The sequence below is a fragment of the Balaenoptera physalus genome (assembly GCF_965194825.1).
Source record: "Balaenoptera physalus genome assembly, chromosome: 10".
NCBI lineage: Eukaryota > Metazoa > Chordata > Mammalia > Artiodactyla > Balaenopteridae > Balaenoptera > Balaenoptera physalus.
Genome location: NC_138889.1, coordinates 53,818,440 through 53,890,528, shown reverse-complemented (window position 1 = coordinate 53,890,528; position 72,089 = coordinate 53,818,440).

Here is a 72,089-nt window from a genome sequence, read left to right as displayed (position 1 = left end):
ATCAGGTAAGGGTGAGACTCTTGACTATGATCCAACATCAGGCAAAATTCTTCTCCATCTGCAGAGCTATAAAACTAGAAAATTTATCTGTTCCAAACAAAAAGGCTGGACAGACATAAGATAAAAATTATAAACATTTCTGTTAAAAAGGGGGAAAGTGGAAGGCCAAAAGTAGTCATCATTCTCAAGCAATTCTGAAATCCAGCTGGGCAAACTCCATTAGGTTTCAAGGTCTGAGAATAATCTTTTTTGGATCAGGGCTCCTCCGAGTCTGTGGCTCCAATTTCAGAGTCGTCATTCCTATTTAATGAAGGATAGTACATGTTTGAAGCTGAGTAGTTTTATCAGCCTGTTTACTACCTGTAAAATTTTGTGAGTCTTGCATCCTTCCGTTTTGTTTTCTCTTTATCCCTTTCAGTTTAAGCTGGCAGTGTCACTGCTGTTAGATGATTCTTAAGAACTCTGCAAGTCTCCCATATGTCATGGGATTCATTCCATTAGGCACAAGGCTCCTCCACAGATCGTTCCTGGATAATTTTATCTCTATTCCTAGCTTCTGCTGAGATAGCTTTGGGGATCCCTGAATCACATGCCTAATCTCTTTAAAAAGCCCTCTCTGTGATAGAATGCTTTGACCTATTGATTCTTCTGAGGCACTAGCAAGGGATTTTTCACCTACACACTTGGCTTTCTCTGTAGAATACATTTTTCTAACAGTGGATCTTTTAATTTTCATATCTTTGGCAATCTGTATAGGCTAAGAATTTCCCAAATCATCAAGTTCTGGTTCTTTATCACTTAACAGTTCTTCCCTCAATTTATCTCTTATTTTACTATTAGCAACGAGAATAATCTAGAACATTTCTTCAGCATTTTACATATAAATCTTCCTAGCTAAATATCCAAGGTAATCACTGACACGTTTTGCTTTTCACATAACTGTAGGATGCAATTCTGCTAAGCTTCCTGCTACTATATAGCAAGAAACTTCTTTCCTCCAGTTCTAATGACATGGTCTCCATTTACTGCTGAATTTCTATATTCAACCAACAGTCTATTTATGATGATTTAAACCTACCACAGTATATATAGCAGCAACTATCAGCCTGATGGCCAAAATGGAGATTTCTAGCTTTTAACTCAGATCACAGACCACAATACCTTGCTTGAAGGTTGGATCCATTGAGAAAAGCTCCTCAAAAGTGTTGCAACTTTGTACTTTAAATCTTCCCCAAAGAATTCTCCAAAGGGAACTGCAGCCATTTACTGAGGTGACGTGACAATGCACTGAAGGACTTAAACTGATACTAAATTGACAAATCCTTGCAAACCCAAGATGCCATGATGGTCCACTAGTCAATACGTAGTCTTCTGGCAGCCAGGTGATACAGTTTCATGCCTACATTTAAGTCACAGTGGGTCCACAGATTCATCCTGTAGTTATTTCCTCAGTTGCTAAATGCATAATTGAATTTTCATGTACCCTAGACTTTCCTCCCACTACGAGATGAAAATCTAATAACAGGTCCCAGTTCTACTTGATATAATGAAGTCATAAGTCAGAGAGGTATTCAACTGCAAGAATAATGATAAAGAATTGATTTTTTCAACACTATCAGTAACTTAATTTGGATATGAAATGAGACAGCTCTTTAAAAAGCGCAATGAAAACCATAAATGCTGGTAGGAAGAAATAGAGCTTCTATATCAAGGGCCTTTTCACCGACCTTCAGTAAAACAAAGAATATCATAGCAATAAAAGACTATGGAGAATCCTCAGGAAAACCTTTCATTTTTCAACTGAGGCAACTGTTGCTGGGAGAGGAAAAGGAATTTTTCTAAGATAAAATACCATGTACACTGTAAAGCAGGGGTTAAAATATCATATTTTGATCTAACACTATGGAGGGTCTATTTTTCATTATTGTCTCTCCAGCACTCAATTAGTCTGTGGAAGAAAGTAGTAAATTAGCTTGAATCAAGTATCCACATCTCAATTCTCTTCCATCATATTATACTGTCCCTTATCTTTATATTGGAATAATTATTCCTGTTTCTTCCCTTTTCCTTTCTTAACAATTCAGCCCCAAAACCATTAGGGGGGCCGAATAAGATAAGTGTTCAAACCAAGGTGGGGATTGGAGAGATATGGTTGTGCAGAGCAAAGTATTGGAACGTGATCAAGTGCGGAGGGTGTCCACAAGTAGAGATGCAGGCATGGGGCAAAGTACTGGTGAACAGGGCAGGCTGAGGAATGCTTTTGTGCAGGAGAAAAACCAGCATGGGATGTTAGAGAAAAATGTCTGATAAGAAGTAGGATACTTAGCTACTTTAGGAACTCTATCAAAAAATGCTTACTAATTACAAAAAGTAATTTTAAAGTGGAGAAGCCTGGCAGACAGCCCCTTCATCAAGTGATCAAAGTGAAAATCAACTGTAATGAGAAAAAACAAAATCATGTGCAATCTTACAGAATGTAATGAGAATATGGAACTTTAGTTAAGAGGTCTTCCTCCAAAAGACGAATAAACTAAACCATATGAGACAATATCAAACCTAAGTTGAGAAATTTTCTATAAAATAAGTGATCTGTAATCACTTAATCACAAAATAAGGAATGAGGAAGTGTCCTGTATTGAAGGAGATGAAGGAGGCATGACAACTCAATGCAAGGTTACTCAGAACTGGATTATTTTCCTATAAAGGACATAATTTGAACACTTTACAAAACTTTAATGGAGAGTTATTATGTATCCTACTGCATAATGTTCTAGTAAGGATTAAATGAGAAAACTAGCATTTAGGACAGAGACTGACCGTACTATCAGTGTAAAATACATGCAGTCTAGTTTTGTTCACTTGTTTATATGTGGTATAGACTAAATATTTGTACCCCCCAAGTTCATATGTTGAAACATACTCTCCAGTGTGTTGGTATTTGGAGGCAGAGACTTTTGGAGGTAATTAGGCCATAAAAGTGGAGCCTTCATGAATGAGATTAGTGCCCTTATAGAAGAGACCCCAGAGAGTTTCCTTTCCCCTTCTACCATGTGAGGTAACAGCAAGAAGGAGACCATCTCTGAACCAGGAAGCAGGCTCTCACCAGACACTAAATATGTTGATGCCTTGATCTTGGACCCCTTAACCTCTAGAACTGTGAGAAATAAATTTATTTTGTTTATAAGACACCCAGGTTATGGTAGTTTTGTTATAGCAACTTGAATATACTAAGTCAGTATGTGGTTTTTTTTTTATTCTGTCAATATTCTTTTATTAACCATGGATTTTTCTTCTTTCACTAGATATATGAAAGAGGGGAGACAGCCTCTACACTAGTTTCACCACTCTCTAAACCCTCCACATGGAAGGATTGACTTTAATTGTTGAGATAGGGGCAAAGCTGTAGCTTGGCCCCATACTCCATGTAGAATTCTACCTCTCAGAATTGAGACGTTATGAGTCAGAACTCCATGTGGTGGACTGGATATATGTCTAAATTTAGGAAGACGTAGAAAAGTCCCAGCTGGGTCACCAGACCTAGCCACCATCTTAAATCCACCTTTACTATTAATAAAGCAGATATTAACATTTAGTCTCCTTTAGACTCCAATGTATATATTTCAGTGAGTTTCATAATGCAGAAGGAAAGAGGGATTTTATTAAAGGTCATTCTGAAAATGCCAAGTTTATGGTCATGAAGCAAAAATCCCTACAAAAGAGAAGTAGGCACTTGAGTTTCAATAAACAACCAAAAGAGACTGAAGTTTCTGCAGCAGATCTGATCTCAGTAATCTTAGACTTTCTTATGAAGGCCTTTGAATTTGATGTGTTGTTGCAGACATCACTGTGCTTGGTGTTGGTATCCATGCAACTTTGTTCAATGACGACATACAAGCAAATCACTTTAGTACTTGTATTACTTTGCTAGGGCTGCCATAACAAAGTACCACAAACTGGGTGGCTTAAACAACAACATAGGGGGTCTGGGCAAGATGCCGGAAGAGTAAGATGCGGAGATCACCTTCCTTCCCACAGATACATTAGAAATACATCTACACGTGGAACTGCTCCTACAGAACACCCACTGAACGCTGGCAGAAGACGTCAGACCTCCCAAAAGGCAAGAAACTCCCCACGTACTTGGGTAGGGCAAAAGAAAAAAGAAATAACAGAGACAAAAGAATAGGGACGGGACCTGCACCAGTGGGAGGGAGCTGTGAAGGAGGAAAGGTTTCCACACACTAGGAAGCCCCTTCGCGGGCGGAGATGGGGGTGGCGGAGGGGGGAAGCTTCGGAGCCACGGAGGACAGCGCAGCCACAGTGGTGCGGAGGGTAAAGCGGAGAGATTCCCGCACAGAGGATCGGTGCCGAGCAGCACTCACCAGCCCGAGAGGCTTGTCTGCTCATCCGCCGGGGCGGGCGGGGGCTGGGAGCTGAGGCTCGGGCTTCGGTCCGATCACAGGGAGAGGACTGGGGTTGGCGGCGTGACCAAAGCCTGAAGGGGGCTAGTGCGCCACAGCTAGCCGGGAGGGAGTCCGGGAAAAAGGCTGCAGCTGCCGAAGAGGCAAGAGACTTTTTTGCCTTTTTGTTTCCTGGTGCGCGAGGAGAGGGGATTCAGAGCGCTGCCTAAACGAGCTCCAGAGACCGGCGCAAGCCACGGCTATGAGCGCGGACCCCAGAGACAGGCATGAAACGCTAAGGCTGCTGCCGCCGCCACCAAGAAGCCTGTGTGCGAGCACAGGTCACTATCCACACCGCCCCTCCCGGGAGCCTGTGCAGCCCGCCACTGCCAGGGTCCCGTGATCCAGGGACAACTTACCCGGTAGAACACTCGGCGCGCCTCAGGCTGCTGCAACGTCACGCCGGCCTCTGCAGCCGCAGGCTCGCTCCGCATCAATACCCTTCTCTACCCACACCCCGCCTGAGTGAGCCAGAGCCCGAAGCAGCTACTCCTTTAACCCCTTCCTGTGTGAGCGAAGAACAGACGCCCTCAGGCGACCTACACGCAGAGGCAGGTCCAAATCCAAAGCTGAACCCACGGAGCTGTACGAACAAAGAAAAGAAAGGGAAATTTCTCCCAGCAGTGTCAAAAGCAGCGAATTAAAGCTCCACAGACAACTTGATGTACTTGCATCTGTTGAATACCTGAATAGACAACGAATCATCCCAAATTCAGGAGGTGGACTTTGGGATCAGGATATATTAATTTTTCCCCTTTTTCTTTTTTTGTGAGTGTATATGTGTATGCTTCTCGGTGAGATTTTCTCTGTATAGCTTTGCTTTCACCATTTCTCCTAGGGTTCGGTCCATCCGTTTTTTTTTTTTTTTTTTTTTTTTACTTAAAAAAATTTTTTTCTTAATAATATTTTCCTTATTTTTTATTAAAAAAATTTTTTTTTCTTAATAAGTTTTTTCTTATTTTTTATTTTAAAAAATTAAAAAATTTTTTTCTTAATAAATTTTTTTCTTAATAATTTTTTATTTTGTATTATAAAAAATTACTAAATTTATATTTAAAAATTAAAAATATTTTTTTCTTAAATTTTTTATTATTTTTTATTATAATAGCTTTATTTTACTTTATTTTATTTTATCTTCTTTCTTTGTTTCTTTCTTTCTATTTTTTTCTCCCTTTTATTCTGAGCCATGTGGATGACAGGCTCTTGGTGCTCCAGCCAGACATCAGGGCTGTGCCTCTGAGGTGGGAGAGCCAACTTCAGGACACTGGTCCACAAGAGACCTCCCAGCTCCACGTACTACCAAATGGCGAAAATCTCTCAGAGATCGCCATCTCAACATCAAGACCCAGCTTCACTCAACGACCAGCAAGCTACAGTGCTGGACACCCTATGCCAAACAACTAGAAAGACAGGAACACACCCCATCCATTAGCAGAGAGGCTGCCTAAAATCATAAGGCCACAGACACCCCAAAACACACCACCAGATGTGGACGTGCCCACCAGAAAGACAAGATCCAGCCTCATCCACCAGAACACAGGCACTAGTCCCCTCCACCAGGAAGCCTACACAACCCACTGAACCAACCTTAGCCACTGGGAACAGATACCAAAAACAGTGGGAACTATGGACCTGCAGCCTGTGAAAAGGAGACCCCAAACACAGTAAGATAAGCAAAATGAGAAGACAGAATAACACACAGCAGATGAAGGAGCAAGGTCAAAACACACCAGACCTAACAAATGAAGAGGAAATAGGCAGTCTACCTGAAAAAGAATTCAGAATAATGATAGTAAAGATGACCCAAAATCTTGGAAATAGAATAGACAAAATGCAAGAAACATTTACCAAGGACGTAGAAGAACTAAAGAGGAACCAAGCAACGATGAAAAACACAATAAATGAAATTAAAAGTACTCTAGACGGGGTCGATAGCAGAATAACTAAGGCAGAAGAATGGATAAGTGACCTGGAAGATAAAATAGTGCAAATAACTACTGCAGAGCAGAATAAAGAAAAAAGAATGAAAAGAACTGAGGACAGTCTCAGAGACCTCTGGGACAACATTAAACACACCAACATTCGAATTATAGGGGTCCCAGAAGAAGAAGAGAAAAAGAAAGAGACTGAGAAAATATTTGAAGAGATTATAGTTGAAAACTTCCCTAATATGGGAAAGGAAATAGTTAATCAAGTCCTGGAAGCACAGAGAGTCCCATACAGGATAAATCCAAGGAGAAACACGCCAAGACACATATTAATCAAACTAACAAAAATTAAATATAAAGAAAACATATTAAAAGCAGCAAGGGAAAAACAACAAATAACACACAAGGGAATCCCCATAAGGTTAACAGCTGATCTTTCAGCAGAAACTCTGCAAGCTAGAAGGGAGTGGCAGGATATACTTAAAGTGATGAAGGAGAAAAACCTACAACCAAGATTAATCTACCCAGCAAGGATCTCATTCAGATTTGATGGAGAAATTAAAACCTTTACAGACAAGCAAAAGCTGAGAGAGTTCAGCACCACCAAACCAGTTTTACAACAAATGCTGAAGGAACTTCTCTAGGCAAGAAACACAAGAGAAGGAAAAGACCTACAATAACAAACCCAAAACATTTAAGAAAATGGGAATAGGAACATACATATCGATAATTACCTTAAATGTAAATGGTTAAATGCTCCCACCAAAAGACACAGATTGGCTGAATGGACACAAAAACAAGACCCATATATATGCTGTCTACAAGAGACCCACTTCAGACCTAGGGAGACATACAGACTGAAAGTGAGGGGATGGAAAAAGATATTCCATGCAAATGGAAATCAAAAGAAAGCTGGAGTAGCAATTCTCATATCAGACAAAATAGACTTTAAAATAAAGACTATCACAAGAGATAAAGAAGGACACTATATAATGATCAAGGGATCGATCCAAGAAGAAGTTATAACAATTATAAATATTTATGCACCCAACATAGGAGCACCTAAATACATAAGGCAAATACTAACAGCCATAAAAGGGGAAATCGACAGTAACACAATCATAGTAGGGGACTTTAACACCCCACTTTCACCAATGGACAGATCATCCAAAATGAAAGTAAATAAGGAAACACAAGCTTTAAATGATACATTAAACAAGATGGACTTAATTGATATTTATAGGACATTCCACCCAAAAACAACAGAATACACATTTTTCTCAAGTGCTCATGGAACATTCTCCAGGATAGATCATATCTTGGGTCACAAATCAAGCCTTGGTAAATTTAAGAAAATTGAAATCGTATCAAGTATCTTTTCTGACCACAACGCTATGAGACTAGATATCAATTACAGGAAAAGATCTGTAAAAAATACAAACACATGGAGGCTACACAGTACACTACTTAATAACGAAGTGATAACTGAAGAAATCAAAGAGGAAATCAAAAAACACCTAGACACAAATGACAACAGAGACACGACGACCCAAAACCTATGGGATGCAGCAAAAGCAGTTCTAAGAGGGAAGTTTATAGCAATACAAGCCTACATCAAGAAACAGGAAACATCTCGAATAAACAACTTAACCTTGCACCTAAAGCAATTAGAGAAAGAAGAACAAAAAAACCCCAAAGCTAGCAGAAGGAAAGAAATCATAAAGATCAGATCAGAAATAAATGAAAAAGAAATGAAGGAGACAATAGCAAAGATCAATAAAACTAAAAGATGGTTCTTTGAGAAGATAAACAAAATTGATAAACCATTAGCCAGACTCATCAAGAGAAAAAGGGAGAAGACTCAAATCAGTAGAATTAGAAATGAAAAAGGAGAAGTAACCACTGACACTGCAGAAATACAAACGATCATGAGAGATTACTACAAGCAACTCTATGCCAATAAGATGGACAACCTGGAAGAAATGGACAAATTCTTAGAAATGCACAACCTGCCGAGACTGAACCAGGAAGAAATAGAAAATATGAACAGACCAATCACAAGCACTGAAATTGAAATTGTGATTAAAAATCTTCCAACAAACAAAAACCCAGGACCAGATGGCTTCACAGGCGAAATCTATCAAACATTTAGAGAAGAGCTAACACCTATCCTTCTCAAACTCTTCCAAAATATTGCAGAGGGAGGAACACTCCCAAACTCAATCTACGAGGCCACCATCACCCTGATACCAAAACCAGACAAAGATGTCACAAAGAAATAAAACTACAGGCCAATATCACTGATGAACACAGATGCAAAAATCCTCAACAAAATACTAGCAAACAGAATCCAACAGCACATTAAAAGGATCATACACCATGATCAAGTGGGGTTTATCCCAGGAATGCAAGGATTCTTCAATATACGCAAACCAATCAACGTGATACATCATGTTAACATATTGAAGGAGAAAAACCATATGATCATCTCAATAGATGCAGAGAAAGCTTTCGACAAAATTCAACACCCATTTATGATAAAAGCCCTCCAGAAAGTAGGCATAGAGGGAACTTTCCTCAACATAATAAAGGCCATATATGACAAACCCACAGCCAACATCGTCCTCAATGGTGAAAAACTGAAACCATTTCCACTAAGATCGGGAACAAGACAAGGTTGCCCACTCTCACCACTATTATTCAACATAGTTTTGGAAGTGTTAGCCACAGCAATCAGAGAAGAAAAAGAAATAAAAGCAATCCAAATCGGAAAAGAAGAAGTAAAGCTGTCACTGTTTGCAGATGACATGATACTATACATAGAGAATCCTAAAGATGCTAACAGAAAACTACTAGAGCTAATCAATGAATTTGGTAAAGTAGCAGGATACAAAATTAATGCACAAAATTAATGCACAGAAATCTCTTGCATTCCTATATTCTAATGATGAAAAATCTGAAAGTGAAATTAAGAAAACACTCCCATTTACCACTGCAACAAAAAGAATAAAATATCTAGGAATAAACCTACCTAAGGAGACAAAAGACCCGTATGCAGAAAATTATAAGACACTGATGAAAGAAATTAAAGATGATACAAATAGATGGAGAAATATACCATTTTCTTGGATTGGAAGAATCAACATTGTGAAAATGACTATACTACCCAAAGCAATCTACAGATTCAGTGCCGTCTCTATCAACCTACCAGTGGCATTTTTCACAGAATTAGAACAAAAAATTTCACAGTTTGTATGGAAACACAAAAGACCCCGAATAGCCAAAGCAATCTTGAGAACGAAAAATGGAGCTGGGGGAATCAGGCTCCCTGACTTCAGACTATACTACAAAGCTACAGTAATCAAGACAGCATGGTACTGACACAAAAATAGAAATATAGATCAATGGAACAGGATAGAAAGCCCAGAGATAAACCCATGCACATATGGTCACCTTATCTTTGATAAAGGAGGCAAGCATATACAGTGGAGAAAAGACAGCCTCTTCAATAAGTGGTGCTGGGAATACTGGACAGGTACATGTAAAAGTATGAAATTAGAACACTCCCTAACACCATACACAAAAATAAACTCAAAATGGATTAAAGACCTAAATGTAAGGCCAGACACTATCAAACTCTTAGAGGAAAACATAGGCAGAACACTCTATGACATAAATCACAGGAAGATCCTTTTTGACCCACCTCCTAGAGAAATGGAAATAAAAACACAAATGAACAAATGGGACCTAATGAAACTTAAAAGCTTTTGCACAGCAAAGGAAACCATAAACAAGACCAAAAGACAACCCTCAGAATGGGAGAAATTATTTGTAAATGAAGCAACTGAGAAAGGATTAATCTCCAAAATTTACAAGTAGCTCATGCAGCTCAATAACAAAAAAACAAACAACCCAATCCAAAAATGGGCAGAAGACCTAAATAGACATTTCTCCAAAGAAGATATACAGATTGCCAACAGACACATGAAAGAATGCTCAACATCATTAATCATTAGAGAAATGCAAATCAAAACTACAATGAGATATCATCTCACATCGGTCAGAATGGCCATCATCAAAAAATCTACAAACAATAAATGCTGGAGAGGGTGTGGAGAAAAGGGAACACTCTTGCACTGTATGTGGGAATGTAAATTGATACAGCCACTATGGAGAACAGTATGGAGGTTCCTTAAAAAACTAAAAATAGAACTACCATATGACCCAGCAATCCCAATACTGGGCATATACCCTGAGAAAACCATAATTCAAAAAGAGTCATGTAGCAAAATGTTCATTGCAGCTCTCTTTACAATAGCCAGGACATGGAAGCAACCTAAGTGTCCATCATCGGATGAATGGATAAAGAAGATGTGGCACATATATACAGTGGAATATTACTCAGTCATAAAAAGAAATGAAATGGAGGTATTTGTAATGAGGTGGATGGAGTTAGGGTCTGTCATACAGAGTGAAATAAGTCAGAAAGAGAAAAACAAATACAGTATGCTAACACATATATATGGAATCTAAGGAAAAAAAAAAAAGGTCATGAAGAACCTAGTGTCAAGACGGGAATAAAGACACAGACCTACTAGAGAATGGACTTGTGGATATGGGGAGGGGGAGGGGTAAGATGTGACAGGGTGAGAGAGTGGCATGGACATATATACACTACCAAATGTAAAATAGATAGCTAGTGGGAAGCATCCGCATAGCACAGGGAGATCAGCTCGGTGCTTTGTGACCACCTAGAGGGGTGGGATAGGGAGGGTGGGAGGGAGGGAGACGCAAGAGGGAAGAGATATGGGAACATATGTACATGTATAACTGATTCACTTTGTTATAAAGCAGAAACTAACACACCACTGTAAAGCAATTATACTCCAATAAAGATGTTAAAAAATAAAAAACAACAACATAAATTTATTGTCTCATATTTTTGGAGGTGAGAAATCTGAGGTCAACAGATTGATGAGGTTGGTTCCTTTTGAGGGCTGTGAAGAAGAATCTGTTCAATGCCTCTCCCCTAGCTTCTATTGGGTTGCTGATAATCTTTGTCATTCTTTGACCTGCAGATGCATCACCTCAATCTCTGCCTTCATTTTTATATAGTGTCATGCATGTTTGTGTGTGTTTGTATCCAAATTTCTTCTTTGTATAAGAACACCAGTCATATTGCATTAGGGGCCCATCCTACTGCTATATGACTTCATCTTAGCTTAACTATTTACATCTGCAATGACCCTATTTCCTAATAAAGTCACATTCTGAGGCACTGGAGCTTAGGACCTCAACATATGAATTGGGGGGTACAACTCAACCCATAACAGCACTATTCTGTCAAGAATTAGAATGTTAAGCAAATCCTCATCACAACTGGATTTGAGTCCAGACTGTGGGTTCACCGCAGAGTGATAACAGATTTTATTCATGATCAAGAATGGGGTCTTTATTATAAATGAAAAGGATACTTTCTAGGGTTTAGGTAGGGAAAGTTATTAAATTACTACAAAGGCTAAAATTGATATTTTAATGATAGATTTTTTTTAAAAGCTTGTGCCTGAAACATTATTTCTAGTAATGTGGTTTGCTCACATAGTCAGCTCAAACAGAACCCAGATTGGTTTTGTAAAGCAGTTAATTATTTTTCAATCAGTAAGAAAATAGTAGGGGAATAAGGAAAATTAAAAGAAGAGAAGAACATAGGCTTTTAAAAATTATTATTAGTTTAAAATTTCTACTATAACAGATAACCATTAAACTTGGTGGCTTAACCCAACACAAATTTATTATCTTACAGTTCTGTAGGCCAGAAGTCTCACTGGCTCTCAGTGGACAAAATTCAAGGTTTCAAGGGAGTGTTACTTGTTTCTGGAAACTGTAGTGACATCCGTTTCCTTACTTTTTCCAGTTTCTTGAGAACAATCCACATTCCTTGGCTCATGGCCCCCTTCCTCCATCTCAACCCCAACAATACAATGTTACATCTTTCTCACCATCCTTTCATCACATCTCTATGTTCTTCTGCCATACTCTTCTACCTTTAAAGACCCTTGTGATTACATTGGGCCCACATGGATAATCCAGGATAATCTCTCCATTATAAAGTATGCTGATAGGTAACCTTAATTCTATTTGTCATGTAGCATATTACTGAGAATTAGAACTTCAATGTCTTTCTAAACTCTAGCTCTATATCTGTATAGCCTCCCTATATACCATATATATATATATATATATATATATATATATATATATATATATATATATATATATATCCTATTGGTTCTGTTTCTCTGGATAATCCTGATGAACACAGGCTCCTCATGCTGTCTTGCTGGAAGTGGAACTCACAAGGGATTCTTGCCTCACCATCCTACTGGGAAGTGTGAAGGGTACTGTTACGCAGGGGATCTGGCTAAGTGAGCCATCCCAGGATAGTTAAAAAAAGTAGAAATTCATAATCACCCAGTAAGTGGGCATGTGGGGAAGTTAACCTAGGATTCTTGAGACTCTCTCAATTCCTATATGGTGGATACTTGTTTGAAAGTGTGTGGCTTGCCAAAGCATTCTCTGGGGGGAGCAAGTAGAGAAAACAAAACAAATTTGGGATGATCTTCCAGGACCAAATCCAAAGGAAGATACAAATGACACAGCAACAAGTACCTATGAGAGAAGATCTTGGGCCAAAACAGCAAGGGAGGTGTCCTCAAGCTTTGAACAAGAGTCATCTGACAGTACAGAAGTTTCAGATGTTAGCAGAATATACCAAAGGAATTTCAGGATGGGACCAGTCATATCTTAGCAATCACCACCCAGTGTGCACCCAAGGAACTGTGCAGGGCCAGATATTCCATTTCATGTAATTTGTTACAGTTGATTAGTTTAAAAGAGACATAGACTATATTATGACCAGGGTATTAGAAAAAACAAACAATTTACATACGAAGATATTTTTAAAGCGTAAAACTATGATTTAAAACTGAGAAACTTTGCTAGATTTTGAATTAGAGATTGATTATAAATGCTTCTTTAAGAGTAATATACTCCTCTGAGATTTTTCCATCTGCAAAAGTCAACTTATCTGAGTCAGTTCCATCTTTAGATTAACCTGCACAAGTCTCAAAAAGCAAATAGCCTAGGGTATACTGAACCTGAATTCATAGATAGTAAATAGTTCCCTTTTATTCCATTGCATCTTTCATTTTTTCTTTGTAAAATTAATCACTTCTGTGTACAGGGAAGTTTGGGTAAACGTGAACCTGTAAGCTATAAGGGTTACCTAGAAGTAGTTAGGAGGGAGATGGGTAATGTGGACTCAAGCCTCTCTTGCTTCTTACTCAGGACAGAAAAGTGGAAGAAGTGATATTTGACACAGCCACACCATGATCGTTGAAAAAATAAACCGTTGTGAAGATAATGTAAGGATTTATTATAGGAGGATTTTTCGATACTGTCTCTTTCTGACTCATTGTTCATACAATTTTGTTAAAGTTTTCAATGTTTCTCTATACCTACCACACATCAAGAAAGATTTAGTGTAGTGACCATCAAATTAATTGGTCATGAGGACTGGTTCTTGAGGTGTATGAAGACCCAAGGAGCACTCAGAACTCAAGATAGTGAGATTTTCTTGGTAAATAAATTGGCCACGGACCCACCCCTTAGAAAACACGAGTCCTGAGTATAGCAGGTGATTTCCCATGGAGGAGCAGATGGCCAAAACCTTTTTTTTGTTTGTTTGTGGGGTTTTTTCGTTTTTTTTTTTTTTTTTTTTTTTCTTAGTGAATGCTGTTACTATCTTGATCTAACTTCTAAGGGAATTTCGGGGTTTTTTTTTTTTTTTAAAGTAACAGTGTAGGGATTGGAGCTTTGAGGATAAAGAGTGAGGGTCTTCTTTATGGGCATTCCTTTCTTTTGGTGGTTTCTCAAATGAATCTGTTAGATGAAAATGCCTGAGGCCACCTCTTAGAGACAACATTCCCCTCAAAACTTTTTAGATGATGAAGTAGGGATCAAAGTAGTATTCAGTAAAGCCATGAGCATGACTACTTAAATCTATTTGGGGTATATATAGAAAGAACGTAACCACTCAAGGATTTTTAGCCTACTAGATAAAAAAGTCTACGTAAAGGTGGAGACAAAAACCCTAATTGATAGCAGACTGGATATTTGAATAAATAGCCCCTCAGTTGGTGCAAGAGTTAGGGCTTTGACATTCTAGCTAAATGTTCTTTAGCCAAAAATACACATTTAGCAGAAAGATGTAAGGGAATGCCCTGGGAATCAAGAGCAGTACCCTCAGTAGAACAAAATGCCAGACATATATGTTCATTTAGAGTCAGGTATTCTGTGAAATAAGAAAGTGTACATCTGAATCCACTGGATAGGTTAAAAAGTTTTAAAATGCCTTCCAATTACATTTGCCACTTTTGAGAAAAGCAGTTTCGAGAGATTCTTTACAGTATATACAGAAAGGTTATGTGCCTTCTTTTAAAAGGAACTCAAGATTAAAAGGCAAAGGGGGTGGCCCTTACTTGCCTAGGAAACCCAGGATGTGCTTTTATAGGACCAGAGGCTGAGAAAGAACATTTATCATGGCTCTCAAATGTAAATGGCACAAGTAGTATCTGCCTTATTTTATCACCTTCTCCACTCTTTATAGACAGCAAATGAGTCTTAGAGCATCACTGCAGCTTGTTCAATGGCACACGGATACACTACAGGAGGCCAAATTTAAATACTTATACTCTATCCAATATTTCAAAGCTCTCCTCAGCCCTTCTAAGTAAGAGATAGCTGAGAGAAACTAGCTCAATCTTAGATACTTGGCCCATTCCATTATTCCAGATCATCTAATTTCACAGTTCACAAAGAAAGCATGCAGTTCCAGTCTCTTGGATGAACACACAGATGGCCCTGGGACACTAGGACATACTTCAGGGTTATCTGTGTGACTTTTCTGCCTAAAGTCAGAGTTCATTTAAAAAAAAAAAAAATCTACACTAAAACAAAAAACAGAGAGAGGTTGGAAGGTGTTGGCCATGTTGGGAACTGCTATTCAGTATGGCTGGAATGAATCTTCTTCACAAGAGGATTAGAGGAAGATAGGATGGATAAGATCATTTGGGGTAGCACTTAAGAGTTTGGAAGACTGGAAATTAAAATTGGAGTGCTTCTCCATGAAGATACAGAGCTCTTATTCCTAATCTTTTCTTCATCATCACACTGTCTACATTCAGAGTTTGAGTATGGGGCTGTGTGACTGTAGGGAAGAATGCAAAAAGAGCATTTTCCAAATAAACAGTAATAGAGCAGAATATGAGCCAGTACCCTTCTCTAGAGTGTATATTTGATATACTCAATCTTGCTAAAATCTTCAAGTAATAAAATATGGCTATTTTGGAAGCTTCGTAAGCAGCAGTTATACGGAAGGAAGGTTAAATTATAGCCCAGAAGCTACATCAGAGAAGCCAAGATAAATGTACAATGGCCTCAAGATAAATGGGATTTTAAAAGCAGCTTACACATTAAGAGACTATTAGTACATGCTATAGATTCCATTTAAAGAAAAAACAAAAAATACAGCAAGAACACTGAGCCAAAATGTCACATATAAAGAAAATGGGAAATTTAGATAAAGAGGTAGGGAGTACTTTTTTGCAAAAACTCCAGACATTTTGTTATTTGGAGTAAATTGTGAAGGGACAAATCTATCTTACCAGAAAATATCTTTCTTGTCTTGTATTATCATATTAACAGTCTTAAAATCTTTCTCAGTCACTAAAATTATTCACTTAGCAAATTGAAGAAGCATGCCTATATACTGTAAAGTTACTCTCACTGTAAGCAAGTAGGCCTTCTCTGTATACATACTACAATTTTAGGGGGTCTCTGTTTTACTTTTTCTTTTCATTTAAAAAATCTTGTTTTTGTAATCGGTTAGGTAATAAGAAAATGCAGATTCTTATTTTGAGGCCACTCTAATGTTGGACCTGTCATTTTAGTGATCCTGTGCCACATTTCTTCTGTTTCAAAAATGGTAGAAAATAGAAAAATGAATCAAATTGAATATTGATGTACATGTACTGCAAAACAGTGCATGATAAGGGACAGAAGATATGGAAAGGTGATCTCTGCTCTCTGATTGGTCTCACTACTGCTCTCTAGAGTTATATACAAAGAAGAATATAACTTACCCTCAAAGATTAGAGGTGATAGTATATTATAAGGTTGTGAAGATGAATCTAAAAAGAGAGAAGGATAGATTTAAATTGAAATACACTCATTCTTATAATTTGATCTTCATAATAACTGAAATCAGGCAAGCAAACAGCAATATCTACATTTATAAATGAGGTAACTGAATTAGGTAATTAGCAATGCTAAAAAGGGATGCAGCTTAGGATTGAGCTTCAGAGCCCTTTGTACACCCCACCATCTCCCCAGCATTTTGTGTGCACTGGAATATCAGGTCTGCCAGCCAACTTGCTGCCTGTCTGTGTAAATAAAATCTCACTGAGGCACAGCCACACTTACATGTGTAAGTATCGGCTGTGGCTGCTTTTTCACTATGGAAATTGAAAGAGACCATAAAGCCTACAATATTTACTCTTTGGTCCTTTGAAAAAAAATTCCTGACCCCTGTTGTATTTCATCAGTAGTACAGGGGACTTGACTTTTTTCCTCCTAATGCTTGCCTAGGATTAGCTGGTTTTCAGTACATGCTTATTATTGAAGGAAGCCTGAAAGGAAGAAGGGAAGGAAGAATGGATGAAAGGAGGGTATAACAATTTGAGAGAATTTCTGGATTTGACAGTATCTAATCTCTTCAACACAGGTATTCTTATCAATGAACTAACTAGCCATAGTTACTAACTCCCTCTCTGAAGGAGAGTAAGTAGGCAATTTAATGAATGAATGAATGAATGATCTGCCATTCGTTGGTCACCACTCAGAATTTTCTTTTTTTTTTTTAACCTCAAGATCAGATGAAAAGCTACCTTAGCTAGATCACTTTAGGAAAAAGATGATAATTCCTAGGATTCACTTCCAACTTCTGTGTAAAGCAGAACCACAGCCTGGCTTCTACATTGGCAAATGTTGTGTGGATAAATCTTCTCAGTTCCTGTGGACAACTTTAATTATTAAACTACCCTTACTGATTTCTGCTGATTGTTTGGCAGACCAAGTTTTATTTTTGGTAAAACTGAGTCACACACAAACTGCACTTTAAAAACATCCAGATGTGTTCATTTTGGATTTCAAATGGTATCAACGAATAATTTTTCCAAAGATTTTTGAGGATTTTTTAAAACTACCTGTTTCCAACTTGAAACTTCCTTCTCTGATTAGACTTACTTTTCAGCCCCAAATACATAATGTTATCTTTCACATTATGCTGTGTATTCAAAAACTGCAACAATTTCCCTGATCACTTTAGTGTTGGCATATCAGCATCTAAATTTACAATCGCCAGGACATGGAAGCAACCTAAGTGTCCATCGACAGATGAATGGATAAAGAAGATGTGGCACGTATATACAATGGAATATTGCTCAGCCATAAAAAGAAATGAAACTGAGTTATTTGTAGTGAGGTGGATGGACCTAGAGTCTGTCATACAGAGTGAAGTAAGTCAGAAAGAGAAAAACAGATACCGTATGCTAACACATATATATGGAATCTCAAAAAAAAAAAAAAAAAGGTTCTGAAGAACCTAGGGGCAGGACAGGAATAAAGACGCAGATGTAGAGAATGGACTTGAGGACACGGGGAGGGGGAAGGGTAAGCTGGGATGAAGTGAGAGAGTGGCATGGACATATATACACTACCAAATGTAAAATAGCTAGCTAGTGGGAAGCAGCCACATAGCACAGGGAGATCAGCTCTGTGCTTTGTGACCACCTAGAGGGGTGGGATAGGGAGGGTGGGAGGGAGATGCAAGAGGGAGGAGATATGGGGATATATGTATATATATAGCTGATTCACTTTGTTATAAAGCAGAAACTAACACACCATTGTAAAGCAATTATACTCCAATAAAGATGTTAAAAAAAACCAACAACATGTAAAACTAACTAAATAAATAAATTCGAAGTTGAGACAATGAATGTGTTAAGGAGGCAACTTAACACCTTCCAACTTCTTTTTTTCCCTTCAGTTGCACATCTTGGAAAATCAGCAGTATTTGCACAAACATATGTTTCACTTGTTAAGCTTTAGTCCACGGGGTCTTGCTTTGACCTCCAATTAACATTATAACACCCAGTCCCCAAAAACCAGCCTTGAAAAAAAGAGTATGGGCCAGGAGCCCATCAGAACAGCTTCAGTTATCAAACTCTTTAAATTTTGAATTATTTGGTTTGTCTTTGTCCTTCTCTGAGCTTGGCACATAGAAGTAACCAATTTTTATGTATTGAATGAATGACCATTGAAAATTGGAAATAAACCAACACGGTCACCAACAATGAAAGCTAAGAATAATGTAAATCCCCCTCATCTCCCTCCAACAATATGCACACAGACCCAGAAACATTTCAATGTTATAGTGGTTTTTACTGCTGCATGGTGATCTATTTAAAACTGCATCTTTAAAAAGCCCATATTTTTCTCTTTTCATATTCTGGGTGTGAATGAAGCATAAAACAGATTTTTCAGAGCTGTTATTACACTGACACTGAAGCTAAAAAATACATAAAGCATGCCAGTTGGAAACCTTGGAGATTTTGTAGTTATTTTATGTTTTAATTTTCAATCCTCTATATACCCAAGTTATTTTCTAATAACTTGGTGAACGCTACTGCTGCTGTCTGTATAACTACTCACTACTGAATATTTTAAGTAAGTATATGAACTAATAAGGCATGGTGAACCATCACAGAATACAATAAATATAATCAAGGCTCTATCCAAATATTTTTCTTTTCGTAAATGTGTTTCATCCTTTGTAAGATACCCAGTATTAGTGTAAGTAGAGTGGGTGGCCAGATGTCCACCATTTCCAACACCTTTTCTTTGTTTAAACTGCAATGAGAAAACATACTTTTCTGCACATTCTCAGTTGCTGCCTTTCACAACCCCTGCCCTCTATCTCCCTTTAACCCAAGAGATGACTGGACTAGCTCCCATCTTGCCATTGCCTTTGGTCACAATATCCATCATTGGCCTTCAAACCAATTGCATCAGTGAAATAAAATTACTCTTAATATTACTTACAAAGCACCAGAAATATTAAAGTTGCAGTAAGAAAGAAGCAGATAAAAGGGAAGCTAGCACAAAAACTAAAGCCTTAATAAAAAGCAGCAGAGCTTCCGTTACTACTGAACAAGTAAAAACATGAATTCTGGCCCTCACCTTCTTCAATGCTCCTGAAAGTAGTTATCATATTACACGGTCATTTGCCACAGTAACCTTTTCCAATTGATCCCATTCTATCAAGTGGTTTTTTCCCCCAGACAGTTCAGCACCCATTACCCCTTCCTACAGAAACTTCCAGGGAAGTTAACCACATTCACTCTACTCCCAAAGTGCTCTTGAGCAGGTTTAGATGCCCTCTTCCTTCTGAACGGGAGTGTTAATGGGTTGAATTCTGTCCCTCCAAAATGTGTATGTTGAAGTTCTAACATCCAGTACTTCAGGACATGAATGTGTTTAGCACTACGGACACTGAAGAGGTAATTAAGCTTCAATGAGGGCATTGGGGTGGAACCTAAGCTAGTATGACTGGTGTCCTTATAAGAAGAGATTAAGACACAGACACGCACAGAAAAATGACAAGGTGAAGACGGAGGGAGAAGATGGCCATCTATAAGCCAAGAAGAGGGGCCTTAGAGGATGTCAACCCTGATCTTAGACTTCTAGCCTTCAGAACTATGAGAAAATAAACTGCTGTTTAAGCCATTAAGTCTGTAGTATTTCATCATGGTAACTCTAACTAATTAATATGAGAATAAATAATTTTTTGTTTATAAAACACTGTTTAAAATTTGTTAGTGCAATGGGTTTTGGCTATTTTATCTGGTTCCTTCTTGGTACAGCTGTCATGCTTTCACAACTCCTACCCCTTTTTAAAATTTACACACCAATCACAAACGTGTTGCTGATAAATTGTTGGGTGCAACGTAAGAACAAAAACAAGTTCTTCAATCAGAAAATGTCAAGGATCTGCTTTCATCAGGGAAAGTACAAGGCAAAGAGATGATATGAGTACTTTGTATCAGGGTCAAAATCTAGAAAAGGAGGGAAAAATAGCAATATATTGTAAAGTTAAAATTGTTATGTGGTTCTTGTCCTGTTTTTGAGATTTGCAATACGATAGGTGACAGAAGAGAAGTGGGAATGTAGGCTACTAAATTCTACACAGCCAATACCCTCCCAAATTCATTGTTGTAGAAAGACTTGTGTTTAGAAAACAGCTTAAGACCTTGCTTTAAAATGAGAAAGAAAGAAAAAAAAAGAAGAAGAAGAAAGAGCAGGGGAGGGGGAGAGAAAGAGAGAATTTATCTCCACGTTGCATATAAGGCAATTATAAAATTAGCAGGAAATTCAGGCTGTCTTCCCTTAATGACATTTTGACTTGGGGCCCTGAATGGACTGAATTTCCTATCAGTTCTCATTTGTCAAAATTATTCTCATTCAACAACAAGATACTGTCCACATGGCCTCACCTCTACAGAGTTTTCATAAATATATCAGAAGCTTGTCTCATCATCTCCTTTTCCATAGTACTTTGGACATACCTATCCTAGCATCTTCTAAACTACATTGCAATTAGTGGTTCACATGCTTTTCTCTCCCATTAGACTGTAAGCCTAAGGGTACAACTTTAAGTCTGAAATAATAATTCAGCCAATAAATGACAAGAATGACAAGTGAGGAATATAGAAAGCAGATATCTTTAGAGCTCAGGCAGAAGCAAAAGATAATTTTTTGAACACTTCCTGATGGAAGTGCATTTGGACTGAATTTTGAAATAATGTGAATAGATTGACACTTTGGAGCATACATTCATTCAACAAATATTCAGTGGGGGTCTATTATGTCAGTTAAGCATGGGGGATTATTTGGAAGTAAAATTATACAAGGCTGTTAAGAAAATTTTTTAAATTAGGAAACAAAAATAACAGGAGGAAAATAAATAAAAATGAATTTAAAGGAAATGTCTTTTATCATCATTGCCTTTAGTGCATAGTTATTGCCTCATTGTTTTCATGCTATGCTTCCAAAACAGGGAAATATTAAAACAATGCCAAACATAACACTTAAGTAATTCAGTGGAAGCTGTACAACACTGTGGTTTAAACTGAGATATTTAAGATCCTCAATACTACTAAATTAATGTCCTTTAAGTTTTTTTTCTTAAACCGAAGTTATGCGTGTACACATTAAAATTTTATGATATGTGCATGTCCACCATAAATGTTTTATGGCTTATTAGAAAGCATGATTATAATAAACCTTGACCTAATAAATTTCCTAGGGAAGTGTTATATTATCATTGCATTCTTGTTTTTACATTATGAGTATTATGTTATATAAAATAAAAGAAATGCTGGATTAAAGTGCAGAATATTAAATATGTGCCTTTTTAGGGAGAATGTTACATCTTCAAAGCACAGACCTAAACTAACTCTTACATTGTCCCTGTCAAGGAGACACTATTATCTCAGTTTTACAGTTGGAAAAACCAAGACAGAAGTTTGGTGACTTTCACAAATTCATAGAGCACTTCACCATTGCACTTGTCAGGGCTCAGTGTGGTTCAATCTATATGTTTCGTTACTGCATTTTATTAAATGGATGAGTAATAATCCTTCTTTTACTGTTGTACATTCACTTTTTCCCCAGTTGTTCACTATAAGAGCACTGCTATTTTTAAAATACTAATAAATATTAATAACCTCAGTGTGACAGTTGGAGAAAAGTTGTGAAAAATTCAGTGCTTCTGATACATACTTCCCAGTGTGTCCCTCCATTCGTAGTTCTCTGGGGTTTTGGGATATTTTTTTTTTAATTGTCTCTCACACCTCAGTATTTATTTTATTTGTAATTCTTCTGAATAAACTTATTTTAAAATCATGTCTTGGCATCTAATTTGAATTTCTTTGACTATTAAATATTTTTCAAGTGTATTGACCTTCTGTATTTCTTCTTTAAATGATTTACTTGGATATGGGCTTTGGAAAATTTTATCTTTGCGTGTTTAGCTTTCAAAATTTTTTCGGTTTTTCATAAAATTAAAAACAATAATTCTCTGCCATATATTTTATCTAAAAGATTTTCTTAAGAGAAAAATATTGATCTTCTCCATACCTTTGGGTGATATATACAAGCTAAACTCATTCTAATTCTCTGCGTTTTAAAAAACAAATTTTTGTAAAAGGCATAGCTAAAATTCAGATATATGGAAGTCAGCACGGTATGATGGAATGTGCTATTGGATAATATTAGTTCCTTTAGTCTTCTTATTCCAAATATTTAAATAAATCCATGTTAAAAATAAAATTATTTCATATTATTAATTCACATTTTCTCATTTTATTTTTCCTTATATTGCCACTAATTCCACATTTTGAAAAATTCCTATTGTAAATTATTTTCTTGACATTTCTTAAGACTCAAGCACATTCTTTGGGCTGACCTTTCCTCTCTGGGCTCCCCAGTGTATTCTCCAAAGTCCTCAGTTAGTAAATTGAAAAATAATAACAATGTCTGAAGGTGGTTTTAAATAAAGGGCAAGAACTTTCTTATAACTTTCTCTTTCCAAAGAACTCTGTATGCTGTATATTATGTATTCATTCATTCATTCACTTATTCAGCAATTATTTATTGAACACTCTAGAGCATACACTTTCCCCATCCTTTATCCCATAAATAGGGCTAAGACAGGCTTGCTGTGAGAAGTGTACGATTCAATATAAAGTGAGAACAATGAAACTCTTAAAATGGGATGCTTGTCTTGGTAAACTTCTTCAGCAATTAGCCAAATCCTTCCTACATCTTGGCTTTGACTCTCACAGCATATATTCCTGACCAGAATTACAAATGAGCTTTATTTAAATGCATTTAGAAAAAACTGAACACTGTATCATTGCATACCAAGATTCAACAGCATTCTAATTCATAAAAAATGAATGAAAATATGCATACATCCTAACAAAAATCTTAAGTTTTGAAGTAAAATGAAATAATGGAATAGGTGGCTAAGTATATGGGGTGACAGTTCTTCCCCAAGCTAAGACAAATTGCAGGACAAAACAGGATTTTTTTGAGCAATTCTTTCTGTTACTCACAATATACAAACCCATCATTAAATATTTAAGCCAAAGTTGCCTTTAGCTATATGAGATGTTCATTAATTGCTAAAATTATATATTTAGCTTTGTCTTGCTAAGGATCTAATATTTTTAGAAAACTCATCCTTAGTTTAAGTGAACAGTAATATTTTGCCCAGGAATCTATGTTCAGCAAGGCTATTGAAGCTAAAAGGCATTAGCCTAAAGGTTTAAACTAAACCATTGTACATAATATGGCTTATATTCAAAGATGACTCTACAGATAGAGAAAGCAGTCTCTATGGGCGTTAGGCTACGGGCAATGCTGAGGTTAGTTCCTAGTTTGTCCTCAGTGCTCTAAGTCTCCTGGGAGACAGCACAAACCACAACATCCTCTGCTTGACTTTAGTGAAGAGCTGTGTTCCTGGATCACAGCTAGTCCCTTGGCACTGCTCCCTGATACTTTTCATCTCCTCTGGTTGTTTTCATTTAACATTCCTAGAGCCTTAGTCTCTGTGGACTTTTCACTTTCACAAGACCTAACTCCAACCTGTCCTTGCTCATATGTCAGATCAGCCTGATATTCTCCCAGGAAACAGAATTTTTTCAACATTTACTGAGGGATAATATATTCTAAGCACTGCACTAGACACTGGAGAAGCCAACATGAATAAAATGTTGCTCTGCCCTCATAAAGTGCTGGGTGGAAAAGAGGGAAAAGATCATATATATAGAATGCATTATGTATTAGACATGATGCTCACGGCTTCATGTAAGTAATTTTATTATCCAAAAATACCTGTTAGGTTGAAATGAAAACCAACTTCACTGATCTCCCTTTTCCCAATCCAGCTATTTGTGAAATTAAACCTCTTGGTCACCCATGAGCCTGTTCATTTCTTTGAAGGTGGTGAGTGGGATAGACTTTCCTGACTTGCTGAAACCTGTTTTAACACACTGGCTTATAACTGAAGCAACGGCAACAACATCAACAGAAGACAAAAGATGGAAGGAAGGAAGGAAGGAAGGAAGGAAGGAAGGAAGGAAGGAAGGAAGGAAGGAAGGGAAGGAGGGAGGGAGGGAGGGAGGGAGGAAGGAAGGAGGGAGGAAAGGGAGAGGAAGGAAGGAGAAAGGCAACCCTGCTGGAAGTATGTAATATGGCTAAGAGAGTGGACCAATCAGTCAAGGTGCCTCACATGATTTTTAGCATGGTCTTGAGGAATTAAATATTTTTTGAATGGCTACATGCCTATAAATATTATGGACATTATAAACATCTCACAGAAACTTTATAATCAATCTGTGACCTAGGCGATATGATTCTCATCTTACAGATGAAAACACAAAGAACTATAGAATAACACTTAAGTTCCTTGTACATTAACACATATCAAATAAGTGCAGACCTATGTCTATCAACTCCAAATCAAAGATTCTTTAGATTTTTAATTGGAGCATTTGTAAACCTTAAAAACTTAAGAGGATTTAAGATATCAAAGAACATTTGGAGCTGAAGCGAACTGATAAATCCCAAGAAGAACCTCACAGTATTTAAGGATGGCATCTGGAGCATAAGCATGGATATACACACATCACTGTAGGATTCTTCATCCACTAAGGTGTTGGGGAGTACTTATATAAATATTACATGTAACACTATATATGTATATGTATATGTGTATATATATATATATATACACACACACACACACAATATAACATTATATATAACAATATGTTAGTTATTCAAATAATGTTTTCTGAGCCATTTGTTCATAAAATTCTTTGTCTGTCTCTTCCTCTCTCCTTCCAAGAGTTGTATTCTCTAGGTTAGAAATTTGGGATACCATCATCAACCCTATCCTAAAGCTTTAAGATCATCAGTAATTAAACCCATAGGAAGAGCAACAAACAGCCTGTCCTCTTTTTATAGAGCTTAATGGCTCACAAAGTACCACTACATACATCATCTCCAGTTGGAGAGCCTGGTGTATGTAATTTAACTTCATCACTCAGAATCTTTCAGTAAAGGAGACTTGAAAGATGGATAGTAAGTCATATAATAGTGGCTATTTTTAAAAATTTCTTTCAAAACTTCAGTATTTATCTTCTCTAAAATCTGGTACCTCCAGGCTGTTTGAATTTTCTGATACACTTTATCACCTAAACCTTTCATTTTCTCTTTGTTTTATCAATTCAGAGCTTTTTCCAAGCTCTGAAACAAAAACAGGGTAAAGCTTTTAAGGGGGAAAAATTACATATTTTTTTAAAGGCACTAAAAATCCAAACCGTAAATATCTGAGACTAAAATCTTTTAGGTCATCGATTCTGCAATCTTCTGAAGGTGGAGCAGTAACTGAACCAACAGAATCAGTTACTCAAGAACAGAATGCCTATTAATATCTATTTAATATCTTTGCCCTGAAAACACAATTTGCTTTTGAGTGGATGATGTGGTTGTTTCCACAGAAAAGTAAATAATCTCTCCTCTTTGGAAACATGCATTTAATAAAGAAGAATCCCTCCTGTGGTTGAACAAATGTGTCTCCCCACACAGCCACAGTTCTGTGACTAATAAAAAGGATTATCAGGCAAAGAGAAATATAGTTTACAGTTGCAATAGCTCACACCATTACTTTTTACCTCAGTAAGTAAATTAAGCATTTATGCCTGAAAACTACTTAAAAGCCAACTTTTCAGATTCTGTATTCCTCTGACAGCATATAATGAATATTTTGTCATAGTAAGTAACAAATTTTATTACAGCTCTATTGCTTAAAATTCCATCTGTTTCCACAAACAGAACATGAACACAGGAAAGCAACCATTAATCTTAAAATGCACTAAAAAATCCTCCTAATAAAGGGCTTCTAAAAGGCATTTTAAAATATTCAAACCTGTTAATTATGGATGCTGTGTGTCTGACACCTCAGTTTCCATTCACTGGTTGCTCAGAGCCCATCCATGTTAATTCTATAGATTTTTTTTAAGGTACTTTTAAAATAGGAAACTGCCTAATTTGGTGGTAGGATAAACAAGGTTCATTTGTTATTTCATCTATAGTTTTGCAAATGCAGGGCAGTAAACGAGGGAGTTGGGCCATGGAATCATGGACTTTCTTTCATCAAAATGCTTATTCACTCATATATCCTTCATACATTTTGTGAACACCTACTATGTTCGAACGCTCTACCCTGAAAATTTAAAAATGAAAGGCATAGGCTCTGTCCTCAAGTAGTTCATAGTTAAGTGGATATTGGCAATGCAATAAATAGGGTACTCTCTAATCAGAAGGAAAGCAACGAATATTTCTCCAAACAGATAGCATGTGGGGAGAGTTTTAAATAATGACTAGGCTTTAACTAGACAAAAAAGAAGATAAGAATTATGTTCAGGTTCCAGCTTAACTCATATATTCCCTACCATTTAAAAATAAGAATAAAAAATCTGAGAAAAGTTAAGTGACTTAAATTGGGTCATTCTGTGAAACAACCTGCAATAGGTAAGAATTATCCCACTGTTAGCACCTTCTGTGTTTTTCACATATATATATGCACATAGATTACTAATTAATAATAATTGTTATTTGTTCATAAGTTTCTTAATTAAATTATTGGAGTTATGATTCTACATTTTTGGGATTCTTTTTTATTTTATTCTTAATTCTTCATTATAATTAAGAATCCCACGTGGCAGAGACATAACATCTGGAAATGTTACTATTTGTGTGTTTATTTCAGTATTAAACAAATAAATAATTAGCCAATGGAATGGGAGAGTATGAACTTTTTAAGGACGGTGTCCATTTGTGCTATATCTCCTGGTTAAATATCAGAGGTACGAAGAGATAAATGCAAGTGAAGGGTAGGGGTTTTTCCAAGTCAAAATCATCTCAACTCTCCTGTAGCAGACGAACCCCTGGACTACTTACATGCATCTATATCTACTTAGAATTCTCTGAGAAGATACCGATAAGACGTTAGTAGTGAAGATATAAAATATGCATCCAAAGTATACAGGTATATGTTTAACAAGTTGCTCCCAGGGGCAAAATGCTCTGATTTGTAGCATTTCTCAATTTTGTGATATAAATACAGTGATTGATTTTAAGCCACCAACATGACATCACTGAATTCAGAATTGGAAAACGATACACACAATTGGCTTTCTAAAGCCAGTGTAACTCAAATTTAGCCTACCAGTGGAAACATCCAAAGCATATTTTCAGAATTACCCAAAGCAAAAAAGAAGCATCAAATTGAACTTTAACAAAATCAGAGGATATCCCAATTCAGAAAGGCTTAAGGTCATTGCTCTAAGGTAACAGTTCTCAAAGTGTGTTCCACCAAAATTTGGGGGTCCCCAGCTCCCTTTCAATGGGTCAATGAGGCGGAACTACTTCAATAATAATTTTGCAATGCTATTTGTTTTACTGTGTAGACATTTGTAGTAATGGTATAATTTTTTTCTATCTGACAGTTTTTTTTAATTGAATTACAAATATTACCTCATATACATGAAATGAAACTTTCCATTTGGAAATGGAATTCCACTTGAACACAGGAAAGATTAATGTTATACACCCCAGGCACATTTATCCCTCATGGGCTATTTAATTCAAGGAACTATCCCTCAAGATGTGAATTAGCTACATGATTCTTTTCAAAGACAATCTTGACAGCAGAGCCAGTGTCCAAACAACAAATCTTTTCTATTCAAGTCCTAAGCCAGATACACCCCATTTTGTTATTTTCCTTCCACCCACTCCCACCTCAATTATATCAAAGTTTCAAAACACCAAGTAATTCAGGTTGAAGATCTTTGCACCACTCTCTGATAGGACTTCACTGATATGAAATGAAATACACTTTGATATTCTGCAACAAGGGAAGCATGGCTGATAGTATATCCTCTGATGGACTTCATAAAGGAGCCAATTTGTCCATTGATTTTCTTTACACATATATTCATAATATGTGGAGTTTTCACTAAGTGGCACTGCTCTTTTCTGGGTACCATATTAGACCACACTCTAGTAAAATTCTTGAACATCTGCTTGATAAATCTTCAACCTTTCTTAATTTGGACTATAATATCCAGTAACTTCATCACTGCCCAGTCATTTACAGAGAGTAAAACAACTGGTGCTCTAGCACCACTCAAGGCACTGGCACCAAACGATCAGTTTGTGTTCTTTAATGCCAGTAATTTCCAGTAATAGCCACTTTTATTCACAGAAACCTTCTTCACCTGAAAGCACAACTTACAAACTATGGTTATTCACACTGGAATAATTGGCAGAAACTTTCTCAAAAAATGAGTGAAGTGAGCCTACCATTTCTGTTAAAGCAAGTAACATAATTTGTTGCCAATGATAAAATTTGAGCTTTCAAGAAAAAGTAGAATTTTAGAAAATTTGTGTATACCACCATGAACTTGACAGCTTTCCCAATACTCAAAACTTTTCTGATGAGATTGGTGGCAAAATTACTTAATGAAAATTTTATATATTATAATGAAATATGTCAATATTTGGAAGATCAGTATAACTCAGGGAACCATTGTTTTCCAAATGACAGATGAATATTGTTATAAAATAATACATAGGTAAGAGATCCATTCAAAATGTAAGATAGATTAATAAATTTTAATGCAACAGAGGAAAAAAGTTTACTAACATGGAATCAGATTCCACATTGGAACTAATCTTTAAGAAATTTCTACTGGTTAAGTTTTGGTGTAGTATCTAAAAAGAATACCCACAATTATCTGAATATTTTTATTTTTCGGCCAAAAAGTACAAGCCACAATTTGAATGCAGAACAGCAATAAGAATTTAACTGTCTTCTATTTTTGTTTCCAGTTTTGAGATGTAATTGACATACAGCACTATACAAGTTTAAGGTGGACAGTATAATTATTTGACTTACCTCATGAAATGATTACCACAATTAGTTTAGTGAACATCCATCATCGTACATAGAAACATTAAAGAAATAGAATTTTTTTCCCTTGTGATGAGAACTGTTAGGATTTACTCTCTTAACACTTTCATATATAACAGTAGAGCAGTGTTAGTTACATTTATTATGTTGTGCATTACATCCCTAGTACTTATTTATCTTATAACTGGAAGTCTGTACCTTTTGACTGCCTTCATCCAATATACCTTCCCACCACCTCCCACGTCTGGTGACCTGATCTCTTTTTCTATGAATTTGTCAGTTTGTTTGTTTTTGAAGTATGATGGACTTACAACTCTATGTTAGTTCCTAGTACATAACATAATTATTCAGTATTCCTGTACATTTCAAAATGGTCACCATGATAAGTCTAGTTACCATCTGTCACCATACAAATGTATTACATAATTATCGACCCTATTCCCCACACTGTATGTTGCATACCTGTGATTTCACTTATTTTGTAACTGAAAGTTTGACCTCAATCTCCATCATTTATTCCTCCTCTTCCCCTACTCTCCTCCCCTCTGGCAACCACCTGCTTCTTCTCTGTATCCGTGAATCTTTTTCTGTTTAGTTATGTTTGTTCATTTGTTCTGCTTTTTAAATTACACATACAAGTGAAATCATAAGGTATTTGTCTTTGACCTATTTAACTTAGGTTCATCCATGTTCTTGTATTTGGCAAGCATTCTTTTTTATGGCTGAGCAATACTCCATTGTATATATATATACCACATCTTCTTTAATCATTCATCTTTCGATGGGCACTTAGGTTGCTTCCCTATCTCGGCTATTGTAAATAATGCTGCAATAAACTTAGGGGCGCATATATCTTTTCATATTAGTGTTTTTGTTTTCTTTGGATAAACACTCAGGAGTGGAATTGATGGGTCATCCAATAGTTCGATTTTTAATTTTTTTTGAGGAATCTTCACACTGTCTTCTGTAGTGGCTGTATGAATTTACATTCATACCAGTGCACGAGTGTTCCTTTTTCTGCACATCCTTGCCAACACTTGTTATTTGCTGTTTTTTTGATAATAGCCATTCTGACAGGTGTGAGGTGATAGATCATTGTGGCTTTGATTTGCATTTCCCTAATAATTAGTGATGTTGAACATCTTTTCAAGTGCCTGTTGCCCAACTCTATGTCTTCTTTGGAAAAATGCCTATTTTCAGGGCCTCTGCTTATTTTTATTTTTTATTTTGGATATTGAGTTGTATGAGTTCTTTGTATATTTTAGACATTTACCCTCTTATCAAATATATGGTTTGCAAATATTTTCTTCCATTCAGTGGGTAGCCTTTTTCTTTTTGTTTCCTTCACTGGGCAAATGCTTTTTAGTTTGATGTAGCCCCATGTGTTAATTTTTGCTTATGTTGCCCTTGCCTGAGGAGATACATCCAAAAAATTATTACTAAGACCGATGTCAAAAAGCATACTGCCTAGGGTATCTTCTAGAAGTTTTATGATTTCAGGTCTTACATTTAAGTTTTTAAGCCATTTTGAGTTTATTTTTGTATATGGTATGAGATAGTAACTGTCTTCTATTAAGTCACACATTAGAACAATTTACAAAAATATAAAACAATGCAACTATTTTTAGTATTTTTTTGTTTTGAAAATATAATTTTTTATTAAAAATGAGTTAACATGTAGTGGGTTTATTTTTGCTACTTTCAAATGAAATATTAAATATTTTAAAGTTTTTCAGTGTTAATTTTAACTATATATATACACATATATATAGTATATACATGTATATCACCTACACAAAAGCACTTTGTAGCTCTCATTTTTAAAAGTGTAATTGTGCTCTGAGACCAAAATGTTTGCAAACCATTGCTCTAAATAAATAATACACCAGAAGTATGTATTATTTTTTTATTTTTTTTAACATCTTTATTGGAGTATAATTGCTTTACATTGTTGTGTTAGTTGCTGCTGTATAACAAAGTGAATCAGCTATACGTTTACGTATATCCCCATATCCCCTCCCTCTTGCGTCTCCCTCCCACCCTCCATATCCCACCCCTCTAGGTGGTCACAAAGCACTGAGCTGATCCCTCTGTGCTATGTGGCTGCTTCCCACTAGCTAGCTATTTTACATTTGGTAGTGTATATATGTCCATGCCACTCTCTCACTTCATCCCAGCTTACCCTTCCCCCTCCCCGTGTCCTCAAGTCCATTCTCTACATCTGCGTCTTTATTCCTGTCCTGCCCCTAGGTTCTTCAGAACCTTTTTTTTGTTTTTTTTAGATTCCATATATATGTGTTAGCATATGGTATTTGTTTTTCTCTTTCTGACTTACTTCACTCTGTATGACAGACTCTAGGTCCATCCAACTCACTACAAATAACTCAATTTCATTTCTTTTTATGGCCGAGTAATATTCCATTGTATATATGTGCCTCATCTTCTTTATCCACTCATCTGTCGATGGACACTTAGGTTGTTTCCCCATCCTGGCTATTGTAAATAGTGCTGCAATGAACATTGTGGTACATGTCTCTTTTTGAATTATGGTTTTCCCAGGGTATATGTCCAGTAGTGGGACTGCTGGGTTGTATGGTAGTTCTATTTTTAGTTTTTTAAGGCACCTCCATACAGTTCTCCATAGTGGCTGTATCAATTTACATTCCCACCAACAGTGCAAGAGTGTTCCCTTTTCTCCACACGCTCTCCAGCATTTACTGTTTGGAAACTTTTGATGATGGCCATTCTGACTGGTGTGAGATGATATCTCATTGTGGTTTTGATTTGTATGTCTCTAATGATTAGTGACGTTGAGCATCCTTTCATATGTTTGTTGGCAATCTGTATATCTTCTTTGGAGAAATGCCTTTTTAAGTCTTCTACCCATTTTTGGATTGGGCTGTTTGTTTTTGTGATATTGAGTTGCATGAGCTGCTTGTATATTTTGGAGATTAATCCTTTGTCAGGTGCTTCATTAGCAAATATTTTCTCCCATTCTAAGGATTGTCTTTTTGTCTTGTTTATGGTTTCCTTTGCTGTGCAAAATATTTTAAGTTTCATTAGGTCCCATTTGTTTGTGTTTTTATTTCCATTTCTCTAGGAGGTGCTGTGATTTATGTCAGAGTGTTCTGCCTACGTTTTCCTCTAAGAATTTTAAAGTGTCTGGCCTTACATTTAGGTTGTTAATCCATTTTGAGTTTATTTTTGGGTCTGGTGTTAGGGAGTGTTCTAATTTCATTCTTTTACATGTAGCTGTCCAGTTTTCCCAGCACCACTTATTGAAGAGGCCGTCTTTTCTCCATTGTATATTCTTGCCTCCTTTATCAAAGATAAGGTGACCATATGTGCATGGGTTGATCTCTGGGCTTTCTATCCTGTTCCATTGATCTATATTTCTGTTTTTGTGCCAGTACCATACTGTCTTGATTACTGTAGCTTTGTAGTATAGTCTGAAGTCCAGGAGCCTGATTCCTCCAACTCCGTTTTTCTTTCTCAAGATTGCTTTGGCTATTTAGGGTCTTTCGTGTTTCCATACAAATTGTGAAATTTTTTGTTCTGGTTCTGTGAAAAATGCCATGGGTAGTTTGATAGGGATTGCATTGAATCTGTAGATTGCTTTGGGGAGTATAGTCATTTTCACAATGTTGATTCTTCTAATGCAAGAACATGGTGTATCTCTCCATCTGTTTGTATCATCTTTAATTTCTTTCATCAGTGTCTTATAGTTTTCTGCATACAGTTCTTTGGTCTCCTTAGGTAGGTTTATTCCTAGGTATTTTATTCTTTTTGTTGCAATGGTAAATGGGAGTGTTTCCTTAATTTCTCTTTCAGATTTTTCATCATTAGTGTTTAGGAATGCAAGAGATTTCTGTGCATTAATTTTGTATCCTACTACTTTACCAAATTCATTGATTAGCTCTAGTAGTTTTCTGGTAGCATCATTAGGATTCTCTATGTATAGTATCATGTCATCTGCAAACAGTGACAGTTTTAATTCTTCTTTTCCGATTTGGATTCCTTTTATTTCTTTTTCGTCTCTGACTGTTGTGGCTAAAACTTCCAAAACTATGTTGGATAATAGTGGTGAGAGTGGACAACCTTTTCTTGTTCCTGATCTTAGTGGAAATGGTTTCAGTTTTTCACCATTGAGAATGATGTTGGCTGTGGGTTTGTCATGTATGGCCTTTATTATTTTGAGGTAAGGTCCCTCTATGCCTACTTTCTGGAAGGCTTTTATCATAAATGTATGTTGAATTTTGTCAAAAGCTTTTTCTGCATCTATTGAGATGATCATATGGTTTTTACACTTCAATTTGTTAATATGGTGTATCACATTGATTGAGTTCCATATATTGAAAAATCCTTGCATTCCTGGGATAAACCCTACTTGGTATGGTGTATGATCCTTTTAATGTGCTGTTGGATTCTGTTTGCTAGTATTTTGTTGAGGATTTTCGCATCTATGTTCATCAGTGATATTGGCCTGTAGTTTTCTTTTTTTGTGACATCTTTGTCTGTTTTTGGTATCAGGGTGATGGTGACCTCATAGAATGTGTTTGGGAGTGTTCCTCCCTCTGCTATATTTTGGAAGAGTTTGAGAAGGATAGGTGTTAACTCTTCTCTAAATATTTGATAGAATTCGCCTGTGAAACCAGCTGGTACTGGGCTTTTGCTTGTTTGAAGATTTTTAATCACAGTTTCAATTTCAGTGCTTGTGATTGGTCTGTTTATATTTTGTATTTAGATGTATTAGTTTTGATGTTATGTGAATACACACACACACACCCTAGAAATAATTTTAGAGGTCTCATACACGGTTTGAATGACTTAAATGAGCACTCTGGGTAAGAATTATTTTTCTCAAGACATCTGGTGTTAAAATTATGTGAACATTAATTTAAATCAGAGTTCCAAAATCTATAGTATACCCACCGTTACCACTTGGCAATAATTGACTTCCTATGTCTTATTTGTAACTTAGGCAAGTTATTAACTATTTTTAAACCTCAGCTTTCTCATGCTTAATGTCTCCTGAAGAAACAGATAAAAATTGTATTACCTCCTATTGTTGTTGTAATGATTAAATGAGGAAAGTATTTGTCTTTTAACATACATTAGTTGAACTATTTTTATTATTTTATCTTTTTATTACATTATTATTTTTTTTTACTGTTGTTACAGCTGTTTCTTTGGTAAGTGGTCCTGTAGTTTCTTCATTTATTCATTACTCATGATGGAGAACCCAAACTTTCAGAGGCAGCGTATTTTACTACTCTATGGAATTTTTTTTTTGTTTACCAGCGTGACTCTTAGCTTTCAGTTTCCTTTAAAGCCAAAATTATTTTCTGGAAAAAGCATATTAGAGTCATACAGACTTATTCTTGAATATTGTTTTATCACTTACAGTTTATGTTGTCATTGGTAAACCACTAAACGTCAGTTACTTCATCTATGAAATGGGGATAATAATACTTTTCCTTTTTGGTTATATTGAAATATAGAAGAAACAATGTAGGTTAACCACATAATGATGCATGCCCGTTCATTCAATTACAATGTCTAGTGCAAGCTTTATATTGAGAATTTCTTAGGAGCTAAATGGGCAATTTTGAAAGAGACATACGCATGCCTGGCGCTCACAGAACTTTGAGTCCAGTGGGGCCACGTAACATATTAGTTGGGAAGAATCCTATGTGCTTTTGCTTACAGCTTTCCAGCTGAGTGGAAGTACTGGGAAAAATCATTCATGCATTTTACATTGAGTCAGTTGCTGCTTCTCATATTATGCTAATACAGTGATAATCCACGTTTCCTTGCTTTTCTTGGTGATTGCTTTTACCAACCACTATTCTCCTCCTGATATTCTTGCTATCAGTCACCTATACTGCAAAAAGTATGACCAACCGAAGAATCTGCTCTTGTATAGGAGAATTTTGCTTCCTGAAAAACCAGATTTTTTTCCTGCTGTAGTATGCAGGTCAAAGACATTGCAACTAGAAGTGACAATCGTCTTTCACTAGACATGCAAGCAATCAATTCAAAGAAAGTTTTTAAATCCCAATCCTATCCCCAAGAGTTTGCTGCCACTGGCATACACTGATACACAACGGCTTTAAAGAGGTAATTAACATATAATTAAATATTTACACTATGTATAAGCAAGGGCCTAAGTGCTTTGGTGGGAGGGTGGATTCAGGATTTACTGATTTACTTTGCATAGAGATGCAATTGACGTGATGAAAGAGTAGAGAGTAGACAGGATCCTGTCTCCAGATTTTGGTCCCTAATTCTAAAGAACTATTTTTACCTTCTCCTCTCCATTTAAGGAAAATAATGTGTTGTCTGCCTGTTTTATGCTTTTGTGGGACATAAAAGATGAGTTAATAAATAATCTCACTTTCAGGAGCTTGCACTCTAATGGGGTAAGAGAAACTATTTCTTGATGCAAAAATTATATGAACTTCAAATTAAAGTATCCACTAATTTTATTGAAACAGTCATATTCATTTGTTTATGCACTGTCTTTGGCTGCTTTCACACTACAACTACTGAGTTGAATAGTTGCAGTAAAGACCATATGGACTGCAAATCCTAAATGTAAAAATATTTAGTATCTGGCCCTTTACAGTGAAAGTTTGCTGACCTCTGCTTTAAAGAGATTATGCAAATATTAAATTTTTCTTAAAACACTGAGATAATGAGAATTGTGATAATGAAGATGCAGAAGAGAAGGAGCATCAAGATAATGATCATATTACTTTGATTTTTCTTTACCTGTGTCCAGGCTTGGACCATTTCTTGGGTGGACCACTTCAGTAAAAGCTACATCCAATCAATCAGATAGTGATTTCTATTCATTCCATTTCTAGAAATGCAACCTTTTGTCATTTATAGCCATCTCTAATGTTTTAAGATGCTATTTATTAGTCGGGTGAGTCTGGCAGACATTGTTGCTCACCCAGCCAACACCCTACTTTCCCACGCTTCCTTTGTTTCTTACTATGAGAATACTGATTTTGTTCAAGTTTGAGCATTGTACAACCTCAGGTACAGAATAGGATTACTCTCTCTCTCTAATTTAAGCTAATCAGCCTATTTCTATTCCTCTTATCAACTGGTAGGCTTAGGTATAGCATGTGACAATCCTGTGCAAACATACATGAAATAATGTCTCCTAGGGAGAGATATTTCCATATTTTTGACTAATGTTTTCAAAACAAAAGACAACTAACTGTAAACACTACAACTGTTTATGAAATATGCTACTGCCCACATTAGTGCGCTCTGAGGTGCCACACAGAATCGAGTGGGAGAGAAGATGTTTAAGAAAAAAGGTAAATTGTTTAAAGTGACAAATCCTTCTCAAATAGTATGAATGTTACAGATTCCTACATCTTAAAAAGTATAATTTCAGAGTAGTGTCAAAGACCCACTTTCTAGTTTTTCTTTGTGCCCTAATTTGTGGTTCTGGAAATACACAAAAATTAGAGTGGTATTCACAGTGGTAGTACATGGAAGCTGAAAATCATTGCACAATGTTAAACAATTCATATATCATCCCAAAACATATATATATGCAAATCTATACATACCATACCTGAAGTGTGATATTCATATTGGCAAATGAATGTTAATTGGATGCTAGAAGTGTGAAGATTTTAATTTTATAAGTATTAATAAATTTTAATCAAAATGTTAAAAATTGAATAAAACAGCATTATTGCAATCATTTATGTTTTAAAATATTATATTTTTAAATGTTATTTTTGTTTGGCCTTTTCATTTCACTAGATTTTTTGAAAGTTTAGAAGATAATAACTTTTCATAAAATACACATAAAAAGCATTTTTAATATTTTATTCTTATATTTATTGTCATTTATATTTATAATATATATTCACATTTGATATGTTGAGTACGGTTACAATTGATGGGTATATTTTATAAGTCTCTATAAATTTTCTCTCTCTCTTTTGCTGTTGCCCTCCCTCACTCTCTTGACTCTCTCTTCTTCACTCTCTTATTGCTTTTGCTGTTGCCCTCCCTCACTCTCTTGACGCTCTCTTCTTCACTCTCTTATTGTTGAAGAAACTGATATTGGTCCTGTAGTGTTTTGCACAGTTTAGAGCAGCACTGTTCAACAGAATTTTCTGAGATGATATAAATGTTCTAGGCTCTTCAGTATGGTAGCCACTAGCCACATATGGCTAATGAACTCTTGAAAGAAATGTGGACAGTGTGGCCCGGGAACTGAAGTAAGTTTTGGTTTGTTTTAATGTTTAATGTTAAATTTAAATTTAAATAGCTATGTGTGCTAGTGCCTCGTGGCTGCCACATTGGATAGCACAGCTCTAGATTTTGTTGCATCACTGTGGTATAATTTAACAAGGCTCTCTGCTCTTCTCAATTCCTATAAATTGGTGGTTGGATCCAAAATAGAGGCTTCAATTCAATAATCTTTCCACTACACCAAGAATAAGAATTTAGTATTTTAATCCATCTCTACTGCAAATCACTTAAGTGAAAGTTCAGATTTCATCGAGAATATATTTAATTCTAAGCAAGGCATTTTAAAAATAAAGATATAAGTATAGAACTTTTAAGTAAATCCTTTCTTCCCAAAACTATAAATCAATCAATCAATTTCTATCATCTCTCTCAACTATTTTACTATCTTCAGAATTTTACAAAGTTTTTTTTCCTTTTCTTGACAAATACGTGGCGCTACATTATCTTTTCACAGTTAAGGAGGAACACTTTTGAGGGGGATTGACAAAAGCAATAAATACTGAATTTCAGATCTTTATGGATTCTGTGAAATCTGTTTTTTGGCTTAAGGTACATCATATATCCTCATCTCTTTTCTGAGTCAGAGAACTCTTTTATCTTCCTAAGAGAAAGTAAAACTCAAAAAGATGAAACCATTTCATCTGGGTTTTGCCCAGATGTGGGATTTGCATCATTCAGAGTTGCGCATGCTAGGTGACATCAAAAGTTCAATTCGGAAACTTATTCCCTAGGAATTACCTCTAGAAATCCAGTGCTTGTGCCTCACAAGGCCTTATTCTGGCCAGAGTAATGCCCATAATCATAATAATGAAGTGATATAAAACATTTTCAACATCTTCTTTGTTTCAGGCTCTTTTCATATATATGCAGAACAATTTAATAAAGGGATTACTGTATATATGTCTTTGTTGCTATCTAAGAATAATAAAGAATAAATGAAATGTCTTTCTCTGTCTTTTCTTATTTGTCTACTATCCATCTCCCATTCAGAAAAGTTTGGATCCTGCAATATCAGGCTTAACTTTCCTCCATGGAAAAATAAATACCAATATACTGAAATTCATAACATCAGAACACTAGATGTTTTTGTTGGAGGAATGGCTAATGATGGTGAGGAGAGAAAAGAAACAGTATCTTAGACATTATGAGTGGAGAGGCAGAAATGGCTGAGCTAGAGGCAGTTCTTTTACATGTAAAAACCACATTTCTGAGAGACATCTCAGTAAATAATATTGACCTGTATACCACTTTCACTGCATTGTAAACGGTGAATAGACCCTCTGCTTGGAGGCAAGTCTGGGTTAAGAGTTCTGCCCTTTCTAGTTACGACCTTGGGAGCTGCTGGACAGTAACAACGTTTTTCACCTCCATGAAGAGAGATTTTTACCCTAAATACACACCCATTGAAGAGACTCTTCTCACTAATTCTCCTCTTTTGGGGGAGTGTACTGCCCTGAGAGAAAGTTTTGCTAACTCCCTAGGTGCTCTTTGCGGTGTACAGCGCACTTCATCATCCAGGAGTGCTAACGCCACGTGTTCCAACTTGGTTTCTTTCTAGAAATAAAGGTAATATTTTGGTTTTATCTTTTGTTTTTTAATGTTATTGCTAAAATTGTGCAGGAATCCTGGCAGAGAAAAGGGCTCTAATTCATTAGCCTCCCTGAAACCACCAACAGTATTCATTCACTTATATAATATTTTTTATTTATTAAGTTACTACTATGTACAAAGGATTTCTCTAAGTGCTCATAGTACAGTTTCTGACATGTACCTTTAAAAGGACTATGTGGGATTCTTATCATGATAAATAAGCCAGATTGCAAAGGATAAGGGCTGGTATATATACATTTACAATGTTTTCCTCACCCATTACTTTATTAATTGTATGGTTTTTTAACCATTAATTGAAGAAGGTATTATAAAAATATGTGGGGGCTTCCCTGGAGGTGCAGTGGTTAAGGATCCGCCTGCCAATGCATGGGACACAGGTTCGATCCCTGGTCCGGGAAGATCCCACATACCGCGGAGCAACTAGGCCCACACGCCACAACTACTGAGCCTATGCTCTAGAGCCCGTGCGCCACAATTACTGAGCCTGCGCTCTAAAGCCTGTGAGCCACAACTACTGAAGCCCACGTGCTTAGAGCCTGTGCTCCACAACAAGAGAAGCCACTGCCAATGAGAAGCCCATGCACCGCAACGAAGAGTAGCTGTCACTCGCTGCAACTAGAGAAAGCTCGCGCGCAGCAATGAAGACACAACGCAGCCAAAAAAAAAAAAAAAAATGTATATATGTGTTGAATGAATGAATAAATTAATAAGTGTTTGGAGTGGAGCACAAATGTGTGACACAGTTATACAGCTTTCCCCACTTACCTGCAGGATATGTACTCCAAAACCCCTGGTGGATGACTGAAACTACAAATACTATCATACCCTACATATACTACGCTTTTTCCTGTTTTTTCCTATACGAACAGAAGATTAGGGTATACAGCAAGGATATGCTGGACAGAGGGATGATTCACGTCCAGGGTGAGATGGATCTGAGGGCGCAGGCCAGCTGATATTTCATCACGCTACTCAAAATGGCCACAATTTAAAACTTAAGAATTGTTTCTTTCTGGAATTTACCACTTAATATTTTCAGACCACAGTTGACTGAATAACTGAAACCATGGAAAGCAAAACCACAGATAAGTAGAGACTACTCTGGTTGTACTTTTTCCATAGGTGAGTCTTGAGGCCTCTCTGTGGAGGCAGACAGACAAAATTCAAAGCCTCGGCTATGTCACTTACCAGTAATTGGACCTTTGCACAAGTAGGCAGCCTCTGTAAGCCTCAGCTGCAATATTTGTAACATGGGGGAACAGTATGTAGCTGTAGCATTAATTTTTATAAATAACGTGAAGGTCTTGGTGCATAGCAGGCACTGGGGCACCAAAACAGAGCTATTTGAAAGGAAGGCTGTTTCTGAGTTAAGCTCAAACCAAATACATTCATTTGGTTCAATACAACATGCCTCTTATTTGAAACCTCATGCTGTGAAGACACAAGGGAAAGAGAGAGTAAATGTAATATTTATCACTCACATCAGTAGTCTTGGACCGATCAAAGGAAATACATTTACCAGTTGACTAAAAAGCAGAGTTTCATCCCAGTTCCTTGAGAATGCAACCTGAAAGGAGGAAAATATCTTAAGCCTGAATCCAATCAGAGCTCATTAATTTTGTGACAACTGAACTGTTTACTTTGAAGCAAGAGAAAATGAAAATATTGACACAGGAAGACAAATAGGTATTTGAGAAAGAATTAATTTATCTCAGAAAAGAATAAGGGTGATTTAGCGATTACGCCTCCGTAAAAGTTCAGCAGTCTTTATGCAATGACACCACTAAAATGAACTTGGCTTTCATTTTACTTCTACAGTATAAGCAGTTACACAAAATGAGTAACAATGGGCCAAAAACAATAGTGGTGGTGGGGAGTTTGCAGAAAGATTCTTCAGCTGATGCAATGTATCAGAAAGCATGTAAGCATTTAATCTGGCCCGATTTAATCTAGCTTGCTGGGACAGAGTCAATGGAAAGTGGGGTTGAGATGCATCAGTCAACCCTATTTAGAGAGAGGAATCCCAGAAGACCTATTAACTATATAGGAATGGGAGGAAGGATTCTCTAAAAGGGGGAGAAAAGTTACAGCAAGCAAAGTAAGCAAAAGAGCAGAGAGCACAAAGAGATGTGGGGTTCACCCAATTGATAACGGAACAGTTAAGAAATTAGATAAACGAAGCAAAGCTTGGTTACAGGGATTCAAAGGGGAGATGGAAGTATGGATGAATAATATTTCAAGACTAATTTCCCTAACTCATCCTATACTTCTCTATTCTTTTCCTCTGATCTGGATTTTGGCAGGGTTGACTGAGCCAGGGACATATCTCTAAAGCAGCAGAATAACTTCCAGAACATGGAATCTGAAAAGGAGCTGCTGTGGTTTCAAAAGGGCCTGTGGGGAGAGTGGGTGGCTGGCCTAAATCGCCATCTGCTGTTTGTTTTGTCCCCCCTCCCCTTTTTTTGGCTCTCTCCCTGTGCTTCAGAAACTGATTCATTCCTAGTCGACACCAAGTGTTGTTTGAAATTAAAAAACTTAATGTAAGTTTTTACACAATGTATTGGCTTTAACGCTTTACCATCTAACCTCTTTTTAATGAAATATATGGTTTTTTCCACAAGGGGTTGTTGCAAATACACTATAATCCTAATTCAATTTAATCAATGTTTATTGAATTTATTCCATATATCAGTTTAATATCATTCCTGTGCTCCAGGCTAGGAATAATATAAGACTCCAGGTCTCTACTAGTCTAGGGGGAAGGATACTGTGCATGTATGTAACCACTGACTTACTGTTAGAGGTGTGTAGGAGAGGATTAACGCACCAGATACATTGGTCTAGACTGGTGGTCTTAAACTGGACAGATGCATCTTGTATTGGAGGAACCTGATTTCCAGGCCATCAGTGGATCTGCCTGAGAACTAATCTGTGGTGCTCTTTTCTATGTTCTTTTTCATAATTGCCTTTCTCTCACACTACAACAGAAAAGTATATAACAGTGAAACACCTAGAATTACCATAGTGCACTGCCAGAAATGACAGAAAACAAACAAGCAAACAAACAAAATCTCTAGAATGTCACAGAAAATTAAAAATATTGGTGCTAGAAAAGTCTCCTTTAATCAAAGCTCTATAATTCACCCACCATATCTATACAAGATACATTTCCAATAAAATTTAAATTATTATGTTAATAAGTACCAGAATTTATGTCATTTGGTTCAACTGTGTACTATTAATAATTGTAACCATAATGCAGTCTAAAATATTTGTTATACAAATTTTCAGGAAATAAAAATATATATTTGATTACATACTTTTGTTGTAAAATATGATAGTGTGACCCATAAGAGATAACAAATATTCGGGTGTAAAAATGTATTACATTGGGATAAAATTCTGAGGGACAAGTGGAATGATGATATAATATCAAGGAACAAAAGAAGTTAAAAAACTTGTCCTTACATTTTTAAAATGGATTTTCCTGGTTATCAATTTACTGTCATATTTGGATTGCATTAGATACATTTAAACATCCCATGATTATTTATTGAATGATCCTATTCACTTCTTGTAGTACTTGTTCTCTTAAAGTCTACTTTATCTAATAATGATTGGGTTGCACTGTTATTCGTTTGGTTGCTTTTTATTTATATTGGAGTGTTTATCTCTCCACCCTGTACTTTCAGACTCTATATACACTTATTTTTAGATGTGTTTATTTTTTATATGTGTTTGTTTAAAATCAATTTGGCAATGATTATCTTTTACTTGGAGCAGATAGGTAGGCAATTATATTTAATGTGATTATTGATATACATTGATTTTAAACTATATTTTAGCATATTTTGTCTATCCTGTCTAGCATTTGACCTTTTTTTCTCTTTCCTTGTCTTCTTTTAGATTTTTGTTTAAATATTCAATTTTTCTTCTTTGTTTAGAAGATAAACACTCATTTGTTAATCTTTTACTGGTTATCCTGACAGTTTTAACATGCTTCTTATCAGGATAGTTTCTTTAAACTTCTTCCTAGGCAATATCAAAGAACTTCTGGCAGGAAATCTCCACTTACCTGGATTCATCAAACTAGCTCCTTTTCCTCACTTTGGCTTTTAGTGCTAACCCACTTACTCAGAGTAGCCTGTCCTAATACACCTTCCCTCCAACCTAAACGTGCAATTAAAAAAAAAAGTCAACCCTGCACTAATTTCCAATCGCACTATATGCTTTTCTCCAAATATCTTATCATAATAAGTAATATATTTCATTTGGATGACATTTAAGTCCTAGTTCCTCCATTTGAGGGTACACTTCCTAAGATTAGGGACATTTTAATTGTGTATGTGTTATATCTCTGCACCTGGATCTTTGCAGACAATAAAGTGCTTATTCACAACATAATATAAGGGCTCCTACCATGAATGATTTTAAACTATGAACTAGATATCACTAAATGCATATTTGGGAACATATGTATACAGCTGGCTTCAGCAAATGACTGAAAGTAGGATTTTTGGTCACTTGCATTAGAAATTGCTAGAAACTTACTAAACTGACCCAAAATTCCCCTCTTTTTATGGTCTAAATTCATACTTAAAAAAAAAAATGCTTGACACATGGAATATTTTAAGATAAATTATCTTGGAATATATGTAGTTTTGGTTATTACGTATGTTTATTTTTTCTAAACCATTTGAGCATTCTTTTTATGTTAATATCTGTATTTTTGCTAAATACAGACAACTCAAATAACCAGATTATTTATTTCTTGATCCATTTGAATGAAAGTTGCTTTAACTAATAACCTCAGCCTATTTGGGTTCACCAAATGAATAAAATACATATACTCCATATATATATATATACACACACACACACACACATATATATATAAGTATATATACATACATACATATACATCCTTTGGTGAAGAGAGTGGTCTGGCTATATTTAGTTAACCATATAGCTCACCCTGCACAAGACTCTAGATAGACACAAGCTTTCCTAATGTATTTTTATAAGTGCAACCCAACTGCAAATCTCCCGTTTAAAATAAGACAAGGAGAAATAGAAAATAAACACAGATCATTGATATGTTACTAAGCTAAAGGATTTCCTGCTAAGAAAGCCAAGGATTGATCTACATTAAAAATGTGATTTATTCCAGAAAGAGAATAATTAAGCATTAGTCAATAGCTAAGGCATTTTAATAGTATCTTTCTAACAGCCGAAAGTGCATTGAAAGACTAAAATCTGGACCTGAGAAAAGCTTCATTAATTAAACAAAAATCCTTTTTCTTCACACTGGGAAATGGTCAAAATGCTTTCTAAAGTGGATATCAGATGCAACAGATACAAAGCTACACATAGAAAAACTTTGAGTTCGTATGGGTCCTAGAATCTGGAAGCGTTAGCCATCTGATGAAATCAAACCGGGTGAAGAATCCAGATTATATCACTGACATATATTATCAAAATGAATTAATTAAGCATAGCCTGTGTGGAGGGCTCCCTCCACACAGGCTCCCTCTGTACCCAGCTAAGCCCTGTGGACAATATTATGGACTCTTGAAGTATACTCCCTGACTTTAAGGTTCTTCAACCTCGACTTGGGGAACAGAACAAAGACAGGTGAAATAATAAAAATGTAAGTACATCCTGCTTGGATAATACTACATAACTATATAGAGGAAGGAGAAATGAGTGTGGGCTACGATATTCAGAGAATGCTGCCTGGAAAAAACTGTGTGTGTGTGTTTGTGTGTGTGTATTGAGTAGGGTATCCACTATTTTTCAAGATTTTAAGAGTGGATAGAATTGGGAGATATGGGAGGGTCATAGTTCTTTTGGAGGGAAATAGCCTAAACGAGGATTAAGAAAAAAATTATCAGATGCATACTAAGACTAGTGAGATATTTAGAATGCCAGCCTGATTTCCTTGCCTCATGTGGGCCAATGGGGCTGAAAACTCCATCAGTGCTTAATGACCTTTGTAATACTAATAGAAAAATAATGATAAAATAATAATAGGTGATTTAATGTCAACGCTACACAGATGATTTAATTTTTATAACAGCTTGATGTATGTTTTATTTCACTTTACAGATGGGAAACTGATTCTTAGGAAGGATAAGTAGGCAGCCCAGATCACACACTAACACATGACAGAATTGAGCTTCAATTGACTCCAAAGCTGATATTCCACACTGCCTGTGCCAGCACTGGCAGAGTTAAAGGGAGGTTACAAAAAATGCTTTAATCCCTGCTCTCTAGGAGGAAGAAGAGGACCAACATTAACTGTACATTTAAAAACTCTTAAGCTGGGAGGCGATCAAGATGAAAGAGTAGGAGGACTTGAAACTCACCTCCCCACCATGAACACATCAAAAATACAACTACGTGAGGAACAATTCTCACTGAAAACAAACTGGAAACTGGCAGAAAGGCTCCTGTACAACCAAGGCAGTAATAAAGATCCACACAGAATGAGGTAGTAAAGGAAGAGAAGGGATCAGGTTGGGGCCTGTGCCCCAGGAAGGAGACCAGAGGAAAAGGGAGATTACACACGGGCAAAGATCCTCCCTGGGGAGTGAGTAGTTCTAGCCACACATTAGGTGCCATATTCCTGGGGTCTGATACAAGAAAGACAAACCTCCTTGGCTGGTTGGAGGGCCAGTGGTAATAACAGGAGGGCTGTGGGAAGCTTGGACTCCCCTCCTAAGGAGCACGCATGCATACTTGCTTACTCCTGAAACACGGTGGAGAAAGCAGATTGCACAGGTGGTTGACTGTATCCTGTGACCGCCCTAGCAGGTGCCACAGCCTGAGCCGAGTGAACTCTCCAGCCCTGCTTACTTCACATTGGAGCTCCATGCTGGAGTGAGGTCTACCATGACTGAGGAAAAAACTTGGCCATCAGACACGGAGGTGGCTCCAACTCAGAATGGTGTCTGAGCATGGTGGAGACAGTCACTAGTGGCACTTACCCTGCTGATTATACCCAATCCCTATAAAACACTCATGACATTTTTCCCAGAATCAGAACAAATAATCCTAAATTTATATGGGACCACAAAAGACCTCAAATTACCAAAGCAATCTTGAGAAAAAGAAAAAAAACAAAGCTGGACATGTCATGCTTCCTGACTTCAGGCTATACTACAAATCTACAGTAATCAAAATAATATGGTTCTGTCCCCAAAACAGAAACATAAATCAATGGAACAGAATAGAGAGCCCAAAAATAAACGAACACACCTGTGATCAATTAGTCTATGACAAAGGAGGGAAGAATAGACAGTGGAGAAAAGAGTCTCTTCAATAAGTGGTGCTGGGAAAATTGGACAGCTACATGTAAAAGAATGAAATTAGAACATTTCCTCACACCATATATAAAAGTAAACTCAAAATGAACTAAGGACCTAAATGTAAGATCTGAAAACCTGAAACTCCTAGAAAATACATAGGCAGAACACTCTTTGACATAAATTGTAGCAATATTTTTTTGAATATTTCTCCTAAGGCAAAAGAAATAAAAGCAAAAATAAACAGGTGGGACCTAATTAAACTCAAAAGCTTTTGCACAGCAAAGGAAAAAATTGACAAATCAAAAAGACAACCTAATAAATGGGAGAATCATGCAAATGATATGACTGATAAGGGGTTAATATCCAAAATATATAAACAGCTCTTCCAACTCAATATCAAAAAAACAAACAACCCAATTAAAAAATGGACAGAAGACATGAATAATTTTTCCAAAGAAGAGATACAGATGGCCAACAAGTACATGAAAAAATGCTCAACATCACTAACAATTAGAGAAATGCAAATCAAAACCACAATGAAATATCACCTTACACCTGTCAGAATGGGTATCATCAAAATGTCTACAAATAACAAATGTTGGTGAGGATGTGGAGAAAAGGGAACCCTTGTACACTGTTGGTGGGAATGTAAATTGGTGCAGCCACTATGGAGAACAGTATGGTGGTTCCTCAAAAACTAAAAATAGAACTATCATAAGATCCAATAATTCCACCCTGGGTATATATCTGAAGAAAATAAAAACACTAGTTTGAAAACATACATGCACCCCAATGTTCATAGCAGCACTATTTATAGCAGTTAAGATATGGAAGCAACCTCAGTGTCCATCAACAGATGAATGGATAAAAACGATGTGAGATATATATATATACACACATATATATGCACAATGGAATACTACTCAATCATAAAAAAAAAGAATGAAATTTTGCCATTTGCAACAACGTGATTGGACCTGTAGAGTATTATGCTTAGTGAAATAAAGCAGAGAAAGACAAATATTGTATGTCATCACTTATATGTGTAATCTAAAAAATAAAATGAATGTATATAACAAAACAGAAACAGGCTCACAGATATAGAGAACAAACTAGTGGGGAGAGGGAAGGAGGAGGGGCAAGATAGGGATATGGAATAAAGAGATACAAACTACTATGTGTAAAATAGATGAGCCAACAAAGACATATTTACAGCACAAGGAGATACAGCCATTGTTTTGTAATAACTCTGAATGGAGTAAAATCTATAAAGATATTGAATCACTATGTTGCACACTTGAAACTAATACAGTACTGCAAATAAACTACGCTTCAATTTAAAAATAAATAAAAATAAATAAATAAAACACTTATGCATGCAGAGTTGGAAATAGATCCTGACCCATACAATTTCTTATGTGCCCTTCAATTCTTTCATGTGGGTTTGCTTCTAAACCCAGTAGAGTCATGGGTAGGAGTATGACATGGAAGAACAAGCGTGGGTTTGGGAATCAATAGGTTCTCATTCCAGGCCTTGCTCTATACCTTATAACTTTGATCATCTAACTTTCAGTCTCAGCTTCCTGAGACTATGCTCCTCTATAGAAGGTGATGTAAAACCAACCTTGCCTGATTGTTGAGAGGGTGAAGTGTGATGATGTGTGTCTCCTACCTAGCACAGGATATATGGCCCTAATTATTGTAATTCCTTTGTTTCTCATACAAAGTCTACCTCAAATTCAATTATAGGTCCTTAACAAATAGAGCCACAGCCAGAATTTGTTGCATTCTGTTTTGTTTTATAATCATACACGTTCATGTTGCTCTCATCAAGGGACCTATGTCTCAGAGAATAAAGATGGTTGTTCATTTGCTTCCATATACCTCCCACCTCGTGATATAGAAAGTGTCTAGCATTTTTTCAGACACAATCACGAAGTACCTTCTGTTAAAATTGAGAAAGGCACATCTAGGGAAGGCAGGAAAAAATGCCCAGATGATATTTTTATTATTGTCCCTATTTTGTAGCTATGGAAACTGAGGAACAAAGATGTTACCAGCCAACTTTCACAACTCATAAGAAACAGCAGGTAAGTAAATAATAAGCAAATAAATAAATAAATTTAGCTAGACATGATTACTATGTAAAGTGTAATATTACAAAGAATTATGAAGGACGTAAGGTGATGGGGATATAATCTCCTAGAGCTTAGTGAGTAAAAAGTGAATAATAAGAGATGAAGTCTGAGTGTTAGATTGGGCTACATCATATAGTGTCTTGTAGGTCATAGTCAAGTTTTAATTTTTTTCTGGATGTAATTGATAAGTTTTAGGGAAATGGTATCATCTGATTTAGCTTTTAATAGATTACATTGGAGGGGGCAGAAGGAAAGTAAATATATCATCTATTATGTCATTCAGACAACAAGACAGTGATTTGAACTAAGGTAATAGCAGTAGCTATAAATACCTTATAATCCCAGAAATTTCTTTTTCCTTAGAACTTTCAAGGACAGAAGTTGGTCACTTTCCAGCTCTGACAAAGTCATTCCATCAAAGTCTGTTGCCAACTTCTGATTCATTAGCTGAGCATAAAGGGACATGAGTGTCCCTGGGCAGCCTTTGTTTGGTCTGTTCCCTCCTGACAGCTCTCTTCAATCCCACTCACATGTAGGGAAGATGGGTTTCTCTCTGTGTCCCCCAAGAAGTTCTTTCACTTTTTTATATTTTTGCCTGCCCTAATTTCTGAGGTATTTACTTTTAAGCTCCGACAGATTCAGAGAGGGAAAGATGAGAGCCACATGTTGTAATAGTAAAAATGAAAGGGAGTTGAAAATGCATAATGCAGTCATAGATCAGAAGAGAGCTCAGCAGAGTGGTGAAGCCTACTCAAGCATTCCTACTGCCTTTTGTTTTCTTTGATTCAAATACAATTTTCTGGCCCTCAAATTGCAGCTGACCAGGACACTGGGGAAAATGCCATACACAGGAGATCTCAACAGGCATCAATGTTTGACCATGGGGTCAACAACTGAGAACAGAATTGCATAACTTCAAATGAAAACAAAGCATGGCCATAGAACCAGAAGAGCCGGAGTGCTGGCAGTTTACTGGGACAAATGCTTAACTTGACATGTAGCTTGACCCTATATGGAGTGCTGCCTACCCATTAACACACAATTCCAAAATCCGGTGATTGTGGATATCATCCCAGACCTACCTAGCTTATTTCAGATCTGCTTCAGTATTTAATGTCTCTATTCTGTTTATATTACTTTGAGTTAATTCCTCAATCCTCTCCAATGACTCTGGATTTAATTTATCATTGGCTTTCCCTACCTTGAAGTATCTCAGTTCATATACCTGCCATAGCAGAGTCTCTCTGGATCAAACTCCTCATATCTATAGCTGGTCAGCACCCTTGTTTGCCCTTCTAATATTCTATTCGGGGAGAAAGGGGAGATTCCAATATTGGGACACAGGCACACACACGAAAAGAAGCATACCCTGTTTTTTGAACTGACTCTGGGAAGGGTTCTTCTCAAGGAGCACATCATGAGTCTAATCATTAAAGCTGAGGCATAAGATCAGAAAATGACTCTTCTTCAGGCTAAACTAGTTCTCCAGAGTTATCTGTTTTGTGGACAGAGTGGAGAATTGGTCATAAAACTAAAAGTGGGGCTAATTCTGTTTCAGGAATCACCTGGCAGCACCTGTGTAGAGTTGAACAATTTAGAAGTCTGGACACACACACAAGTTCACCTATATCTGTGTGTAGCTGCCTCACATTCTCTACAGGAGGACGTATAGTCTCAGGAAGACAGCACACACCCTCATCAAAGGTACTGGTTTAAGAAAACCTTTCTTTTCATATTTTTATTATCTATACTTTATACTAATGTTTAAATTTATAATAAAGGGACAATACAACAATAATAAATTAATAATTTCAAATAATCATTTTTAAACCCCCAATTCTAGAACTTAAACACATTTTTTTTCCTTTCATAGTTGTTTTTCTATATTTTACTTAGTTAGAGAATGGTCTGTGTATAGATTTGTGTATTGTGTTGTTTTGCTATTTTTGTGTGTGCATATATGTGAGAGAGAGAGAGAGTGTTTTTGAGTGTTAGTGTTCTGCTCTTTCATGAAGCATACAGGCATGGTTACTTTATATTTTTCTACATAATCTTCATATGTATGTTCGTTTCCTGTTATATCCATAACAAATTACTGTAAATTTCGGGCTTCGCACAACATAAATTTATCATCTTACAGTTCTGTAGGTCAGAAGTCCAAGGCTGGGTTGATTCCTCCGCCCCAGGTCTTATAGGGTCTAAATCAAGGTCATGGCAGGGCTTATTCCTTACTGGAGACTGTGGAAGGATCCGCTTCCAACTTCATTCAGATTGTTAGCTGAATTCAGCACCTTGTGGTTTTAAGACTGTCACATGTTCTTACTGACTGCTAGTGGGAGGGCAGCCTTAGTTCCTAGAGTCTTCTCTCTGGTTCTTGCCTGGAGCCCCATGTATCTTAGAACCAGCAATGCCATGTCAAATCCTTCTCACATTCAGAATCTCTCTGATTTCCATTTCTGTCACCTATATTCTACTTCTGCTGCCATCTCTCACATCAGCTAGAGAGTTTTCTCCGATTTTGAAGGCTTATGTGATTAGACTGGACCCACCTAGATAATGCCAAATGATTTCCCTTCTTAAGGGTTGTGACCTTACTTATATATGCAAAACCTGTTTTGTCATGTAGAGTAACATATTCACAGGTGGACATCTTTCTTTTGTTTCTTTGGTTGGGACAATTATTCATCCTATCACAGCATTCATCGTCTTTAGCAACTTCATAATTTTGTTTAAATAGTTGTCTTTTTGTTTTTTATCTTTTGTTTTGGCTGTGCTATAAGGCTTGCAGGATATTAATTCCCCCCAACCAGGGATCAAACCCATGCCCACTGCAGTGGAAGCGTGGAGTCCTAACCACTGGATCCCCAAAGAATTCCAAGAAACTTCATAATTTTGATATAACATAATATTAAAGAATATTTCTTAGGATATATATTTGTTCTAATTTTTGTGTTTTGCAATTATAAATGATATCTTCTTACCTAGAGCTTTTAATTATTTCCTTAATCAAATACCAATTTCAGCTTATTGCTATATTGAGTTACAATAGGTTTATACCAGTTAATAAAGTTCAGCCCTAGAAGTTTACTGTTTTATAACTACCTCTCCAGCATTAAGTGTAAATATTTTTAGATGTATATTTCAATTCTAAAATTGCTAGAGTATTAACATTTATATATTAAATATATAAATCTTATATTATGATTTCTGTGACCTCCTATGTGAAGTACCTTCAGTATTATTTCCTTAATTATCTTTTGGCATCTTGATGCTTTATATAAGCTACTTAAAATTATAGAAATTATCCACGCATCTGTCATACACAGAGAAAATATTTTTCCATGTAAGTTGTTACTCTATTTTAGCTTAATACTTTTCAATGTAGTTTTATCCTTTTAAACTATTCAAATTTATCATCTTTTCCTTTGATCTTGTACTTTTTGATTCAAATCTGGAAAAGTTATCAATTCTTCACAGATCCTATCCATTTTTTTTCAGCTCTTCAAATCATCTCTTATTAGTGTAGGTGTAATTTTTTGATCTACCTTCCAAGGATTGATTTGCATACTGGGCATTTTTCAACAGAGGGCAGCATTTTGCAGTTGTTCTGCTTTGTGGGTGCACATTTCAACCTCAGAACACCAAATGTTCTGAAATCTTGCTCAAGCACATACAGTGAACAGCATATACAAGAGTATTTCTATGGAAACAAATGATGTATTTTCTTATCACAGAGCTTCTGGAAGGTCTTTGAAATGCAATAAATGCTCTTTAAATCAATAACTGGGGTGAAAACAATAAAGAGTGCATGTTAGAAAAAAAAATGAGTCAGCTTTAGAAGAAGGCAGCTATGACAGAAGGTTTTATCCAAAACTTTAATACAATTGATTATGATTGAATGACTAAGCCAATAAGGCTTGACTCTGCTGCAGATAATGTAACCAATTTGTGCAAGAATTGCAACTAAAGCTTTATTCTCTATATGATTTAATTTTTAAAAATCTGCATTATGTTTTTAATTATCTTCATAATAATTTTGGATTGTTCATGGCTCACGAGGTCTTTTATATTCTAGCCCCAGGCCTCAAGATTCAAGCAAGTGTTCTCTATTCTAGTTTTCAGGCAGAGTCAGTGTTTCCCACCCTTGTGTCTTTATTGTGTTTTCTGTATGTGTGTTACTTTCTTGTTATACCCCAGTCTCTACCAGGACCTATCTTTACCTTATTGTCTCTACACACCAGAATTTGAACACACCAGAGAGCACATAATAGGCACTCATTAAACAAGGAATGGAAAGATACTGAGATTTAAAATGTTCTGCTTATTAGCTTGGCAATCCTTTTTTCCCCCTAACATTTCTAATACTGTCTAATTTATATATATGTACATAATCCTGACTTTGTCTCATTTCAATAAAAATTATATTAGTAAATAATGTGCCTTTTCCTTTGGGGGATTTTATGGAAATTAGATGTTTTTGTAAGATATTTTGAAATTGTTGATTACAATAGATTAATGGAACTAGGAACTACAATTCCATTAGATGCCTGGGGTTTAAGGTACATCCACTCCTGATTTTTAAATGCATCACAATTTTAGGGCCACTGAGCTTGGAGGCCATGAAAGAGGTTAGGAACTTTATATTTTAATAAGTCTGATTGTCTGGATTGATATGAAAAGAAAGATAATGTACCATGCACTTTTGCAAGGTGGCACAAGCAGAATTCATAATCTTTTCGAAATGGCCCATGGAGTGACAAGAGATCTGACATTTGTCCAGCGTCCATAAAGCAAGGATAAGGAAATTATAGAATCACTCTTGAAGCTCCTATACAGGGCAAACATTCCAACTGTGGTTTCTCAGGGCTGAAATACTTCAAGAGTGAGCACAAAGTGCTTGAACTCAGCTAACTGAATATTTCTTGAAAGCTTCCCACAAGCCAAGGACTCTGCCAGGTACATGCAATACAATAATAGATGAGATACTGTATCTGTACAGGGGGCCCAGAGTCCTAGAATAAAGTTGTGCATCATAAAGTTCCTTCCTTTTAGATGATTAGAGATCTAAACAAGTTGTATCTATAAATGCTCTTCCCTCACTTTCATTGTCAAATCTCTACAAATTTCATTTCCAGAATAATTTTCCTTATCTAAATTACCTCTAGTAAACTGCATACTTCAAATATTTCCTCTGGACTCCAGTGTGAACTTGCAGAATTATGGTGCTGTGAACCACCTAGAGGAGACTGCCTAGAGGAGAGACTCTGTCTCTTACTCATCATTTGTGCCTGGCACCAGGCCTGGCACTAAGTGTAGAATTGTAAAATGAATACATGAGTGGATACATGATTCAATAAATGCATGACTGAATGAAGAGTAATTTGTTAACATATATTTGCTTTTTTATTATAAAATATTTTAAACTGTTGGAGAATAAAAATGGGTTCCCACTCCCCCAGACTAAAAAACGTAAATATTTTCCACATCATCTTTAGATGTTTTTTAAAAGAGAAGTAAATTATTACAGATGGAGCATCCTTACTATCTTTCCCTGACCTCATTTCTCCTTCTCCATCCTCAAAGGAAGAATCTTCTTGAAGCTGGTGTTTAATCTTCTCTTCTATGTTTTTATATTTCAACTTTGAATGTATAGTTCCATAAACAACATATAATGTTATTTTTATTTTATTAAACATGTTAATACTATCTATGAATTTTATTGCAATTTAATTATTTTATCCTACCCTATACTTTCAAAATGTATGTTAATGACTAAACACTATTCTAAGTGCTATGTAATATTTATGAATAAAACACAAGTTATTCACTCTACTACTAATGGACATTTAAGAAGAATTCGATCTGCTGCTGTGATTAAAAACGCTGAATGGTCTTTTTGTGTGTCTCCTTGTGCACAAGTTCCAGAATGTCTTTAGGACCTGCACCCAGAACTGTAATCTCTGGTTCATTCAATATACACTTCCTCAACTTTCCTATATTTCTACATTGTTCAACAAAGTGTAAACACTTGCATTCTCATAAGCAGGGTATGAGTTTTCCTTTTTACTTAAATTTTCATCAAACCTCAATTGTATTCCATTCATCCATGTTAATCCTCTAAGCAATTCTATACTTTTTAAATTACTTTAGATTTATACCACATTAATATCATGTTAGTGCATCTCTCACTTCTTAAAATGTCTCTCAAAATTATCTTTGCTATTCCTGCCCCTATACTCACCAATATTAATTTCAGGATCAACTTATCAAGTTCTATGGGAAATTCTATGGTGAATTCTATCTAGAATTGTACTGAATTTGTAGATTGATCTGGGGACAATTGGTATCTTTATGGTATTGACTCATAATCCACTGACATGATTTATAGTATTTTGTAATTATGTCTACAAAGCCCTTGCAAATATTTGATACATTTATTCCTGGATATCTTCATGTTTTCTTACAATTGTAAATGTTATTTTTGGTGGCTTTTTTTTTTTTTTGTCTGCCTTGCTATCAAGTTTTACTAGCTTCATAAAATTAGCAGGGTAGCAGTTCTGTTTTCTATTTTCTAAAATAAATCTTTAAACATCATAGAGATTTTCTTTTGGGAGCAGTAGACTCATTACTTATTCAATTCATTAAGAGATCCTTGGGTCAGCTTTTATATTCATTATACAGCAGTTATGATGTTCTTTATATTTTTATGGAAATTAAGAAATTCAACTGAGTTTAAAATGTTTTGCCTTATGATTTTAAATTCTCTTTTAAATATACTTATAGTTTTCTTTTATTTTGATATTACTGACTTTTCTTTTTTTTTCTTAGACCAGTCCACCTTTTTCTAGAAATAAGAAATATTGGCTTTTGTTGACTTTATTTCTTCATTTTATATTAAGTAACTTTACTTAGTATTTCTGTATTTAATTAGTTTTATTTATCAGGATTTGTTATTTTACTAACTTCTTTACTTTCTTTTTCTCTTTACTTGTCCAGGGACATTTACTGCCCAGCATTTTGTTTTTGAAAAAAACTTACTCATAGCAGGGGTTGCATATTCAACAAAGAATGAGAGAAGGGAGGGTTAGCAGAAGCAGTTCTTGTATTATATTTTAGTGTGACTTATTTGAAAAAGAACAGGTCCTGTCTTTAGGATATTCTGGCCAAGGAAAACTGAGCCAATCCCTTGCATGGAAATCCACAGGATACCTGCAGTGGCAAATGCACCTCTCCTCTACCACCTCAGCTAGCATAGCCTGGAGGTTGACAGCTCCCACACGCGGGGGCTCTGTTCTGGAAGCCACTGCCCTCCCTAGAGGGCACTTGCCTCCTTCTTTCAAAGCTACCTGGACTTCCAGAAAATTGGCTTTTCACCTCATCCTTCTATGCAACTCAACTGTCCATCTTCCCCAGGGTTGGTCCTGAGAGCCCGGATGGGTGTCTCTGAAGTCATTTTCCATATGGTGTCAGCCCTTTAAAGGAGCCCATCTTGAGAATCTCTGCACTTTTTACCATAATTTAAAATAATCCTGGAGACTTAGGGGCAAATTGACTCTTTCACAGACTCTTTTTGAGCCTCAGGGACATCTCTGGGCTGATGGCTAGCCTGCCTGTTAACCTAACCCAACTCCAGCCTTTCCTAAGGGGGCCTCCAGGTCTGAAGACTCAGCCTCTAGGATAACTTGGGAAGCAGGAATATGTCTGTCTCTTGAGGACTCATCACCATGGCAGGAGACTCAGCCCTACAGGGTGCTGGCACCAGTTGGGCCAATTGGACTCTTGCATCCAGGCTCTCTCTTCCCTCAGAGGGCAAAGAAACCCAGAGCATCCCCGGATTTTAACCTGGCTCCCATTCAGGTTAACCTTCCTCCTCATCCAGCCACTAGGCTTGGGGCTTAGGGACAAGGGTTCCCAAAGACCTGAACAGATTCGGTTCTCCCAAAATTCCTCCTGCAGTTCAACAAATCACCCCCAGCCCCTATTTCCATCACCATTTTTATTTATATATTTTTTAGTTTTATCGAGATAATTGTATTTTCTTTCCTCTACTGATTGGAAGGTATAGATTTTAGTTATTTTTCAGTGGTTTTCCTTAAGTTTTGAAGATATAAATTGGCCTCTAAACTTTTCTAACAAAATTAAGAAACGCATTGTCCCTATCACACTACCAAATATGTGAGCTGTTTACATGTTTAATTACACATTTAACAGACGCTCTTCTGCTGTCGTTACTGTGATAGAAAGTCTCTTCTCATCGTTCCTGTTAAAAACCCCTACTTTTAGGTATCCAGCAGTTGACTTTACTAGCATATTATCAACCTTTGTGCTTATCGTTTTCCCCCACAACTTATTTCTGCATTTATTTCTCTTATCAATGTGTATTACTTACTCTTCTTTTTTTTTTTAGTTCAGGGTCTGCGGCGGTTCGGCCAGGGCCGGCAGGTCAGGGGCTGACAAGCCTGGCGTGAGAGCAGCAGGTCCCGGCGCGAAAAAGAGCTGGCAGCGCGCCACCCGAGGTCGCACCGCGCACCAGCGTTGTCACGTGACCCCCTTGAATCTCGCGAGAGTGCAGGAGCTCAGGCTTCCTCCCTGCGTCCCGGCGCTCACCTAGTTACTCTCTTTAGTGAGGGAGTTGGAGTGCTAAAGTCAGCTAGTTTTGGTAAATAGGAAAACATTTTCATTTTCTTTCACCCCTATTTGGCAGGTTATAGAATTCTAAGTTGAGTTTATCTTCAGCATTTTGGATATTATTCTGTGCTTCTTTTATCTTAGAGATTCACCTAGTTTGTTTATATGTTTACCTCCCTTTCCTCTTCTATTATCCTTTCCATTGGATGACAAACTCCATCATCTTTCAGGAAGCCACAGAGAATAAAAATGGTCTGAAGAAACAGATAAAGGTAAGGAAGGTGTTGAAGGCGCTGCAGCTCGTCAGTTTATAGTGTCGAGAGAGAAACAGAGACAGCAGTTTGTTTCCTACTTGGGCGTTTTCAGGCTAGTGTGGCAAAAGGACGAGTCAATTAGTGAGCTGAAGATTCTGCCCATGAAGGGTTAGATCACCAGATTCTGATTCAGGAGGGACAAAAGTAAACTCAGAAAAGGAGTGATTTTTACAGATGTATGTATTTTACTTATGTAACCGAACTGAACTTGGGTCTGCTTGCTCCTGTACAGTGAAGTCAGTCTACTGACACCAGGTTTGGTGAAGGAAAGTGCAGTGTTTATTGCAGGGCACCAAGCAAAGAGCCCAGACAGCTAGTGCTTAAAAGGCCTGAATTCCCCAAAGACTTTCAGGGAAAGGTTTTTAAAGACAGGGTAAGGGATGGGGGTTGTGGGGTGCGTGATCAGCTCGTGGACATTCTTCTGATTGGTTGGTGGTGAGGTAATCAGTAGTCAGCGGCATCAACCTGGTTCCAACTGGTCTGGGATCTACATGCTTGTGGGCAGCACGCAGTTAACTTCTTCCACCTGGTGGGGGTTTCTGTATCTGCAAAGCAGCTCAAAGGACATGGCTCAGAATATTATCTATAGCCCTTGAGGAGGAACTAAAGGTCCTTGAGTTTGTCGAATGGCTAAACTATTCTTATTTTGTCTTGCTTGAATGTTTTCCTTTCTTTCTGCATTTTCTCACTTCTCTGATTAAATTTACTCTGTGGAACTCGGGGAAGCCCTAGGCAGCTAAAGTTTCTCTTCAGACAAGAGGCAGGAGGAGGACACGGAGGGAGGGGGTTCTCTCCTAGGAAGGCCCCATAGGGCCTCCTCAGTTACACTTAGATCCTCTTCTGGTTGACTCCACATTAAGAAAATCCAATGCTGAGGAATTTTGAATCCCTTCAATTATCTGGAAACTTTCATTTTCATCTTTAGCCCTGGCTCAGCACTATTTTTCCCGTGTATACTGCTCACTGCAGGGATGGTCTGACCATTCTCTATGGGCTGTCTTTTTTCCCCACCCATTGGATCAAGTTGGAAACACAGACCGTTTGACTAATTTCCTCAAAGAATCTTGATGTCACTTATCCCAATGTGAAATAGATGTGACTGGATTGAGGGAAGACAGAGGGTCGCATTCGCCACAGTAAAAATTTAAGTTTGATTATTAGATAACTATATTCCTATTTTTAAAAACAAACATGTAAAACTCAAAAAAGAAAAGAAATTATGTCTTCAGCTCTGACTCCAATATATCCAGTATCTGAAGTCCTGGGATTTAGTCAGTCTTTCTCCCTCTCTGTCTCTCTGTTTCTATCTCTCAGTTTATTCTCTCCTCTCTATTATTTTTTTAATTTTTTAATTGGAGTATAGTTGATTTACAATGTTTTGTTAGTTATACATGTACAGCTAAGTGATTCAGTTATACATATACATATATCCACTCTTTTTTAGATTCTATTCCCATATAGGACATTACAGAGTATTTAATAGAGTTCCCTGTGCTATACAGTAGGTTATTAGTTATCTATTTTATATGTAGTAGTGTGTATATGTCAATCCCAATCTCCCAATTTATCCCCCCCTCCTTTCCCCTTGGTAACCATAAGTTTGTTTTCTATCTGTGACTCAATTTCTGTTTTGTAAATAGGTTCATTTGTACCATTTTTTTTTGTACCATTTTTTTAGATTACACATATAAGCGATATCATATAATATTTGTCTTTCTCTGTCTGACTTATTTCACTCCATATGACAATCTCTAGGTCCATCCCTGTCACTGCAAATGGCGTTATTTAGCTCTTTTTTATGGCTGAGTAATATTCCATTGTATATATGTACCACATCTTCTTTATCCATTTCTCCGATGGACATTTAGGTTGCTTCCATGTGCTGGCTATAGTGAATAGTGCTGCAGTGAACATTGGAGTGCATGTATCCTTTCAAATTATGGTTTTCTCCGGATATATGCCCAGGAGTGGGGTTGCTGGGTCATATGGTAGCTCTGTTTTTGGTTTTCTAAGGAATCTCCATACTCTTCTCCATAGTGACTGTACCAATTTACATTCCCACCAACAGTGTAGGAGGGTTCCCTTTTTTCCATACCCTCTCCAGAATTTATTGTTTGTAGATTTTTTGATGATGGTCTCCTCTCTATTCTTACCCTATTCTCTAATCTTTGTGCCTTAGGAAGAAAGAGACAGTTTCACCCATATTCTTTTGCACTGGAATCTCCAGACCCTACTGCCAAATAATTAAAGCCCTCCCTTTAGCTTACCAAGGATGTGGCCAAAGCTTTGCAATTACCCATTGTGAGGTAGCCCTAAATAGTGTCCAACTGAGGCTGCTTTCTCCAGATTCTCTTTACTTGCTAGAGCTGGGAGCAACACATGTAATTACACTGAAGTTGTTTTTAATTTGTCTACCAGAATTATATTTTCCTTTATAATATTATTAATAAAAATGTAATTGAGTCCCTTTACATCCATTTATAGATAAAACAAACAAACTAACACTTGCTAGGGAGACTGGAGTTCCATGGAATCAATATATTTTACACTCAAAGTACTGATTGATGAGTAAATATGAGAAAGAAGAATAATATCTGACATAAAACTCAAACCATAGATCAATTTGCACAAATACTGAATTACAATGGATTTATGCAGAGAAAACAGTGAGACGTACTTTTATCACATTCATTAACATAAAATAATTACATAGAATAAAAATGTACTCTCTTTTACACCACTGACCTTAGAGAAATTTAACTTTTCAATGCATCTGAAGACATATGAGATATGAGAACACAGAGATAACAATTGTCTTAGAAGTTCCTTTGGGCCAGATAAAGGAATTCAGATTCTATCCTTTAATGACTATGATTCTATAAATGACTAAACCTTTTCCAAATCTCAACATTTTTCTGTAAAATGGGAACTAATATATAATTTCTAAGGCTATTAGGGAAATGCAGGAAAATGGTATTTGTGAGGGTGTTTCTACAAATATAGAAAAAGTAATCAATTCTAGTTCTTAAATTCTATTTTGTCCTTAAAAAGAGTAGCTTATAAATGTAATTTACAAATATGAAAACAAAAAAGTTAAAACAAAACTGGAAATATCATATTTAAATAAAATAGCTACAAAGATCGGGATTTATTTTCCCCTAAGACTTTTTGTCTTTCTTTTCCCTCCCCAAAGTTTTTACTGTTTTCATACAACTGCTTTTGGCTCTAAACTAACACCTTTCAAATGATGTAAAGCAATGTGATGTGGAAATTCCTAGAAAGCAAAAGGAGTCAAGCACACAGGAACAATCTTTATTCCTTTGAGAGAAGCAATTGCATTACTACAGATGGAAATTACAAGAAGTCTTATTTACCAAGCCATTTTTCCCTGTTCTTTCAATATTGGAAATGAAATCACTGTTAAGAGAGCTGTCAGACCTTATATATTTCAAATGATCCAATCACTCTCATTCTCTATCTTCTTGCCCAGATATAATGCATTTTCCATTGTTTCTAATTCCATTAATGAGGAAAAACACATGCAAGTAAGTGCCTGTTATAAAAATAATAATCTTACTAGGGTCACAAATGGGCTGAAGGTAAAATATGGTTCAAAACAAACCATTTTCAGAAGATTTAAAGGACTTCATCTGTAAAGTGAATTACCAGAACAATAACAACTTCATTGCCTGAATGAAAATTAACTGAAATTAAATGCACATATATATCATAAGGAACTAATTCAAGTTATATTGTGTAAAGCGCTTCTCATTTTAAGTTATTATTTTACAGTCTAGGTTTAGATGACTCCAGGCAGGCATGAAGTTTAGTTCTTCCTGAGATAATCAGATACTGGCCCCCATAATAATTGCTCAGAAAGGTTTTGGGAATAGCTCATATTATCTCCACAGCTGGTGAGAGCGACAGAGATAATAATACCTGCTGAGTAAGAGCTCAGATTCTAGAGCTGAATTGCCTGTGTTCAATCTATGTGACTCTGGGCAAGTCATTTACATTTCCATGCCTCAGTTTCCTCATCTGTGTAATGGAGAATAACAGTGTCCCCTATCTTATAGGATTTTCGTAAGCATTAAATAAGTTATACATATAAATAACTTAGAATAATGTCTGGCACAAATAAGCACTTAAAAACGTTAGCTATGGTTACTCCTAGGCCATAATGACCTTGTACGTTAAGATCTTCAGTTTCTATTTTGCACCTAGCTATTCCAGATCAGCAGGTTATTTCATAGACATACTGGCTGTATGTCTCCCAGAACAGTTAAGAATGACTGTGAGGGCATAAGACCCTCATCCCTGAAACATGACCAGCCTGAGCTTCTGGGCCCTTGGGGAGGAACTGACATGAGTTTCCTCCACTCAACAGCTGGTTGCCATTTATAGTCCTCTTTTCACACAGTTAAGTTATAACTTTTACAGACAAAAGGGACCTGTATCATTTATATCTTTTTTTTTAAATTAGTGCTATCTTTCCATTAATCACAATCATCTCATACTTATTTCTTTCAGTTAGGCAAAAACCCAACTCAAAGTAACAACAAATGTAAACTGTAAAAGACACAACTGGGTCAGAGTTCAAATGATGTCACCTGGACTCTTGAACTTTCTATTGGCTCTGCTTTGCTCTGGGTTGGCTTCACTCTCAGTTAGGCTCAGGCACATGTGACCATGCACAACTCCAGGTTTATATCTTCACAGCTAGCAATAGCAAAGATGCCCTTTCTCTCGTGCTCTCCAGGAGAGTCTGAGGCCTGAGCAGCTCTGCATGGGACAAATACTATCCCAGGAACAATCTAAAGGAAGTGCCTGGGAAATGTGTTCTCTGATTTTCAAAGCAGAGGTCACAGTGCCACCCCCATGGCAAAAGATGGGTGGCTCTGCTCTATCCAAACCACAGGGAAACAGAGGCTGTGTTGCCCTGGTAATGGAGAAAGATATTGAACAGGGAAAAAGCAGCATATCTGTCACATTCCACCTTTCTCTTGCTAACTTCTTTCAATTGTACTATCCCATCAAACATGGCTTCTCTGAAGTTTGGCACAGCATAATTTTTAATTAATTTTAAAAAAATAATTTTTGTAAGCCAAATTGAACATATAACAGTGTTAAGTAGAAGGTCAAACTTCTGGATTCATTAATCTTAACTCTCTGTAAAACATTTAGGACAATGTTTCCTAGTAGTCATAGAAAATATTTGTATTTTGCCCCTCATATGCCTTTAAGTACTATAATTCCTTCACATTTACTTTCAAAGCTTTTAAGTTTCCTAAGTTTTTAAAAGATTTTATTGGCTCATTACTAGCAGTTTATTCATTTATTTGCTACTTATTTAACATTTACTTTATGCTTATCACTGTGATCATTATTGGCTCTCTTATATATATAAATGATATATCTATATATCTACATATATTCCTTAGTCCTCACAACATCCTAAATCATTATCATGCTCTCACATAGAATTAAATATAGATTGCCTTGTATTGTAGCTATTACCGTATATATTTTATGCATACTTATTAGGAAATACATTTATTAAGAAGTGTTGTCTTCATTAGATAAATTTTATTTTGAAATAGTTTTAAATTTACTAAAAATGGCAGAGATACTAGTACATTACTTTTTTCATCTATATATCTACCACATTACTTGTCGTAATGCTTTATGCTCAATAAATATTTCTATTATATCAAGACCCACCAATTCTGTTGGTCACTTTCATGAGGTAAAGAATTTAGAACTGTGTTTGGACAATTGTCCTGCTTAATTATATCCTTTTTATTATTGTGATATTATTATTAACTGTAATACTAGGAAATACTCATCCATTTTGCCCTTAGAGAAAGGATAGAGGAAATAGAAAATAAACAGTCATCACCAAAACATTAGCTTTGGTCTGTTATGGGTGTCTGGATCAGAAACTGACAACAAGAAGGAGAATATTATTGGTTTTAGCTAAATGAAAGATATTTATCAGAAACAAAAAATCATCTGGGAATTTGATATGATACAGTCATAAATTTGGAATGGACCCTAGATATTATTCAGTCCAACTCCCATACTTTGCATATGAGGAAAAAGGTTCAGATGTGTTCAGTGGCTTATAAAAAGGGCAATGCACCTATTAAGAAACAATGTTGGAAATAAACCATGGTCTCTGTTTCTAAATCCAGAACATTTTCGCCTATACCAAAATGAACGGTATATTACTAATCACTTAAGCTGTTCTTCTATACTAATTATTATTTTGATAAGAATGTAGATTTCATCTCTTTTAATGTACCACTGAATGTTATGAGACTCTACCATTGTGAGTGGCAACATCATGGCCTTTTTTGCATCCAGGTTTTAATGCTTGACATTGCTAGATTTGAATTCTGCCTCTGCCACTCCTTTTAGTGATGTGGTAATCATCAAACTAATCTAACAAAGTTTTAGTTTTCCAAGGTATATATAATAACAATCTAAGTTTCCTCTGAGGATCAAACTGGGTCTTGGCTTAAAGAACCTTCTTTAGAGCCTCGCATATAATAGGCAGTCAATTAGTACTGCTTCCTTTCTCCACCACTCCTGTGGAGAGGGATAATTTTTCTAGGAGACTAGATGGTTTAGAAAAAAGCCTGGATGTGGGAGTATGACTAGGTACTACTAATCCAAGTCTTCCATTGTTTTATGTGCAACTAATGTCTCTGACATATGGGTTCTTCATCCGTTAAGCGGGGATAATATCTGTTTCATGGGATGTTATGAGGATTGAATGCCTAGCATACAGTAAGCACTCAGCAATTCTGTAAGTTCTTCCATTTCCTATATTAGCTACCATTTGAAGCAAAATGAGATTTTGCTGATATTTTACATTTTTTAAATGAGTTAAAAATTTGTTAAAAAAATATTTTTAAATTATCAACCTTGCTTATAATTCACTCCAGAGAATAAAGACAATGCAATAGAAAATGTCTATCTATAGCTCTTTATACACCTGTTTCCAAAAAAAAACTACAATTAAAAAGTCCTAATAAGAATATTTGCCAGAAAAAAAATGCTTTATAAGAAATCTAGGTAATGTCTCTTAGAATGTAACAACAATGACCGATGTTCCTATTTATATGTGATATAGGTAATATATTCAGTAGAAGGAGGAAGATAACAATAGCTAAACCTGCATTAGGTGCTTTATATAGTATCTTAAATTTTCAAAATAACCCTCCTTATTATTATATTAACTTCACAGATGGGGAAACAAGGTTTCTAGAAAGTTAAATTATAACATGCCCAGCCTGACACCTTTAGTAAGGTATTGACTCTAGATCTGAATCCAGATATGGTTGACATCGAAGACCTTTCTCTTTCCAGAAATTTTACTCTTCTTTACTGCTACACTCTGTTTTCCTGTGATGAAGATAAGATGTAATAAAAAATTAAGACAGAAAAGTCTAGGAAAATTGAGAATACAAAAAGAGCAATACTGCACCTGGCTCTTCCTTCCCTAATTACTGGCTTCCTATTCAAAAGACAATAACATGTACAAATACCTACACACCCATAGTTGATCATTTTGGTTGGCATCAGTAGAAATTAAAATAGACCATGAGCAACCTCTCCTTTCCTGGATACCAGTCTTGTAATTAATGACCCCACTCTTTCTACTAGAACTAATTAGATTTTGTTAATTAGAAATTGAAACAAAAAGTGGTAACTTAAGAATAATTTGCTTATGCTATGGTAGAATTTATAAACATCACATCAATGGTTACATTCTGCCTAACTTTATAATGCATAATTCATCAGGTCACTGGCTACATTCTGCATAATATTTTAGTGCAAAAACTAAAAATTGTGGATATTTTCTGCAGACTGAAGTTTTGAATAAAATATCAATTTCCCTTCACAGTTTATGAAAAGATCAGGCCCACTTTTACATCCTCTATGTCTGGGACACTGTTCTCTTCGAGCTTCTATGCACTTTCCTCCTGTGCAATTTGGAATCATGGCTCCATGGACAGCAGTGTGAGGGTTGAGCCTCAAGGCTGAGTTTGGGTGTAAGCACCTCTTACTCACTACACAAATTTCAGAAAAACACTCACATCCTAATCTTCAGATTTTCCCTTATTTGTAAAACGAGAATACTCTATCAGCCCCATTTTGAGATTTGTTGGAAGGTCCAAATGAGAAAACATTTTTGGGAATAGTGCTTGTGTGCAAATTGTAAATGGCGAATGGAAAGACCCTGATATTCAGAGTGTGCAAGTGTGTGTGCACCAAACTTTACCATTGCTACAAATCCTTACAACCTGCTCTTGCGCTTAAAATCTTTTTTTCTTGAAAGGCTTTGCTTTGCTTTCCTTTCAGTGGTGAATGTTCTCCTCTCTGGAGTTCCTGCCTTGCTCTCTCTCCCTCCTTCCTCCCTTCTCTTTTGCCTTCTATATACATAACCTTTCACATAACTCTGTCTTTTCTAATCATAATCATAACAATAACAACAACAGTGAAGGTAAAGGCAATACCTAGTGTTTACTAAATACTTACTATGTGTCAGGCATTGTTCATAGCACTTTGTGTGCTTAATCTCAATCAATATTCACAACATCCTCATAAAGAAAATATCACTACCATACTCATCATGGAGACTTCCCCCTCCATCCATCCCATCCACTGCTTGTGGATTTTTCTCAAAATAAATCTCTCTCTCTCCCTCCCTTTCTTTTCTTTCTCCTTCACTCTCTGCCTTTTCTCTCCATCCCATCTCTTGTTGCTCCAACATCAAATCTGCTACATCTAAGCATTACTTCTCATGCTGCTATAAAAGTGACACAGATTATAGTAGAGCTGCTGCTCTAAAATTCACTTCATTCCTAATTCTTGCTGGTTATAAGCTAGAAACAGCTATTTTTCTTTAGAAGGATCATCATTAATGCAGGTGTGGAATCACTTCTTGCAAAACTCCTCTGTAAGATCAGTTCTCTCAGGGAAAAACAAAAACAGAAACAGAAAAATCGACCAAGACACTGCTAAGTTGCTTGACATCAATTCCTTGTGACATGTTAATGTTTTTTTCCAATGGTAAGAGCATGAGAGTTGAATCAGAAAGACCTGAATTCCAGAACTACACAATCATCACTCAGACCTCACCACCGCCACCATGAAACAATTGTCATGTACACATCATTCTATTGTTTAGTGTTTTCTCATGTAAGCTCATCTTACTCTGACTTAGCCAGTTTGGAAATCCAGATGAATAGTTTTTTCCCCATATACTGCGGACTGGAAATGCTAAGGGAAAATGTGATCCTACTTGTGATGTTGAGCTACTACAGTGTTTGGCAAGAGGTAGAACGAAAAGGAAACTAATATTGGTTGTGTGTTTTGCTTTGCTCCGGGCAAAGTCCTACGTACTTCACATACAGCTCAATAGCAGAAAGCCCATTTTCAGTGAAGTTCGTTAGTCAGGGTTGGTGAGGTTTAGTAATTTGCCCACGGGTCAAGGGCACAGCCAGAATTAGAGCACAGGCCTGTTGGCTTTCAAGGCCAACATGTTCTCTGTTCAATTAGCTGCTTCACTTCTTTCTGGGAAGGAAGGTTATGCTGTGTACGTTTAAAGTTGTATTCTTATCATTCACAAGTAATTCCTTGGTTTTCTCGGGCAAGTTTGGACGTAGTTCTGACTCTTGGAACATTAGTTGCCTGCCATTTAGGATATCAAAAGGATAATTTATTGAATTATATCTTAGCTATACCAAAGTTAATACAACTTTAAAAACTTTTTCTAAGTTTTAGTCAATAAATGATTTTAGCCTCTGAGAAAATCTTATTCAATAATAACAGTCAAAATGGTAATAATATATGTAATTTCACCATCTTAGATATGAAGACATTAATGGGACTTTTCAATCGATCCAAGCCTTTTCTCAAAATTTGGGTGCTGTGAAAACATCCCTTAAATCAGTTGAGCCATTTATTTCCTGGTGTTCTCATCTTTCTCTTACACTTGATGATTCTGCCTCTCTTGAATAACTGCAGATTGCAAATCATTTTAATGTTTATTTCTCCAATTGGCTTTCCTCTCAGATGTGAATAATTCATCTACACTTCTTTCCATGAGTCTCAAGTGCCAAATCCTATTGTATGTAATGTAATGTAATCTTGATGATTTTTGTGAGGAAAAGAAGAGAGAGTAAAGTAAATTCATCTTTTGAAAAATATATGGCCTTCATTGAATTTTATATGTAAAAGAGAAAAGAAATTAGTTGAAAAAGACAACTGATTTGTGTTTATTAAATACTACATATAAAAATTCTGTGGCATAATATTTGGTATTTACGTTGTGTTATGGGCTAAAATGTAAACAGAAATTACTTTTATGTTCCAGACAAAATGGTACCTTTCCAATGATTATATCATGAAATAAAATAGTTTGAGTTAGAAGACATTCAAAGACTTAGGGATAATAATGAAAAAGTCTTGGCTCAGTAAAAGTTGAAAGATAATGGATTTGTTATTAGTTTTTCTTTTGAAATAGGTCCCCCAATTCTGGTGTTTCTGCATATTTTGAAAAAAATCTGGTTCGTAAACACCAACATTTTGGTACTGACAAAAGAAAAGAATACCAAAATTAGAGTACAACACTAAGGAAGACGATGTATTTCTAAATAGCTGCATGTCATGATTTACGAAGATGGCATGATCCTCTTCCCAAAGCCTAATGTATTCTTTCTTTACACCTGATGAAGCAGTGGCATTTAGGGGGTCATAGTGTAACTGGACATCAGAAAGACCATTGAAGGAGCCTGTTTCAGTCACCCTATATAAGAGAAAAAGAAATATGTGGAACAGAACCTAGAATGATAAGTCTGATTAGTAACTAAATGAATCATGAAAACAAGTTTTTATTGGCTAATCAACTTCCTCTACAATGAGATTTCTAGTGATTTAGCTGAGAACTTTGTCCATGGACCACTTTCCTTCATTTAAAAGTTGTATCTATGACTTGGTAACGACACCAAAGAAATACATGCCAGATTGATTAGTTATTATGAAGATGGGACAAACCAAACGTGTAGGATAGGTATACTAAGAAGAACTAACATGTATCGAGCACTGTGCTTTGGACTTTATGTCTTCTCTCCTAATCTTCACAGCAACCCTACAAAACAGTGTCATTACTAACTTTATTTTACACCTAAGGAAACTGAGCATTAGATAAAGACACACTTGCCTAAGCAGCACCTAATTGAAAAAGGGCTAAAATTCAAATCATGAGTCTACATTCCTCACAGCATACTATTTTTATGCCTGACCTCAGTATTCCCTATGCTTTTGACATCATGGTACAGTTTAAAAAAAGAAAGAAAGAAAGAAAAGACTTAGTTTGGATCCAGAAATTTTCAATTATTAGAAGTAAAATCTTTCAGATATGTCTAAAATTACTCATCTAAAATGATCTTCCTTTCTATGAGCTACCTTTGAAAACCCTACTCATCTTCCTAGACCTAGCTAAAAAGTCACTTCCTCTATGAAGGCCTCTCTGACAACCTAGATGTCATAGATAACCATTTTTTTTCAGCTCTTGTTTTCCATAATGACTTGGGCATTCATAATACTTTTTTATGCCTTCCTTGCTTTAATTATTGTAATAACTTTAAAATGTTTAATTATAAACTTATTGTTTTATTCTAATGAACCATGAGTCCCTTGAAGGAAAGTACCAAGTCTGATTTATCTTTTAATTTCCACAAAATATAAAATATAATAGACATTCAACAAGTTCTTGAATGAAAATATAAAGCACATAAAGAGCTAAACTGATCTATTTACATGAATATGCAAAATTATCTATGTAGCTTGGATATCCACTGTGTCTAAAGTTACTAGGAGGAAGTATCTCCAGAGAAGCAGATTTCAAAGAATTGCATAATATTAATATTAATATACATAAGTTTAAAATCTTTTTCAAGGCCTCAGTGGTATCCTTTATCTATAACATACTTCCAAATCATATCAATTTGTCACAATACTTCTGGTCCCCATGACATTGACGGAAATACTACCTCTCCCTAAAATGACCCAACCCATCTTTTTTTCCACTCAAACGTGCAAGACCCAGGTCAAACTTTACCTTCTCAAAGCAACCTTTCTTAATACAACTCCAGCCCTTTTTTTAGGGGGGGTGGGTTAGATGTCAGTTTTTATAAGTGTATTCTGAGAATGACAACTGCCAATTATCTGGAGATCTGGTAGCTGTGAGAAGCTGAGTTTGGTGTAACTCCTCCTCCTGGAAGAAGTGAGGGAGCCCCAGTTTCCAGCTATTGCTTGTCCAAGAAGCCCAGAGGTTGAGGTACTCATTGTTGATTTTGAACAATCTTACTATTGCACCACAGTACCTAAGTGACTGTGGTAAATGAGTGTATAAATTTGATTCTGAAGGGGTGACTACTGGGTACATTCTTCGCAGGAAGTAATATACACTGGGTAAGATATTATCAAAAATGCATTATACAACTGCAACTCAATAATTTTATTAAAGTACAAATTGCATTTTACTCCCTTCTTAACTCTCCCTGATTGTTCCCTGCTCCCTGAATGTTCAAACTCCTTAACATGATCCTGCCTTAGTTCCAAACTTCAAGTTCTTAGTGTTTCCTTTATATTTTCTGTGCTTCAGTTCATATTCTAAAGGATATGCTACCAGTTCCATGAATGTGTTGTCGTTCTTCATGGCTCAAGCTATTCCTTCTCTTTTGACTTTCCTTATCCTTTCTTCTTCAGTTTGAAGACTCCAAGACTCAGCTCAAATCTCAACATCTTGATGAGGTCTTTACTCCCTCCTCTGAGCCCCACAGGGCCTGGTACTAGAAACTTCCTTAAAGTGTCACTATAGTGATTGTATTTTATTTCTTTTCCTAACTGTTAGCTCTGGAGGATGAGACACTTCTCTTAGATTTCAAAAAATCCCTAGCTCCTATCACAGCATTCAGATTTCAGTAATTTTTTGTTGAGTGATTGTTAACAACAACAATAACAAAAACCTAACTCATATGTAAAAGGAATAGAAAAATAGAATTGTTTCTTTATGGCCAACTATAAAGCAGATAATTTTGATTTTTTAATATTTTCAGATATTGAAATACAATGTTATAGGGCAGAACATTATATTTTAAAAGGTAATAAATTCATGCCAGGAGGTTTTATGAAAGCTTTATTCTGGATATGAAGCAAAGACTTTCCAACTCAGAGTATCTTGGCATGCATCTCATAAAAGGCTTACTTCAAAAGCTTAATGTATATAGTAGGGTGCCTTTGCTAAGTCATTTTTATTACAACCTGCTGATAATTAAATAGAAATGCTTATTTGTGCTCCAGCTTAGAGACAGAGGTAAGTGGTATGGAAAATCAAGGCAGATTAAAATGAGATTCAGTCTTAGGGAAATAGGTTTGTGCTTTCAGTGCTACCAAATGGGCTAAGAGCACCTGTCCTCAGTCTGTTGTAATGGCTCTTGAAAGGTGATAAGCAGGCTCTGCTCTTTTCATGTGTCTGAGCCTTAAGAAAGGACCCCCAGCCTGCAAAGCATTTTTTTGTATAAATTTATTTATTTATTTATTTATCTGTTTATTTTTGGCTGTGTTGGATCTTCTTTGGTGAGAACGGGCTTTCTCTAGTTGCAGCGAGAGGGGGCTACTCTTTGTTGCGGTGCCTTCTCTTGTTGCAGAGCACAGGCTCTAGGCACGTGGGCTTCAGTAGTTGTGGCATGCGGGCTCAGTAGTTGTGGCTCACAGGCTCTAGAGCGCAGGCTCAGTAATTGTGGCACACGGGCTTGATCTTCCCGGACCAGGGCTCGAATCCGTTTCCCCTGCATTGGCAGGTGGATTCTTAACCACTGCGCCACCAGGGAAGTCCCCTGCAAAGCATTTTGAAATAAATATCTAAACCCAGAGTGTTCTAAACTAAAGAAAAAGCTTAACAACAACTTTGAATGAAGATTCATGTTTCTCTTTTGTAGGTTTAAAAACTAGTGTTAGAATTGCCACATTAATCACTTAAAAGCTAGACATTAAAACGAAGACCCAATTACAAGGGATGAAAAACCTGAGTGAGGTAAGGGAAGAGAAAGATGAAGAGAGAGATAGAAGGAGCTAGGGGGAAAAACAGATAAAATTAATATAGTTTAACAG